Below are 72,089 nucleotides of genomic sequence, written 5' to 3'. Positions count from 1 at the left end.
GTGATATAGAATCCATTTTAAGTTAATGCTATTTGATACTGCTTCTCTAGTCTTAATGTTCACAATTTATCTAGATATATATCAAAAATCATTTTTTATTTCACTGAGACTGATGATAGGAGAGGGCAGCTACAGAATGAGGCCATGATACTATGAGAAATAGTGTAACACTGGGAAGTGTGCACACACTCTGCGAGAGGTGCAGGATTGATTGCTGGTTCTGGCACGACTTAGCTGTGAGAGTTGCTAGAGAGGTGAAATAACCCCATGTGCACAAAGGTCCATTGCTGCTGCGTGCGCTCAGTGCACGGCTGTTACTATTTTTCTCCTCCTTTGCCCACTTACTGCTTCAGTGTTGAGGCAAAGATATTTGAAATTTTATGCCTTCTTTTAAAACTTTATTTTTAGATTATTCCAGGTATCTATGCCTCTGTTTTTCTTTTGTTCATCAGTTTATTTTGTTCATTTGATTTCACATATAAGTGAGTTCATATGGTATTTATGTTTCATTGACTGGCTTATTTCACTAGCATAATAATCTCCAGGTCTACCCATGCTGTGTCAAAAGATCAGAGATCTTTCTTTTTTGTGGTTCTGTAGTATTCCACTGTATAGTAGTACCACAGCTTTTTCATCCACTCATCTAATGATGAGAACTTGGGCCATTTCTATATCTTGGCTATTGTAAATAACACTGATATGAACATAGTGGGTGCGTATATACTGTTGAATTGATGGTTTGGTACTCTAGATATATTTCCACAAGAGGGAACACTTGGTCAGAAGGCAGACTGACAGCTGTCAAAGGGGAGGGGAAAGGGAGGGACTGAATGAAAGAAGGTGAAAGTATTATCCAAACAACATACATGCACAACCCATAGACTCAAGCAGCAGTGTGGTGATGGCTTGAGGGAAATAGAGGCAAGGGCTGGGTGAAGGTGTCAAAAGGGGGAGAAATGGGGACAGATGTAATAATCTAAACAATAAAAAATAAAATTAAAAAACTAGAAAACTGGTTTTGCATTAATTTTAAACAGTGATGTTTTATTACTAAATTCTCTAAGAATCAAACATTTTCTTTTTATAACTCTAAGTGCTTTCAATATATTTTAATATTGACTTAGCTATACCCAGCCTAGATCCCAAAATAAAATTTATTTTGGCATCTAGTGAATTTAGCTGAAGTATTTAAGGTTGTAGTCTTTCACCATCTTACCCAAGTGAAATTAAGCCCACAGTAATATAGCAAATGGAATAGTGGTGAGCTGTGTGAATAGAGAAAATAATCATAATCAAAAAATGACTTGTTGAATTTCATCCTGAAAAAATAGTATTTCAGTGTGTCTCAATAATCACACAATACATTAAATGTAGACAAAAATGAACTATTTGGCTCAAGGCTCTGGTCACATAGTTCTATGTGGTTAGGTAAAGTATTAATTTTGGGACCCAGTATTTGCTAATATATTAAAAATGAACACATCTGCTATAAACATTGGGGTGCATAGGTTCTTTTAGATTGGTGTTTCAGGGTTCTTAGGGTATAATCCTAGCAGTGGAATAGCTGGGTCAAAAGGCACATCATTTTTAGTTTTCTGAGAAAATTCCATAGTTTTCCATAGTGGTTGTACCAGTCTGCAATCCCACCAACAATGGATTAGGGTCCCCTTTTCTCCACAACCTCTTCAACATTTGTTGTTTGTTGCTGTGTTTGTGATGGCCAAAGAACCTATGCACCCCAATGTTTATAGCAGCTCAATTTACAATAGCCAAGAGTTGGAAGCAACCTAGGTGCCCATCAGTAAATGAATGGATCAAAAAACTGTGGTACATTAACACAATGGAATTCTATGCAGCAGAAAGAAAGCAGGGGCTCCTACCCTTTGCAACAGCATGGATGGAACTGGAAAGCATTATGCTGAGTGAAATAAGCCAGATGGTGAAAAACAAATACCATACGATCTCACCTTTAACAGGAAGCTAAACAACAAAGCAAACAAAATATAACCAAAGACACTGAAATACAGATCAGGTGGACAGTGACCAGAAGGGAGAGGGGAGGGAATTTCAGGGGAAAAGGGGAAGGATTCACAAGAACTTGTATAAAGGACACATGGACAACAACTAAGGGGGGTGGAATTGGGAGGGAGGGAGGGAGTACTGGGGGGGGTGGGATGGGATGGGAATAAAAGACAGAAAACTGTATTTAAACAACAATTAAATTTTTAAAAAGACAAAAAAATAAATAAACAGGCACTTCCGCCAAGATGGAGGCATAGATGGAAACACTGTGCCTTCTCCCACAACCAAGTTTGAATACAACAAAGGTTTGGTAAACAAAGATGTAGCCAAAGAACAGAAAATTGAACTATACGGAAGTCCAACAACAAGGAACCATTCAACCGGGACCAGTAAGAGGGGCGGAGCCAGCAGTGGAGCAGGGTCGGGCAGGAAAGATCCCCGACCCAGGTGTGCAGGCAGCTGGAGTAGCAGCAGGTGTCATCACGGACCCAGTGAAGGTTTGGGGCAGTCTGACCTCGGTCACACATTCGCACGCAGATAAACCAGCAGAGGAGTGGGCAGTGAGGTGGACTGGGCAGTGCCCCGAGCTGGTGAACACCTAGGGCTCCGCTTCTCGTAGGTTACAAGCAAAAACAGTCCAAAATATGGCTCAAGAAGAACTCAAAGCCCCAGAGCCTATAACTCTAAGCAACTAAGAAATAACAAACCTCTCAGATGCACAGTTCAAAACACTGGGGATCAGGATGCTCACAGAACTGGTTGATTATAGTCACAAATTAGAGGAACATATGAAGGCTAAACTAATTGAAATGAAGGGAAACGCACAGGAAACCAATAGTGATGGAGAAGAAACTGGACCTCAAATCAATGGAGTGGACCAGAAGGAAGAACAAAACATCCAACCAGAAATGAAGAAACAAGAATTCAAAAAAATGAGGAGAGGCTTAAGAACCTCCAGGACATCTTTAAACGTTCCAACATTCAAATTATAGGGGTACCAGAAGGGGGAAAGGAACAGCCACAAGTGGAAAACTTATTTGAGCAAATAATAAAGGAGAACTTCCCCAGTCTGGCAAAGGAAATAGACTTCCAGGAAATCCAGGAAGCTCAGAGAGTCCCAAAGAAGTTGGACCCAAGAAGGAACACACATCATAATTACATTAGCCAAGATGAAAATGAAGGAGAGAATCCTAGAAGCAGCGAGAAATAAGGGGACAGTCACCTACAAAGGAGTTCCCATCAGACTGTCAGTGGATTTCTCAAAAGAGACCTCACAGGCAAGAAGGGGCTGGAAAGAACTATTCCAAGTCATGAAATCCAAAGATCGTACATCCAAGATTGCTTTATCCAGCAAAGCTTTCATTTAGAATGGAAGGGCAGATAAAGTGCTTCTCAGATAAGATCAAATTCAAGGAGTTCATCATCACTAAGCCCTTATTATATGAAATGTTAAAGGGACTTATCTAAGAAAAAGAAGATGAAAATATGAACAGTGAAGGACAGCAAACTCACAGTTATTAACAACCACACCTAAAACAAAAGCAAACCAAGAGGACAGCTAGATCAGGAGTGGAACCATAGAAATGAAGAACACATGGAGGGTTAGCAACAGGGGAGTGGGAGGAGGAGAAGGGGTGAGAAGGCACAGAAAATAGCATAGACAGTAGGTAGAAAATAGACAGGGGGGAGGGCAAGAATAGTAGGGGAAATATAGAATCTAAAGAGCTTGAGACACGTGGTTATAAACTACAGGGGGGATGGTGGGGGGTGTGCAGGGTGGAGGGGAATGAGGGGGGAATAGAACAACTATAATGGTATAATCAATAAAATATATTTGAAAAAAAGAAAAAAATTAAATAAAAAAGTGGTTTGCAAATAAATAAACACATCTGATGACAAAAGATCAATTATACAGTCATGTTAAATTTACAATCAAAATTACATATTTAAAAAAATAATTTCATACATTTATTGCTTTGCACATCTGATTAGTGTGCCTGGCTATATACTATTATATCTGCTTGCTCATTCAGACATATTGCTATTTGAAAGAAGAGTAAACTTTGAAGGAAAAGCTTACACTGACACATGACATTTAATTATGAACCTGGCCAATGAACACATACTTTCAGATCAAAATTTTATGTCGTATGTCTTGTAGATGTATCACTAAATTGATGTCAGGAATTGTATTGAGGCTAATTTTTTCCTGTGAACCTTGTTCATATTTTTTAAATAGGTTTTATCTTATTCATCAAAGTTTACTTTTTATTTCTTAATTTAGTTTAATTCACTCATGGGCCATCATCCTTAAAACAAACAAACAAAAAGAAACTTGACTCATTTTTTTGGATGGATCCAAGAGGATATAACACAGAAAATTTTTAGCAATTAACTCATAAAATGTTACAGTCCCAGACATATCTACTCTATAGAACCAAACTAATTCAACAATTCTCTGTTTACAGAATTGTCAAGAGTCAAGTTTATTAACACATTTTTGTCTTTTGATTTTTATTCCAATATTATAGAATAAATAAATATTAATGTTTTCACGCTGCAGAAGACTAGCTTAGAGTGTTCACTTTACACCATTATAAAAAGTCTACCATGCTGACATTCTATTCCAATGCTCTGTACACTGATATGCTACCTCATGTGTGTCACTGACAAAAGAAATTTTTTTTAAAGATTTTATGTATTTATTTATCTTTAGAGGGAAAGGAGAGAGGGAGAGAAACATGAATGTATGGTTGCCTTTTGTGTCTCCCCTGCTGGGAGTTGGCCTGCAGGGAACTGGACTACAACCCAGGCATGTGCCCTTACTGGGAATCGAACCACGATCCTCTGGTTCACAGGCCCGCGCTCAATCCACTGAGCTACACCAGCCAGGGCAGAAATTTATTTTTAAACAATCACTTTCGGTTTTAATGTGACTTAATATGACAACAGCTTAAAAAAAGCAGCTGTAAGCTAACAAGTTGACCTGATGGTTTTGGAAATGACATGATTCACATAATGAGAGGACACTCATCTTTTCCATTTTATTTTGCAGTGAGTGGCATAGATACTTGACTCACTGTCTTGTCAATGTCTTCTTATATGTAAGTAACAATTTTTACATTGCAAAAACATAAATATAAAAATGAAGCTCATGTTCCCTTGTGTCATTCAGTCAAAACTCTATTTATTTTTTGTAACAAATTAATTGTAACTGTACAAATATCTTTACATTTGTTTTGTGAGGTTTCAACATGAAGAATGTCACTGAAGTTACCACGTTTGTACTGAAGGGCTTCACAGACAACCTTGAACTGCTAATTATCTTGTTCTCCCTGTTTCTGGAGATTTACCTGTTCACTCTGGTGGGAAATTTAGGGCTGATTGTATTGGTCACTGGGGATCCCCAGCTCCACAACCCCACATACTATTTTCTGTTCGTGCAGTCATCAGTGGATGCTGGCTTTTCCTCAGTAATTACACCAAATATGTTAGTAGATTTTTTGTCAAAGAATAGTCATTTCTTTCCTTGGATGTGCAACACAGATGTTTTTCACAGTTACTTTTGGGACCACAGAATGCTTCCTCTTGGCTGCAATGGCATATGATCGCTATGTGGCAATCTACAACCCTCTGCTGTACTCAGTGAGCATGTCACCCAGAGTCTATGTGCCACTCATCATTGCTTCCTATGCTGGTGGCATTTTGCATGCTTGTGTGCACACACCAGCCACATTTAGCCTATCTTTCTGTGCCTCCAATGAAATCAGGCATGTCTTTTGTGATGTCCCTGCTCTCCTTGCTATTTCCTGTTCTGACACTCACATAAACCAGCTTCTACTCTTCTACTTTGCGGGCTCCATTGAGATCTTCACTCTCCTGATTGTCCTGATCTCCTATGGCTTCATTCTGTTGGCCGTTCTGAGGACAGGTTCTGCTGAGGGGAGGAGAAAAGTCTTCTCTACCTGTGGCTCTCACTTAACAGGTGTGTCAATTTCTCATGGAACTGTTCTCTTCATGTATGTGAGACCTAGTTCCACTTATGCCTTGGACCATGACATGATTGTGTCAACATTTTACACCATTGTGATTCCCATGCTGAATCCCATCATCTACAGTCTTGAGAAAGAAAGATATGAAAGAGGCAATGAAAAGAGTGTTTGGGAAAAATGGGTGTATCAATATAGTACATTTTCATAATAACTATTAAATTGAATCAAATTCAAAATAATGTTCATTGTCTTGATATCAAAATAAGAATTTGTTTTAGTGTACTAGTGCTTTTCTAGTCTTCTTAGACCTTTTTGTATAAAAATCATAGTCAGACCTCCACCTGTGCAGTTTCCACACAGGCTAAAAAACTGTGATTAATGTGCTTTTTAAATCATGCTCAGGCACACACACACACACACACTGATACTGATACTGATTATACTAATTTATCAGGTTGTCATAGCAAAGCACCACAGACTGGTGGCCTAAACAGAAATTTATTTTTCACTATTCTGGAATCTAGGGAACTTAGAGCAAAATAAAACTAGATCTGCTTTCACCTGAGGCCTTTTCCTTCACTAGTAGATGGCCATCTTTTCTCTCTGTCTTCACACCGTCATTTCTCTGAGTTTTTCTATGTCTTTTCTACTCTTCTTATAAGGACACAAGTCATATTGGATTAAGGACCAATCTAAAGATCTCATTTTAATTTAATTATTTCTACAAAGACCATATCACTAAATATAGTCACAGTCTAAAGTCATAATATCAACATATGAATATTGGTATATATTACCTATATTTACACACACAGTCACTCATGCACTTATTATTTACCTTAAACTATATAGGCCCTGACTGGTGTAGCTCAGTGGATTGAGCACAGACCTGTGAACCAAGAAGTCGCTGGTTGAATTCCCAGCCAGGGCACATGTCTGTCTCTCTCCTTTCCTTCTCCTGTGTCTATAAATAAATAAACAAATAAAATCTTAAAAACTGTATAATATGCACTTTATTTTATATTACTCAAATCATGTAAGTTCTAATAATTATAATTATGAGTGACTTTGCAATTCTACCTATCTTGTGGAAATATCACCCAGTCAGTAAAAAAATCACATCTCACTTACTTCTGTAGCACTCTCCATGGAATCATTGACTTGGACCACAGTTCAAAGCATTGTGCTCCATCCTTAGGTCAATATCTTGGCAACAATGCATAGTTCAGAGGACACAGGTATGTTTAAATTTGTGGTGTTATTACTATGTTGATGTGTGAGAGTGCATGCTTCTCCCTCTTAGTATTTCATCTAGAGCGTGAATACAAAACCTATTCTCTAATTTTTAACAGAATACAGTGACTATGCATTAGCTTTTATGAAGATTACACTTAAACTCAAAAGTGACAAAAGACAAACACAATTCAGAGAATCAGTACTTTGTCTGGCAGATTGGGCTGCCACACCTGAGCCCTGGGCCACCTTTATGAGAGAAGGAGAAAACACAGACTAGTACAAAGTATTTGCTAAAGAGCTATACAATAGAGAACATGTATCTAGAATACATAAAGGCATCTAAAACAAAATATAAAAAACCCATAATAAGTGGGCATACACTTGAATAAATGTACACAGATGGTTAATATGTCCATGGGAACATGCTAAATAGTATCTTGAGTTAGGAAAAGAATTTCAACCAAACATCATGATCAAATACATCTGTTACAATGAGTAAAGTTTAAAAGTGCAATAATAACGGACAATATAAAGGTGTTATTAAGGATGCCGAGCAACTGGAACTCTCATCCATTGCCGGTAGGAATACAAATGGGACAGCCACTTAAGCAAGCCATCTGACAGTTTCCTAAGAAGTGAAACATACACCTACCATATGAAATGTGAGATCTAATTCTACCATTTATCCAAAAGAAATGAAAACACAGATGAACACAATGACCCAGATTCCAATTTTTATAGTGGCTAGACTCACCATATTTCCAAAGTGAAAGCACTTCAAATGTTCATCAAACAGAGAATAAGTAACTAACCGAGGTACATCCTTAAAATGGGATACTATTCAGCAATTTAATAGCAATAACACTATTGGTATATTCAAGTACACAGATGAATCCCATATGTTTTGCGCTAAGTGGAAGAATACAAGTTCAAAAGATGACATTGTGATTACACTGTTACCACATTCTGCAAAAGGTGAAAATATAAATGTGGAGAACTCATCCACGGTTGCCAGATGACTGCATAGTGATATGATGGACTTTTTAGAAGTGTTTTATAGAACACTTGTTCTATAGAACAAGAGACAAGTGTTCTATAATTTGATATTAATTATACAATTCTATGCGTTTTACAACGTTCATATAACTTACACCTATAATTAGTGGATTTTTATTAATTGATATTAATACTTAACAACTCTAACTTTAAAAATCTAGATATTACATAAGTTCATTCTTGCATCAGAATTTTTACTTTGTAAAGGAGATGTGACACGAAAAATGTGTAAGGGAGACGTCTGAGTACTATCAATATTTTACTCCTTACTCTTTGTTTTTGTTACAGGATTATGGTCATATTGTGAAAATTCATCAAGCTGTACACCACATAAAAATACTTTTCTACATATATATTTTCTTCCCTAAAAGAAACAAACCCTCAATTTTTTCATATTTTCTAGTAAAATCAATAAACCTTTGATACATAAATGTACTTTGAATGTCTTATATTGTAACTAATTGTCCTATTATTGAGTAAGTTAACAAATTTTTGCTATATAATGCTATATTCGTGTAAATGTTTTAGACATTTTGAAAATTACAGTTTGTAATTTTTCTCAGTCTCTCTCAAACTCTTTCTTATTTCAATTGATTTTTCTCCATATCTGTCTTTTTCTTCTCTCTCTCTAACCGTGATTTCAACAGTTGCCACTCACACTCTTCTATTTTAATAAATTATTCCTGACTTATATAGTTTTTCATGTCTAGCTACTTTCTGTGGTTTCTTTTTCCCAAGATTCATTGAGAAATAATCAGCATTGATCAGCGCATCATTTTAGAGCACATAGAATAATGTGTGTTCTCTTTCCCATGTTTTCAAATCCTTCTGATGTCTAGCTTCTCATATCTACTAACACATTTTATTATTCTCATCAAACATAAGAACTCTATTAAATTGTATTTAATGTTATTATAAGATACCAAATTACCACATTAGTTTGCATGGGCATAAGTTCTCAACTCCTTTGGGAGTCCATACCAGCCAAAGTGATCTAAAGATTCAGTGGAATCCTTACCAAAACAACAATGGTATATTTACAGAAAAGAAACAACTTCCTAACATTCTTGTGATACCCAGCATATGTTAGGCAAGACCAAAACTGCAGTAATAAAACTTCCAGCGTTAAGAAAATATTACAAAACTACAGTAGTTGAAGAATATGGTATTGCTACAAAGACAGACATATAGACCTATGAAACACAATACAGAGACCAGAACTAAACCCACCTATTTATGGTCAATTGATCTTCAACAAGGGTGTCAATGTTACTCTATGGGAAAAGGATAGTCACTTTAAAATTATGTCTAAGAAAACCTGGACGTCCACATGCAATGTAATAAAAATTGACTCTCATCTTATAGTGTAAAAAAAGTCAACTTAAACACTTCAACAGAAAACCTGAAACTTTTGAACTCTCAGTAAAATCATAAGAAATAAGCTTGACATTGGACTTGGCAATGATTTCATGGACAGGACACCACGAAACCATAAGCACAGCCAACAGAGCAAAATTAGTTAAGTGAGAATAAATACACCTAAAAGGCTTCTGCAGAACAAAGAAAAAATTGAGAGAGTGAAAAGGCAAATTGCAAAATGGGAAAAAGTATTCAGACACGATTTGAATAGATATTTCTCTAAAAAAAAGACATAGTAACAGCCAACAGAGCAATATGAAAAAAATATAAAATTTTACACAATAAATTAAATAGAAGAAAACATAAGTACTAAACTTACAGACCTTGGTCTTAGAGAATATTTTATGAAGGCAAGACAAGCAAAGGCAAAAATAAATGAGTGGCAAGACAAGCAAAGGCAAAAATAAACTAAAAAGCTTCTGCACGGCAAAGAAAACTGTGCAAACAGTTTTGTTTGCAAACAAAAAAAGCAATCAACCAAATGGAAGAAGGTGTTTGCAAACTACAACTTCAACAAGGACTTCATATGCAACATATATAAATAACTAATACAACTTAGTGTCAAACAATTGTGTTACAAATTGGGCAGAGGACCTACAGACACTTCCCCCAAGAAGACATAAAAAAGGCCAACAAAAATATAAAGAGATGTCCAATTTCACCAGCTATTAGGGAAATGCATACCAAAACTACAATGAGATACCACCTCACACCTGTTAGAACGTCTATTATCATCATTAAGACAAAAACTAACAAGTGTTGGACAGGTTGTGGAGAAAAAGGAATCTGCATTCACTGTTGGTATGAAAAACTGTAAAGAGGGTCCTCCAAAAAGTAAGAATAGAGTTACCACATGACTCAGCAACCCCTCTTTTAGGTATCTATCTCCAAATTTTGAAAACATTATTGGCAAAAATATATGTACCCCTATGTTCATTGCAGCACTACTAATGGTGGCCCAGACATGGAGACATACACAGTGTCCTTCAAAAGATGAGTGGATAAAGAAGATGTGGTACATATACAATGGGATACTACTCAGCCACAGGAATAAATGAACTACTGCCATTTGTGACCATATGGATGGACCTCGAATATATCATGCTAAGCAAAACAAATTGGTCAGAAAAAGCTAAGAACCAAATGATTTTACTGAAATGTAGGATATAAAACTGAAACTCATACACACAAAAACAGTATTGCGATTACCAGTGGGATGGGATTTAGGGAAGAAATAAAGGGATAAAGGAGATCAAATCTATGGTGACAGAAGATGATTTGACATTGGAAGGTGAGCACATGATGCAATACTCAGATCTTATTTCATAAAAATGTACACTTGAAAGCAATATAGTCTTATTAACCAATGTTATCCTGATAAATTTAATAAGAAATAAAACAAAAAATACAATAAGTATAGATGCAAGAAAAAATAATTAATGTTACTGATCATCAGGAAAATGCAAATCTAAAATATGACTGTACTAAAAGGCCAGAGGACTCTGGTTATTTAATAAATATCAACATGTAGTAAATTATTCCATAACCATTTTCTTTTTAATTACTGAGTAAGTCACCCTGTTGCTATCTGGAACTGGAAGATAATTGGAGCATATTCCCCTTGGGGAAATTCTAGTGTTTTTCATCAACAGTTCTGCAAAGGAATATAAATAATGTAAATTCATTGCATTCATAATCTATCTCAACCTATCTTTGTTGGTACACAGTTAAGAAGAGAAAATGGTAGGTCATTTGAAAGGTATTTTGTGAGAAAGAGCCCAGAAATGTTAAGGACAAATGTTACAAAATCCCCATTACTAAACCCTTTACTTGTTGCCTATGGCATAGGTAAGTAAATGCAACAAAGAAGTATGAACTATTGAATTCATGTTTGTAGAGTTAAGTAATAATTTTTCAAATTGAATGTATGTTTTCATTTTTCTGATGGAAAAAGATCAGATTAAAGCAAGAACAGTAAAGAAAACACCTAACCTATTCAAATACCTGAGGGCTTTTATTTTGCTCTAATGAGGGATCAACCACCTTATATTTCACCAGCTTTGTGATGTAGAAGCCACTTCATGTTAATGCTATTTTGTAATGTTTCTCCAGTCTTAGTGTTTAAAATTTATCTAAATGTTTCTCTAGTCTTAATGTTTAAAATTTATCTAGACATATATCAAGAATCATGTTTTATTTCCCTGAGAGTGACAATAGGAGAGGGCAACACAGGATGAGGCCATGATACTGTGAGAGATAGTGTAACACTGGGAAGTGTGCACACACTCTGCAAGAGGTGCAGGATTGATTGCTGGCTCTGACATGACTTAGCTGTGAGAGTTGCTAGAGAGGTGAAATAACCCCATGTGCACAAAGGTCCATTGCTGCTGTGTGCGCTCAGTGCACGGCTGTTATTATCTTCTCCCCCTTTGCCCACTTACTGCTTCAGTGTTGAGGCAAAGATATTTGAAATTTTATGCCTTCTTTTAAAACTTTATTTTTAGACTGTTCCATGTATCTATACCTCTGTTTCTATATTGTTAGTTTATTTTGTTAATTTGATTTCACATTTAAGTGAGATCATATGGTATTTGTCTTTCACTGATTGGCTTATTTTATTTAGAATAATAATCTCCAGGTCTGTCTGTTTATTATTTAGCGAAACAGATCCCAAGACTGTCTCAAAACGATGGAATTCCTTTTCATGGCTGTGGGGTATTCCATTGTGTAAAAGCACCACAGCTTTTTTATCTGCTCATCTGCTGATGGGTACTTGGGCTGTTTCCAGACCTCGCCTATTATAAATAACACTGATATGAACATAACTAAGGTGCATATATTCGGTTGAATTGGCATTTTGGTATTCTTAGGTTATACTTCCAGAAGCGGGATCGCTGGGTGAAAAGGCAGACTGACAGTTGTCAGAGAAGATGGGTGAGGGGATGAAAGAAGGTGAAGGGATTATCCAGAGAACACATATGCACAGCCCGTAGACACAAACAGCAGTGTGGTGATGGCCTGAGGGAAAGGGGCAAGGGCTGGGTGAAGGTGTCAGAAGGAGAAAAATGGGGAAAACTGTAGTGATGTAAACAATAAAAAATAAAGTACAAAATTGTATTTTTGAAGTGGTTTTGCGTATTACTAATTCTCTATAAATCACTTATAACTCTAAGGACTTTCAATATATTTTAATATTGACTTAGCTATACTTAGTATAAATTGTATTTTCGTATCTAGTAAAATTTAGCTGAGGATTTACCATAGTAGTCTTTCACTATTGTACCTACCCAGCTGAAATTAAGTGCACAGCAGTGTAGCAAATGGAATGGTGGTGAGCTGTGTGTAAGTAGAGGGGGAAAATCACAATCAAAATACAATTGATTGGATTTGATCTGGAAAGAATAATGTTTTAGTGAGTATTATTAATCACAAAACAAATATATTACATATAGACAAAGAATGAAATATCTGGCTCAAAGCTCTGGTCACTTATTTTTAAATGATTAATTACAAAATTAGTTTTAAGATCTAACATTGGCTAATGTTTTAAAAATAAATACATCTGATGACAAAAGTTCAGTTGTTTTGGCACCTTCAATTTATAACTAAAAACTGACACATTTAAAGGAAATTGCTTTATTTATGGCTTTACAGATTTAATAGTCTGTCTGGCTATATGCCATTACATCTGCTTGGTCACTCAATCATATAACTGCTTTAAAGAGAAGTCAACTTTGAAGAGAAAGCCTAATCAGACACCTGACATTGAATCATGAACCTGGGAACACACATTTTCAGAACTAAATCCAATGTCATTTGTCTTGAACAGGTGTATCTTTGCATTGATGTCAAGACTGTCAAGATGTGTATTCAGGATGATCCTTTTCTTGTGACTCTTGATCACATCTTAAAAACTAGATTTCATTATATTCATCAAAGTGTTATTATTTCTTACTTTGGTTTAATTAAATTGTGAGCATCATCCTTAAAACTTCTTCATTCATTCTTTTGGATAGAACCAACAGGATCTAGTAGAGTTGGAAAATGTTTAAGATTAGCTCATAAAGTATTACAATCCAGGATGCAGCTACTCTGCAGAACCAAACTAGTTCAGCAATTGTCTATTTAGTATAATTGTCAAGATTCAAGTTTATTTACATATTTCTGACTTTCAATTTCTACTCCAACATTATACAATGAGTAAATATTAATGTCCTCTTTCCAAGGAGACTAGTTTATAGCACATCACTTTACACTATTACTGAAAGGTTCAGAATGCTGATGTTCTATTTCAATGCTCTGCACACTGATATGATACATCATATGCATCAATATAAAAAGAAAGTGACTTTTTAACCAATCATTTCGTGTTCAATGTGCTTTAACAAGAAAACAGCTGATAGAATACAGTTGTAAACTAATCAGTTGACCTGATGGTTTTGGAAATGACATGGGTTCACATAGTGACGGGACACCCCTCTTTTCCATTTAATTTTGCAGTGAGTGATGTGAACACTTGACCCACTGTCTTGTCTCTGTCTTATCCGCAACAAGGAAATTTTGTGTTGCCAAAAAAGAAATATGAAGACATATCTCATGTTCCCTTGCATCACAATACTGAGTCACAGTTATGTTTATTTCCTTTGTAGTAAATGAATTATAATTGTATGAACTTCTTCATGTTTGAATCATGAGGAAGATTTCATCATGAAGAATGTCACTGAAGTTACTACTTTTGTACTGAAAGGCTTCACAGACAATCTTGAACTGCAAATTATCTTATTCTTCCTGTTTCTAGTGATTTACCTGTTTACTCTGGTGGGAAATTTAGGGTTAATTGCATTGGTTATTGGGGATTCGCAGCTCCACAACCCCATGTACTATTTTCTGTCTGTGCTATCATCTGTGGATGCCTGTTATTCTTCAGTAATTACTCCAAATATGTTAGTAGATTTTCTGTCAAAGAAAAAAGCCATTTCATTCCTTGGATGTGCAACACAGATGTTTTTCGCAGTTACTTTTGGGACCACAGAATGCTTCCTCTTGGCTGCAATGGCATATGATCGCTATGTGGCAATCTACAACCCTCTCCTGTACTCAGTGAGCATGTCACCCAGAGTCTATGTGCCACTCATCATTGCTTCCTATATCGGTGGCATTTTGCATGCTTGTGTGCACACGATAGCCACTTTTAGCCTATCTTTCTGTGCCTCCAATGAAATCAGACATATCTTTTGTGATGTCCCTGCTCTCCTCGCTATTGCCTGTTCTGACACTCACATAAACCAGCTTCTACTCTTCTACTTTGTGGGCTCCATTGAGATCTTCACTCTCCTGATTGTCCTGATCTCCTATGGCTTCATTCTGTTGGCCATTCTGAGGACAGGTTCTGCTGAGGGGAGGAGAAAAGTCTTCTCTACATGTGGCTCTCACTTAACAGGAGTATCAATTTCTCATGGAACTGTTCTCTTCATGTATGTGAGACCAACCTCCAGCTACGCTTTCAACCATGACATGATAGTGTCAATATTTTACAGCATTGGAATTGCCATGCTGAATCCCATCATCTACAGTTTGAGGAACAAAGATGTACATAAGGCGATGAAAAAAGTGTTTGGGAAAAATATGGTTATCAGTAAAGTATCTTTTCATAGTTGAATACAAATTGAAAGAATTGAAAGTGGTTACCTGTGTTCAATATCAAAAAGGTATTTTGAAAATGTTTTGTTTTAGTTTATTAATGTATTTCTGTCTTCTTGCATATTTTATAATAAAGATCACAGTCAAACTTCTGCCTATTCTGTCTTTGGTTTTTTAAAAAGTTATTGTCTATTTTCTTCTTAATACGTTCTTGCTGATATATGTATTTACACACACACACACACACACATATATACATATATATATATATATGTGGATTTTGATCCTGCTTGATATAATACAAATGCAAAATAAGCATACATGTGTGTAGTCATTACTTTAGAAAGTTGTGAATTGTTTATTTCTCTCCATGTAGCATAGCGACTCTAATATTTGCAATTTAAATAGTATTATGGTTTAGCTCACTAGCTTGATCACATACCACCTAATAAGTAACAATGCCACAGCTTACATTAGCCCAGACCACCTTCCATGAAACCATTGGTATCTGACTGCAGTTCAAAGCACTAGGCTCCATTCTTATGTCCATGCATTGGTAGCCACCTAATCAACAGTCTGTGTTTGGGGGACCACAGAAAATGTGTTCAAGTTCTTAGTGTCATTGCCATACTCTTTGTGAAGGTGCAATTCTTGCCATTTTGTTCCTTTACCCAGGCCGTACATATTAAACCCATCTTTCATATCACACAGAAGACAAAGTCTAGGAATTAACATTCATCAAGATGATACTTAAACTAAAAATGACAAAAGAAAAGCACAAATCAGAGGAAGGTGCAGCTTGCTGGCAGATTGGGTCTCTTCCCAGATCTAAGCCCCAGCCCATAGTGGGATTTCCTACAGTCCTGGTTCTGACTCGACTTCCAGCGCTCTTTTTATTGACGCCTGCACCTCTGTCATGTCCTTGCACGTGCCACCATGGGTCCAGGCTCAAGAACCAGTGTACAAAGTGAACCTTCCCAATGCTCGTGTTTAGCCCAGCTTCCAACAAACCTCATTTTCATTGCATAAGTATATCTACATCAAAGAAAAAAATATTAAGTTGTAGTGTTCTCCCCTCCTTCCTGTCTTTATAGAAATTTTGTGTGTATTTTTAATTGTTATCTTATGAAAACATTCTCTTCCTAAAGGGGTGTCTTTTTTAAAAATAAGCAAAATAATCTTCTCAGAAGTAAAGCCCAACCTAAGAATATTTCCCTGATGGAATAATTATGTTTAAATAACACCTCAACAAGCATGCACAAGAGTATGTTCTCGTCCATTGTTTCCTCTTTAAAAGGCTCACCCCACCATGCAGCCCTCCTTAAAATGTTAAAACTAAACCATAGTCACTGATACTCATTATCGTCACATATCCGTATGATGCAGGGGATAATGAAGACTGACTCTGTGTGTGTGTGTGTGTGTGTGAGAGAGAGAGAGATTTAGCACTGAAGGGATCCTTAACACAGCTGAAAATCACAAATATGAATACATTTTTGCTTTGCAATTTTGAAAGACTGAATCAAAAATAATCACAAATACAGCAAAAGAATTAGCCTTAGAGAAGAGAAAATAGATACAAGTACTCTTAAATTAAAAAATAGGTTAAAATTTTATAGAACTATGGGTAAAGAATGCTCATGGACAGTTCACAAAAGAAGCAACCTGTAGGCCAATGAATATATTTAACATTACTAATTACTTGGAAAATACAAAGGTAAAAGGATGTAAAACACTCCCACACTCATAACATTGGCAAAAATTAAAACTAGAGGACTATCAACTGAAAAATAAAATATATGAACTTTATTATTGTTCATTACAGAGAAGATTTAGAAGCAACTAAAAATTCCCATCNTATAAAGGAAAGAATAAACAAATGGGATCTCATCAAAATTAAAAGCTTCTGCATGGCTAAGGAAAACAGTATCAAGATAAAAAGAGAAGCAACAGCTTGGGAAAACATATTTGCCAATGATACCTCAGATAAGGGTTTAATCTCCAAAACATACAAAGAACTCACTCGACTCCACTCAAAGAAGACAAGCAACCCAATCAAAAAATGGGCAGAGGACTTGAACAGACATTTCTCCAAGGAGGACATACAGAGGATCCAGAGACACATGAAAAGATGCTCAATATCACTAGCTATCAGAGAGATGCAAATTAAAACCACAATGAGATACCACTTAACACCAGTCAGATTGGCTATCATAAACAAAGAAACAAACAACAAGTGCTGGAGAGGTTGTGAGGAAAAGGGGACCCTAGTTCACTGTTGGTGGGATTGCAGACTGGTACAACCACTATGGAAAATAGTATGGAATTTTTCTAAGAAAACTAAAAATGAATGTGCCTTTTGACCCAGCAGTTCCACTCTTGGGAGTATATACTAAGAACCCTGAAACATCAATCCAAAAGAACCTATGCACCCCAATGTTCATAGCAGCACAATTCACGATAGCCAAGAGTTGGAACCAACCTAGATGCCCATGGGTAAATGACTGGATCAAAAAACTATGATACATTTACACAATGGAATTCTATGCTGCAGAAAGGAAGAAGGAACTCCTACCCTTTGCAACATCATGGATGGAACTGGAAAGCATTATGCTGAGCAAAATAAGCCAGGCAGTGAAAGACAAATATCATATGATCTCACCGTTAACAGGAATCGAAACAAACCAAACAAGCAAGCATAATACAACCAATGACACTCAAATATGGAACAGGCTGTCAGGGTCCAGAGGGGAGAGGGGAGAGAATCATAGGGGAAAAGGGAATGGACTCACATGAACAAGTATAAAGGACACATGGACAATAACTAAGGGGGGGGGTGGAAAGGGAAGGGAGGCGGGGAGCATGCGGTGGGGGGCGGGCAGGGTTAGGAATATAAGACAGAAACCTATACTTGAACAAGAATTAAATAAAAATTATATTTTAAAAAAATTAAAACTAGAGGACTATCAAGTGAAGAATAAAAATATATGAACTTTATTATTGTTCATTACAGAGAAGATTTAGAAGCAACTAAAAATTCCCATCGCCTTGGCTGCTGTAGCTCAGTAAATTGAACATGGGCCTGTGAAGCAAAGGCTCGCGGTTTGATTCCCAGTCAGGGCACATGCCCGGATTGCAGGCCAGTTCTCAGCAGGGGACACACGAGAGGCAACCATACATTGATATGTCTCTCCTTCCTTTCCCCTCTGAAGATAAATAAATAAAATCTTTTTAAAAAAATCCATCTACTCTAAATGCATGAACTAGATTCATAACAATCAAGATAATTAAATCTGGTAATAGGATGACTGAGAAATATATATACCAAGAACAAAATGATGTAAACATTTTAAATACACTTATATAATGTCTGAAATCCAATTAAATACATTTTAGAACCATATCACTAACAATTATATATGTGTATGCATTATATATACATATTCACACATACATATTTATTATATATATACATTATATAATGTGCATATGTGTATATAGTATATATCAATGTATCCAGGAGTAAGAGTACTTACATAATGTGAATGTATTTACATCAGAGTAAATACATTCTATTTTTTTAAATGATGCATAAAGCTTAGGACATTAGAGTAAGTGAAATAAGCTAGTCACAGAACTACAAATACTGCCTGAAACCTTTTACATAAGGCTTTTCAAACAATCAAACACATAAAAGTGGAAAGTAGGATGGCAGTTGCCAGGAAGTGGGAGGAGGGAGAATGGCTATTGCTATTCAATAGGCATAAAGTTTTAGTTTTTCTAGATTACATCCAGGAATATATATGCAACAGTGTGCCTGTAGTTCACATTTCTGTATTTGATACTTAAAACTCTGTTAAGAGGGTAGATATCATGTTATATGTTCATACCACAATAAAACTAAATTAGAATATTTAGAAACAGAAAAAGGTTGGAATTGTTAGTAACTGTTGCCTCTAGATGGATAGTGGAGAATGGGAATGAGAGAGGTTTTTTTCAATGGAAATTTAGTTTATATGTAGTTGTGTATGGCTTTAAAATAGTGAATTTTATATGATAAAACTATTGCTTAATGTGGGTGATAAAAAACATGATATTTAGAAGGTTATTTTTCTGTGTATGTGAGTGTGTATAGGCATGTGTCTGTTTTTTAAACGTATTTTGAAAGGTGAATCTTGTGATTCAATGATAGCACTATCTTAGAGTTTTGACTGCTTGCCCAAGGTAAATTTACCAAGTATCCTAATTAAGACTTAGGGAGTGGAATATAGGACTTAAATGAGAGATCAAGTTGTAACATGAAGCATCGATACCAAACAGCATAAAAGAAAGAGTTTTTCAAAAATCTTCACAATGTTATAAGAATGCTAAATAGATGGGAAGTTGGCAGAGCTGATGAGGAATGAGAGTCGTGTTAACTAAAAGAGTACAGACTGTGTCTGTGGTCACATGGAAGGCAATATCCAATGGATGTTAGAGAGGAAGCCACCCTACAACCTTCATGGGGCTATGGGATCCTGAAAAGAACCTCAGTTTAAATTTATTACGATGAGAACTTGAAGTTGGTAAAAGTCTTCATACTTTCCTCTTTATTGTTCACAGTTTGTCTATTCCTTTATTACTTCTAAAGCTTACAATGTGCCATAGCCTTCTTAAATATACCAAGGTGAAGAAAGAACAATTGTGTCCTGCCCTAAAGATCAGACTATTCTAGAGAATGATATGCATGTTGTCACTGCCTCTTTACCAAAGTTAAAATTATATTACAGGTAGATTATGGCTCTAAAGCCAAAAAAACTGTTTTATTTCACCGCTCTAAGATGGCTATTGCATTTATTCGTTCATTTACTCATCATTTCATTAGTCAGCCCTTTGAAATACCTTTTGAAAATAACATATACTTTTTTCTTTGTATTAACAGCTGCTAAATTTATTCAAAGGGAAACTACTTAGACATATCTTTCTCACTTATAAAACTTATCAACTAGAAAACTTTACACTCAAGAAAATAAAAATATTATAATATTTAATTATGATATTTATATATGCTTGAGGAATGATGTCTGGATTATATAAAAAGCATTTTCCTTTTGAGTAATTTAGTCAAAAACTAAAAGTAGGACCAGGTTTCTGATGGGGGCCTTATTGAGTTCAATAAAACATCATATTCAGTCTTCTTATAAACATTCACACTGTAAATTTATGTTTTCTACCGTGTGGTATTTATGGCAAATACACCAGGGCTTGTTTTTACCTCAAGAATAGAGGTTTTGCATTCAGTCTACACCCCCAAATTTACATTATAATTGAGTTTTGGGGTGAGAATCCTGTGTTTTCTAACTGTTGGATTTTTATTTCCATCCCAAGGGCCAGCAACACTTTCAAAAGATAGGGTTCCAATTCGAAACAGAGGGTGGAATTATTACATGTGATTATTATTCAATGTAATTATCTAAGTCCCTAGGCTATCTCCACCCTTTTTATTCTTTGGGTGAGAGTTTTGCATAGCGGCCTGGTTAATGAGCATTTTATTTGTCTTTCTTTCCAAGGGGAATAAGAACTTTATCTGGGAATTCTGGTTCTCATGTTTGGGGATTGGGGCCATATGCAAACATACTGCAGTGTGACTTATAAAACCCGATAGCATGCTTCCCGCAACAACCTCTGATGGGAGTCTCAGCACATCTCTGGAAATTGGTAGGTTAAACCAAATACTTTTCTTATTACTAACCATGGATGTGTGGAGCAAGCATCTTGGGAACTTATTCATTCAAATCAGATGCAGAGATGAAATGATACCTGCTCTGTTCTCTTGTCTCATCTCTGCCCACTGATTGCCGAGTGGAAGTGATGGTAATAGACTTGCAAAATAGTGTCCAGCAACCCTACTGATAAATTAGACTGTGTGAGCACTTGTACAGAATGATGGATAGTCATTACAGACAGTATATTTCACCTTGGTATAATAAGGGATTTTTTTTTTTTACCATAGAACTGGCAGAATTGATGGATGTGTTACAGGGCACTCTACAATAAATACAAGTGTCTGTGTAATATGTCCTCCAGGAAGACTAACCCAATTACTTAACATTCATAAAAACCAGTTTGTCTCCCTTATCTGCTTTTTGCATTGCCCAGGGCGATAAACCTTAGGATGGAAAGATTCACCTCTGTTCACAGTCTCTTTATTGCTGGTGAACATGGAGAGCTCAAATTACAGTGCACAGTTTTAAAATCATATCAGAAGGTGCTTAGAAGTTAAGTTGCACTATTATTTATTATTATAAGATAAAATGATTAAAATTCGGTATATTTTAAACATTTTATTTGCCAAGATGTATTGTCTTGGTAGACCTATAAGATGTTCACATTAAAAACAAATTAGAAAAAAAAAGCATTTGTAAAGAAGTAAAGTTTCTTTTTTCAGGAACACTGCTCTATCAAACAAGGTTCTGAAGAAATAAGAGAAAACTGAGGCTGCTCCAGAGAAACTTTCCTTCCGTGACAAATACTTACCAAACTAAGGAACAACACGGTATAGCTTTGCCTTCGGTTACATTGCAGTAGAAGAGGAAATACATAACAGGTGGGATATACACATATGTTCTCCATTTCAAAACTTAATGGCACAAATTCATAATAGATAATCAAACATTGCTACTTCGATGCTCCTTTTTGTTTTTGTTAAATTGAGGGTGAATATACTGAATATATTATCTCAGAGTAAAATATGCACTGAGTTACTTGATTTGTAGCAAATTAAGCATTGTTTTTTAAAGATTTTATTTACTTACTTTTAGAGAGAGGTGAAGGGAGGAAGAGAGAGAGGGAGAGAAACATCACTGTACAATCAGTTGGTTACCTCTCCTGCAACCCTAACTGGGGATCTGGCCTGCAACCCAGACATATGTCCTCACTGGGAATCAAACTGCTGACCTTTCAGTTCACACACCAGCATCCAGTCCACCAAGCCACACCAGCCAGGGCACAGATGAAATATTTTAATGAGGGGGTCTGGCCACCGTGTTTTCCACCAAAACTTACCTCTGCACTTCTTCTTGAATGCAGTAGTAGGAGTCGAGATACGGGAGTGCTGGTGCAACGGCATCAGCTTGACACATTAGACAGGTAGCTGATGGATGGGAGTAAGCATTTTTAAGACAAATAAACACCAGAGTTTTAAGAGAATGAGGTTGTGGGAGAGCACAGCCTGATTTGTTTGTTCAGTGCATAGCTGGATATCTTGTGTCCCAGTTTCTTCAATATGCAAAATTATAATTCACTTGCTATTTCTATGTCAATTATAAAAGCCCTCAGTAAGGTAGAATGAGTTCCCAAGGCTGAAATAAGAAAACACATTTGAAAAATCTTTCAAAACATATTGATAACATTAACCACTCAGACACTTGATATTTAATCATGAACCTTGGAACACACATTTTCAGAACTAAATTCTATGTCATTTGTCTTCAACAGATGTATCTTTGAATTGATGCCAAGATGTGTATTCAGGCTGATCCTTTTCTTGTGACTCTTGATCACATCTTAAAAACTAGATTTCATTATATTCATCAAAGTGTTATTATTTCTTACTTTGGTTTAATTAAATTGTGAGCATCATCCTTAAAACTTCTTCATTCATTCTTTTGGATAGAACCAACAGGATCTAGTAGAGTTGGAGAATGTTTAAGATTAGCTCATAAAGTATTACAATCCAGGATGCAGCTACTCTGCAGAACCAAACTAGTTCAGCAATTGTCTATTTAGTATAATTGTCAAGATTCAAGTTTATTTACATATTTTTGACTTTCAATTTCTACTCCAACATTATACAATGAGTAAATATTAATGTCCTCTTTCCAAGGAGACTAGTTTATAGCACATCACTTTACACTATTACTGAAAGGTTCAGAATGCTGATGTTCTATTTCAATGCTCTGCACACTGATATGATACATCATATGCATCAATATAAAAAGAAAGTGACTTTTTAACCAATCATTTCGTGTTCAATGTGCTTTAACAAGAAAACAGCTGATAGAATACAGTTGTAAACTAATCAGTTGACCTGATGGTTTTGGAAATGACATGGGTTCACATAGTGACGGGACACCCCTCCTTTCCATTTACTTTTGCAGTGAGTGATGTGAACACTTGACCCACTGTCTTGTCTCTGTCTTATCCGCAACAAGGAAATTTTGTGTTGCCAAAAAAGAAATATGAAGACATATCTCATGTTCCCTTGTATCACAATACTGAGTCACAGTTACGCTTATTTCCTTTGTAGCAAATGAATTATAATTGTATGAACTTCTTCATGTTTGAATCATGAGGAAGATTTCATCATGAAGAATGTCACTGAAGTTACTACTTTTGTACTGAAAGGCTTCACAGACAATCTTGAACTGCAAATTATCTTATTCTTCCTGTTTCTAGTGATTTACCTGTTTACTCTGGTGGGAAATTTAGGGTTAATTGCATTGGTTATTGGGGATTCGCAGCTCCACAACCCCATGTACTATTTTCTGTCTGTGCTATCATCTGTGGATGCCTGTTATTCTTCAGTAATTACTCCAAATATGTTAGTAGATTTTCTGTCAAAGAAAAAAGCCATTTCATTCCTTGGATGTGCAACACAGATGTTTTTCGCAGTTACTTTTGGGACCACAGAATGCTTCCTCTTGGCTGCAATGGCATATGATCGCTATGTGGCAATCTACAACCCTCTCCTGTACTCAGTGAGCATGTCACCCAGAGTCTATGTGCCACTCATCATTGCTTCCTATGCTGGTGGCATTTTGCATGCTTGTGTGCACACACCAGCCACTTTTAACCTATCTTTCTGTGCCTCCAATGAAATCAGACATATCTTTTGTGATGTCCCTGCTCTCCTTGCTATTGCCTGTTCTGACACTCACATAAACCATCTACNAACCATAAAACCCTACCATTAACCAACATCTTATACATACTCTTTGTTTAACTTCATCCTGTTAAACCTCAGTAATATTTCTATTTGACATAGAAATAATTACATCTGTCTTCTGGGACTATCCTGCAGAATAATGAGATCACTGCTTCAGAATGCCTAGCACAGCTCTGGGCACAGAGTAGGTGCACACCCAATAATGCCAGTACTCTCCCACATTCGATTCTCTATCCAACTAAAACATGCTGGTCAGGCTTTAACAAATCAAAACTGTCAGTTGTAACCAAAAAAAGCAAAACATGCTTTATACTATGTAAAGAAAAGAGGTATAAGCTGAAGAGGAAAGGAAGGGCTTCCAGAACCAAACAGTACAGATAAGTCTGAACAGCCAGAAGTCAGACTGATAGTCAGAGGGTCTGGCTTACTCAGTAAAAGAAAGGAAGTGGGATTCAGTGAAGAGCACAGTTTCTGACTGATACTGAGAAGAAGCAGTACTAAGGCTCGGCCTGTTTGTGGGCAGCTGAAGCAAGGCAGTGTGGTGGATATTGATAAGGAGAAACCCAGGATCCTAATGGGCTGTCACAGAAATATTGAAATTTCCAAGGGTGATGATGGCAAGATATGGGGTGGAGAGGAGGCCTGTGGCAGCTAAGGGAAAATAACTGGAAGTCACTCTGGCTCACCTGGTTCTTATGGGTAACTGTGTTTTATTTTTGGAAACATAAACATACACACTCTCAGAGGCATGTGTGCACAAGCAAATATACATAGGAATGTGCGTACATTCAACAAATCACAAATATTAATATAATCAAGATATGCATATCAATGTTAATACATATAATGAAGTAGTGTGCCTTCACCCACTACAAACTCTCACCAGCAGTGAATGATAAATCAGTACCTTACACAAACAGTTCTGAGATTCTGAAGTTGGTCTCTGGAGAGTTGATATTTTAGGACTTTATGAAAAGATTGAGAGAAAACAGGATCTGAAGAAAAAACTGATAAATACACAGATGGTGAATGACAGAATCATAGACTTAAAACACATACAATTTTATTAACCAATGCCACCCCAATTTAATAGAAATTTCATAAAAATACATAAAAGCCAATGACAAACAGTAAAGAAATAAACTGATTTTAAATGAACCTTTTAACAATCTGGTATCCAACAGAGAAAGCACCTTATTGTCCATTCATCTCTTTTCATTGTCCCCATTAACTGATGAAGGCAACAAAATCGATGGCACCAGAGAATATCTCACAGGTGACCGAGTTCATTCTCATGGGCATTTCAGACCGCCCGGAGCTCCAGATCCCACTCTTCTTTGTTTTCCTGGTCATCTATGGGCTGACCGTGGTAGGGAACCTGGGCATCATCACCCTCACCAGTGTCGACTCTCGACTTCAGACGCCCATGTACTTTTTCCTCCGGCACTTGGCTGTGGTCAACCTTGGCAACTCTACTGTCATTGCCCCTAAAATGCTGGTTAACTTCTTGGTTTCCAAGAAAACCATCTCCTACTATGGGTGTGCAGTGCAACTGACTGCATTCATACTTTTCATTGTAGCTGAGATTTTCACACTTGCTGCAATGGCCTATGACCGCTACGTGGCTGTGTGCAACCCCTTGCACTACATGGTGGTGGTGTCTCCACAGGTCTGCCTTCTGCTGATCTTCCTTACACACTTGTGCAGCCTGACCACAGCACTGACTTCCTCTTCCTGTGTGTTCTCTATGTCCTACTGCTCTTCCAACGTGATCAACCATTTTTACTGTGATAACGTCCCTTTATTAGCATTGTCATGTTCTGATACCTACGTTCCAGAAACTATTGTGTTTGCCTTCTCAGGAATCAACTTGTTTTTCTCTATGATTATTGTTCTGACATCCTACTTTAACATCATCCTTGCCATCTTGAGGATCCATTCCTCAGAGGGGCGACACAAAGCCTTTTCCACCTGCGCTTCTCACTTGATGGCTGTTGCTGTGTTCTATGGGACCCTTCTCTTCATGTATTTTCAGCCAAGGACCAACCTCTCTTTAGATACTGATAAAATGGCCTCAGTCTTCTATACCCTCGTGATACCAATGCTGAATCCCCTCATTTACAGCCTAAGGAACAAGGATGTGAAGGATGCATTGAAGAGGTTCCTGGATAACCCATTTCAATCACTCAAACTAACATCAATGTAAAACTGTCTTGATGAACAGCTTTCTGTGGCCTCTGATCATCTTGCTGTTCAGAGGCAACAAATAGTTTAAAATTCCATGAGTTTCAGTGAGAAAATCGTCATTCTTTTCATTCCAACCTCAAACACCCAATTTCCCCAGTGGAAAAAATGCATTAGTTGAGCCAAGAAAACACAGTTATGTAAGTAGTAAACAGTAATAATAAAGTAAGCACATTTTAAAATACAGTTAAACTTATTCAAAGGGTTTTATCATTTCTAAGCAAGGAAGAGCAAGCCTGATAGCTGGTGGCGAAGATGCACATGGGCCACTTCTTAGAAAGTGGTCGAGTGAGACCATTTTTCCTGCCACAGATATCTTTTGTTCAGCTTTTAAAAGTTTTATTATTTTTGTAGCATTTTTTCCATCAGTTTTTCAACCTTTTGCAGCTATTTCTGTCTTAACCTTAAAAGAAATTTTTATCACAGACAAAAAAATGAACTTTTAGAACAAAATAAAAACTGAACAAAAATGCTTTAGTAGACATGAAAATAAGAAACAGGACATGTGGCTAAACAAATAAAAACTATGTAAAAGGGGATTCTACCTTTTTATGCCTTTCATTTTATCCCTTTACTTGGTGCATGTACGCAATAACAAAGTGTTGTGTCATTTATCCAAGAGTGACATATACTCACTCTTTCCAAATTATACTCTTACACTAGACACTGTAGTGCTGACTTTTTTATACAATCATAACAATAAACACTCTTATAGCATTTTTATTACTGTCTTTTGGAATGAAATGTTACTAAACAAAAAGATAGTTGTCCTCAAAGTGACACCAATTCTTAAGGGCACCCATTGCCTCTGCCACTGACCCCAATGTCGGCACTCATTTCCTGCCCTGTCTCGTTACATGTTACACACCACTAACATTTAGTAAAGAGAGTGTGTGCAACATGCAAGTCAAGATTACAGAATTTGGACTCGCTCACAACCTTTTCTAATTGAAAAGTAAAACTGGGAAACTTTAAGGTTTTCCATGGAGATTTTCTGGCCCCTTAGGTTCTGGATGAATTTGGTTGGAGCACTGATGCTCTCTCACCGGAAGTTCTCAGGACTTCGTACTGGGTGTCCAGTTGTCCTGATTCACATCGATCATGGATGGCTGCTTTCCAAAGGGCGGGTTCCTCCAGCCACCTCCATGAAAATGAAATAGTCCTTTCACAGAAATCATTTGAAAATGAAGGAAACTCACTGCAGATACAGTGGGAGGAGACCAGAAAGACATTGTGGTGTAGCCTCAGGCCTCCTTCTCAGAGAAACTGAACTGCTGAATTTCCCGGTTGCCTGTCCATGTTCCCCAGCCTCACGGAGGAACCATTGTGCTGGCTCCTCTCTCTTTCTCTTCCATTTTGTCCCTCTGATTTTTTTCTCTGTATTTCAATTACGGGGTAAATTTTTTTCTATCCTTCTTATAAACAGAGCTATTACTTGATGGAGCTTGAGAGTTTTTTATTAATCATTCCCCTAGTTGTGACCTTCTATTCCAAACTCTCTACAGGATTGGTTTTGTTCTTTCATTACTTATAAAGGCATTTCTATAAACAACCACTTTTACCTATGTTGGGGCAGTTTTGTTTTTAAAGAGGGCTGTCAAAACGAGTCTTTATCTCACAAAATGTACATGAGCTGTGGTTAACAAAAATATCCAACTAAACACTAAAATATATATTTTTAATAAATATCAGAATATGTATTTCTTATGAAGTGATTCTAACCACAATAGCATTTTGAGATATAATGGTCAGAAGAGGTTACTAACAATGAGAAAAATGCACTTTAGAAAATCTATCTGTCAAACATCCAGTAGAACATATCACTGAATGATAAAGGTTATTCATGTTTCCACAATCGTAAAACATGATTATTTTAAGAAATGGACTCATGATGTTATATGACATTAATTTAAACCCCTTTATGAAATAATCTGAGCAGGACACTTCAATGTTAAGATGTGAATGCTGAAAATATTGCTTCTTAATCACTGAATAATCAAGATAGCTGCAAACACTTCTTTGGATGTGGTGGCATCCTCACTTCTGTTGAAATCATTTTTCTCGTTATTTGCTTCCTCCCACAGAATGTTCGACAGTTCACTAACACTTCATGATTCGACACTAGGAAACTGCAAGCTCTAAAACAGAAAGTCACCCTGGAAAACCACTCAGGACGAGAACACCGTGAGGCTTGTGGAGGGGAAGGTGCTGTGTCACCACCCATGACTTAGGCCACAACCCAGCCACGGCCTCATACCTGTGAAGAGGACAAGCAATAGTCTCGCCTTACGCCCAGGAGGAAACGTAGAAAGATCAGGTGGTCAGCCAGACCGCTTCTGCCACTAGATGTCAGTGCTCTGTGTCACTTCCATAACGCCTTCATCAGCATTATCCCAAATGGCCAATCTTAGCACTATTATGAACATTCAAATATCAAAACTATATTGGTTATGTTTTTATTTATCTCTGAACTTTTTCGTTAATGCATACTGTGCTTAGGGCATCTTCTCTTTCAAATCCAAAACTTTATTTGAATTACTTTTTTAAAATTACATATCACCACAAGTAGGAGAATTTTAGCCTTAAAGCCAAAATTGTTTCTATAATTATGTCTGACTTAATTATTTATTGCAAATCCTTACAAGCAGTACATATTTAGAAATGTCCACAGCATGAAATTCTAGGGTATTGATCGTGCAATGTATATTGATAAAGAATTCTTGAAATAGAACTGTCTTTATTTAAATGAGTTCAAAGTGTTTATTTTTTCCCAAATCAAGTACCCATTTCGAGAGAGATTCATTTATGGATCAGTGGGGATCACACATACAACGTTGCTCATTGTGGTGATACATGCAGAAATCAAGAGATGGTCACTTACTAAATGCCTGTTACCATTTAAACAAACAGACAGCAATGTGGTAAAGGTGGGGGGATGGGATGCTGGGTGCTGGGCAAGGAGGAGAAATGGGGGACAACTGTAATAGTGTCGACAAAAAAAATATATTAAAGAGTTCTGACCCAGACTATAGTAATTTTATGAAACAGAACTAGTCAATTATAAATATTTATGTAGTAAATTTGTTCAAAAATATATAGTTGAGTGAGAACTTTTAAATACAAAATGAAGTATATAACAAAACATATGCACATTAAATATACATTATATTGTCATTGGAAAGCTGTAATTTTTAAGGACATATTTCAGCTTCTACAGGGAAAGTTCTGTGTGAGGAAGGAAATTGAAAATAGGAAATGAAGACTATGATGATTATGGCTATGGACCTCGGGTATATTAAGTCAATGTAGTCCTTTACATTAAACAAGTAAAAGAGTTATACACATATTCTTAAATTTTATTTTTTCTGAATCTTTAAAAAACATTGTAGGACACATTTAAAGAGTTTTGTCTTCATCCTCAGACATAAAACTGGGAAGAACTCATTATGGAAAATGCTAAATGTTGAAGTCATTTATAGTATGCTTACATCCAGATATTTGAATGGATGCAGTAAAAAAGATAACAGAGGAAAGCAGGTAAATTAGGTAAAAGAACATTTCCTCATTAAAAAGGTACCCAGGATAATTAACAAAGACCATGGCATAAGGTCCTGTTCTCTGATGCTTTGGCAATAACCAAGAAATTGCAATCAAGCTCCCAGAAAGTGACTCACAGGGGAGACACTCATGAATTCTTCTGATTTCAGTTATGTTTGTAATCACATGGGGAAACAAGAATGCATCCTCCGTTTTAGGTGAGTAGATGGTACTAAATATTACCTAATTTGTAGATTAGCTCCAGTGACAATTTTAGATGCCTGGTTTTAATTTGAATTTTAGAGATGAGTGTAATCACCAATGCCAGATTAAATACACTATACCATAAGTATCAGTAACCTCTTTTTATAACTATGTTTTCTGGAGTACTTATATGTTTGTACCCCTGTATTATATTCTCTGGTGGTAGTAAGGGCCCTCACTTTTCCCTTTATCCCCGTTATCACCCTCCTCCCTGCACCCCACCATCCTCCAGCATTCCCCCCAACTTAGTTCATGTCCATGGGTTGTTTATATAAGTTCTTCGGCTTCACCATTTCCTATACTATTCTTAACCTCCCCTGATCTATTTTGTTTTTTAAATCCTCATTCAAGGATATATTTTTGTTGATTTCAATAGATTTCAGAAAGAGAGGAAGGGACAAAGAGAAAAATACTGATGTGAGAAAGAGACATAGATTGGTTGCTCCCCTACCTGCACCCCCACCCCCCATGCACTCCTGGACCCTGTACCAAACCCACACCTAGCTAGCTATGTGCACTGACTGGGAACTGATTCTGCAACATTTAGGTGTATGCGAGATGCTCCAACCAACTGAGCCACCCGGCCAGGGCAAGGCATCCTCATTTTTTGTTATGGCTTCTAGATTTATAGTGTGATTCTAAACCATGAACCATTTTCTTTCTTTTACTTTATTAAATTTATTGGGTGACATTGGCTAATAGGACCATATACGTTTTAAATATATATTTCTATGATACATGCTCTGCATATTGCGTTGTATGTTCACTACCCAAAGCTGAGTCATGTTCTGTTATATATTTGACCATATCTTTGACCCCCTTTACTTTTTACAACACCCCTCAAGTTCCTTTTCTCTGATAACCATGAGACTGTTGTCTGTGTCTATGAGTTTCAGTTTTATATCACATATAAGAGTGAATCAAATGGTTAAGGGTAGTAGCAGGGATAAGGTTAGGGTTAGGGTTACAGTTAGGAGGAGGAGGAAGAGAAATGATTAAAATGCAATACTAAGTGGAAAACACCAGACTTTCCCAAAATTATACTGGTATTGGGAAAAATATAAATGATATTGAGCTGTACCATATGAGCACTTTATGTAAGTTATACATTTTGTTTAGAATGTGTGGTATAATTTTAAAAAGTATTTCCTGTATGTAAGACTGCAAGATTGATTTTACAGTTGAAAACCAATTACATAAGTTAAATTAATAACATTATCATTACTTTAATAAAAATACAATAGGTCTGTGATAAATTGGATAAAAAATAAATTTAGAAAAATCTAATTTATTTCTACATAATTTTTTTTAATTTAAGAAGATAATGTTTATGAAGCCATTAAAAAAGAAACCTAATTTAGGAATAAGTTCATTTTTAAAAATGTAAGACCTCAGTAATCATTTGAATAAAAATTTAACACAGTATTTAAATATATATATATTTCAAAAAATTATACTTAATTTGCCCACAGAATGAAAGACATAATTTTTTAGCAAAGTCAATCTTTAGATTGATCTATAGATTCAACATAATGCCAACATAAATCCTTTCTACTTAATTTACTCCCACCTTCCTTTCTCCCCTCTGTACTTTCTCCCCTCCCTCTTTCTCTTTTTTTCCCCTGCCTTCCTCATTTCCTCCTTTCTTTTACTTCTTACTTCTTCCTTTTAGAACTTTGGAAGCTAATTGTATAATTTACTCAGACAGGCAAAACACCTAAAAATAGCAAAGATGATCTTGAAGAAAGAAAACAAGTTGCAGGAGTTACAGAACCAGATGTAGCTATTAGCTGTAGTAATATTTAAAAAGCACAACATTTCCCTGCTATTCTGATCAATGGAATAGAAGAGTGACCCCAGAAGCCAATACACACACTCGTACACAGTCACCCAACTTGTAATAGAGGCATCACTATTTTTCATAACAAAAACAATAATTTTTTCAATAAAGGATATTAGGTAGTTTGTGTATTTTGTTCAAGGGGAAAAGTGTCTGGACACTTGTTAACACCCTAGACAGCTTCAATCCTACCTGGATTAAAGGTCTAAATGTAAAATCCAAACAACAAACATTTTGGAGGTAAACAAAATGGGACATCTTTGTGATACAGAGTTGTTGTACTAGAATATGTACAAATTTTTTAACAGAACACACAGAGCAACTACATAAGATTTAAAAAGATTACTTCAACTAATTTAAGAAATCAGAGGGGAGGAGAGAGGGGTGACAGGAGAAGGAAGGGGAAGTGTCTAGTCAAGGAACATGTATAAAGGACCCATGGACAAGGACAACAGAGTGGGGATTGACTTTGGGAGCTGGGGGTGGGCTGGGCAGGGGAGAGCAATGGAAGAAAAATTGGGACAACTGACAACTGTAACAGAACAACAACAACAAAAGAAATCTGTTCATCAAAATTAATAGCATAAAAAAGGAGACTCTCATAGTGGCAGATTATAGTTCATCAGAACTACATATTTAGATACAGATATTTGACAGATGATTTATGAAAATATAAAAATAACTTACCAATCAATAAATAAACACAAAATATAATATGAAAATGATAAAAGACATGCATGAGCACTTTTGAAAGGAAAATATCAAAATCCCTTTGAACAAATGAAAATGTCCTCAATTTCATTTAACATTAGGATAATGCAAGCCCTGGCTGGTGTAGCTTGGTGGATTGAGCGTGGGCCTGTGAACCACATGATTGCGGTTCGATTCCTAGTCAGGGCACATGCCTGGATTGCAGGCCAGTTCCCAGCAGGGGACTCACAAGAGGCAACCATACATTGATATTTCTCTCCCTCTCTCCTTCCCTTCCCCTCTAACAATCAATAAATAAAAAATCTTAAAAAAACATTAGGATAATGCAAACTAAAACCACAACACCCATGCACATCATGCAGAATGGAGACAAAGAAAACAATGAAAATGTCAAATCTTAACAAGATATCAAGCAATTATAACTATTTCTATTTCCAGTAAAAGTGGGGTTCTTTCATAGGATCAAGAGAAAAACATTTCACGGACCCACACACAGGAGCTTAGGGCAAAATTTATTTGGGTGGGAATAGAAGGACATTCCTGTGTCCCATTCCTTGTCCATGCCACCATGGAAGAAGTCCAACCATGTCTTCAGCAAGGTCCAAACAAAGGCCAGTGTCCAGTTTCTGTTTCATACTAAAGCTTAGTCCTTTGGAACTCACAGTTGGCTGCTAAGCCACCTCAGTCCCCATCTGGGTAGCTAGGCACTGTCCCTGCCCACTGCTCTACCCAGACTCCCACCTAAAACCCATGTTTGGAGTCCACATCACTGCTAGTCCTGCGTGGTCACTACAGAGAGAGTGCACAAACTAACAGGGCGAATACATGTTCCCAAGCTAGAGAGAGAGAGCTTCTCTGCTGAACTGTGTTGTATTATCTTGAGCTTGGGCAGGACAAGGTGCTTTTTCAAAATAACCAATCAACTCCCCAAGGGTTCCTGGGCTCCTGATGGGTCCACCCTCTAGGCAAGTGACTACTTTCCCAGGTTAGACTGACAGGTCTCTATGGGCAAGCACCTCCCTCTGCCCCACTGTAACTTTTATTGTGCATGTGCTCACCTCCCACTGCTTCCTCCAACCACCTGGTGCTGGAGAGTGGAAGACAGGGTGCTAATCCTGGCTGCAATACTGTGATCCTGTGGTTTCTGGGAAGATGTAGCTTCCTGGTGCAGCAAGCTGATGCTTCACAGCCCATTAGGCTCAACAATATCCAATTCCTTTGCTTCCTTCCTTATTAATAACTAGCTAACTAAGTATGATAACATTTTCACTACTGGCGGGGATGCACATTTGTATAAACATTCTGAAAATCCATTTGGCAGTATTTACTAATGCTGCAACTCAGCAATTTTAGTGTATTGACTATGCCCAAATGAAAACACATTCAAGAGTAAGCCAGTATAGATCAAATATTGATGTGAACACAAGGGGTGTGAGTAGTTTTTAATTACCATCATCAGGGAACCCTCATGTATATCAGGACAATATTTTATAAGTGATTATCTTTAATAAATCCACATGTTATTACTTTATAAATGTTCAAAGATGAAAAAGTTATTTTTGAAGTATAACATTGAATAGAATGTTAATAACACCACTAATCATAAAACCTCCAAATTAGAACCAATCCCAGTAATCAAAAAGGGAATAATGGATGAATAATTTGTGGTATATTTATAGAGTAGAATTGTACACAAAAATAAGAATAAGCAATCTAGAAATACAGATGACAATATATCAAGTGAAAAAGTCCAGACACACAGAAAACACATGTACAGGATTTCTTTTATATGAAGTAGCAAATGTAGGTGAAAATAATTTATGTTGTTCAAAGTCAGAGTAGTAGTTACTTTGGTGTGTGGGGAGAGGTGTGGGGTATAGTCATAGTAGAAAAGTGAATGAAGAATGATTTCAGAGTCCTGATAATATTTTGTTTGTGTTGGTGGTTGTAATTTCTGTTTAATCTGGATTCTGGCTACACAGATGTGTTAATTTTGTAAAAATTTATTTATGATGTATGCATTTGTTAATAATACATGTATTATACTTTAGCAATAAGCAAAAGACACCACAAATAAGGGGGAAATGTCTACACATATATTTTCCCTTGCAAATTTTAAAACTGTGCAATAAATGTTCAAACATTTCTCTTTTATGTCCTCACTCCTTTTTTTTTAATGTAACCCATTTAGCATTTATTTTTTTAAATATATTTTATTGATTATACCATTACAGTTGTTCTATTCCCCCCATAATTCCCTTCCACCCTGCATACCCCTCCTCCACCTTTCCCCCCTTTAGGTTATGACCACGTGTCTCAAGTTCTTTAGATTCTATATTTCCCCTACTATTCTTACCCTCCCCCCTACCTATTTTTTACCTACTGTCTATGCTACTTATTTTCTGTATCTTCTCCCCCCTTCTCCTCCTCCCACTCCCCTGTTGCTAATCCTCCATGTGATCTCCATTTCTGTGGTTCCACTCCTGATCTAGCTGTCCTCTTAGTTTGCTTTTGTTTTAGGTGTGGTTGTTAGTAACTGTGAGTTTGCTATCCTTTCACTGTTCATATTTTTATCTTCTTTTTCTTAGATAAGTCCCTTCAACATTTATATAATAAGGGCTTGGTGATGATGGACTCCTCGAATTTGATCTTTTCTGAGAAAAGTCCTTACAGGATTCCTCACTCCTTTTTTAAAAGAGACAAAACTTGCAAGAAAAACTAAAACTCCCCTCTTACAGAAATAATGTTTTGGTTACAGATGTCTGTGTTGCATTAGAAAAGACTTAACCAAGGGAAACTGAGGAAAAGTACTTAATCTTATTTGTATGGGCATATAAAGATATTCTGGATAATCAGCAGCTATCCAATTGGCTTTGTTTGAAGCATTCAAATGCTTTCAGCATAATTAACAGATTGTGTCCTTTCTCCTCAGGGAGGATCTCAAAGGACCAAACAGTCCTATAAATTCTTCCTACTGGGTTATGCTAAGAGTACATGAGGAGCACAGAGAGATTCCTCATTAGAGGTGAGTAGACGGTACCTGTTTCTCCCACTTTCACTGTCAGTCTTTAACGCCCCACCTTGGGCATTCAGCTATAGCTTTAACAACCTGCTTCAATAACTGGAGTTGCTGGGCAAGTATGCCTTTGTAAATATCTTTATTATGATTTTTTTTACAAAAGTTAGACATTTATGTTGATGTGGTTATACTCTTTGAATAGTAAAAAAAGAAAAAAAGGCAACTTCTGAAAAGGGAGTCACATTAAAAAACTCTACCCCCCAAACCTTAAGATAGTCGTGTTTTTACCCTTGGACCCATAATCCAGATGTCAAATTTGATATTGCTATCTGGAGTTAGTTGGGTATGTTTCAGAACTTTTAACCACAAATAATAACATATCCATAATGTTCTCCAGTTACCTCTAAATGAAAATGGTTATGCCAATACCTTTAAAATTCTTGCAGTTGTCACTATCGAAAATGCCATGTGTTTTCCAGATTCACAATTATCATTAAAAGCATCAATACCACATGCAAATCACTGCTTCTCAGTGGGAGGTGAGGCCAAAGCAAAATATCAAAGTGTGGATTTCGCTGCCTAGCACCTCCATCCCACCATCATGTCTCACATGAGTGCTTACTCTCTTCCTTGGGAGAGTGTTTGAAATGTCATCAAATTGTCTTTTAAATGACATCTAACTGGATGGATACACATCTAATGGATATTGGAAGCAAGATTAAAATATGCACCCATACAGAGTGTGTAAGCAGGAATGTGTATTTTGCCAAAAATTTAGATATCTTTCCCACTCCATATTTATTTAGTGGCTCATTTTTTAACTTCCTTTATTCCAACTGAAAAATTATGGAGGTGTTTAAATATATGCATCTAAATGCAAATGTTATTGATTTCTCATTGTGGAATCCATTTATTGCCACTTATGTTAGTGTTGAAAGCTGTATTTTGTGTAGGGAGGGAGGCACAACTGGGGAATGACAACTTCTATGAGCTCTATATATTTAGGGCAGTTTTATAGCAAATGCCTGATGCTAAGTTCTGCCCATTGTATTTTTTACATGTTTGAAAAGTCTTGCACAGGTCTGCGAATCAGAGGATCGCGGTTCGATTCCCAGTCAGGGCACATGCCTGGGTTGCAGGCCAGTTCCCTGCAGGCCAACTCCCAGCAGGGGACGCACGAAAGGCAACCATACATTGATGTCTCTCTCCCTCTCTCCTTCCCCTCTAAAGATAAATAAATAAATAAAATTTAAAAAAAAGAGAAAAGTCTTGAGAAAAAAAAGAAAACAGATTTAAAAGATCAGAATCAAGTCATCTTCAAAAATCAGATAAAATAATATAAATGAAAGTATTACAATGTTAAAAGAGGTTTTGTACTTTACATACAAGTCTAAAAATGATTAGAAAAATATCTTTTCTCACATACAGGGCAACTGGTATTTACTAGTAGGGATTTAGAAAAGAATAAAAATTTTAAAACTCATTTATTCCATGAGATTTATAATGTTTTGGATATCCAGTAAAAAAAATGTACCTAAGTGTATTGTCTCTTAAGAAGTAACTCAGTGTTCCTGAACAAGCCACATATTTTCTGCCTTCTATCTCTACAAATATGCTTTTCTCTGGGTTTTTCATATGATGCAATTGCACAATAATACAATATGTGACTTTCATTTGTGTCACTTACCATTAGATGTTTTAACACCTAATCCTTGTTGTAGCATGCATCAATACTTTTTCCTTTTTATAACTTATTAATATTCTATTTTATCTACATGGTACTTGTGTTATCTATTCACCAGTTCATTGACTTTTGGGTAGTTTCTATTTTTGAGTCTCATAATTGATGCCATTCTGTGTAACTCTTCTCATGGTGGCTATTTTATTTTATCTTACTTACAAAAAATGTTCCAAGGTTCTAATCTTTCCTGACATTTGCCAGCATTTGCAGCATCTGTCATCTTTTTTCTTGTAGCCACCCTAAGAGTATCTCATTGTGGTTTTGATTTGCATTTTCTTAATGACCAGAAATGTTGAACATCTTTTCATGTGCTTTGGCTAGTTTTTATCTCCTGTAAGAAATATGTAAATCTTCTTCTAAGTCTTTTGCCTGTTTTTAAATTTGGATTGTTCATTTTTGTTGTTGAGTAGCAAAAGTCCTTTGATATTCTACCTACTAAGCCCTTACTAGATAAATAATTTGCATTTTTTACTTTGTGTGGGTCATCTTTTTATTGTTTGGTGCACAAAAGTGTGTTTCAAAAATGATGATAAAGTCCAATTTACCTATTTTTAGTTTTGTCCTTTGTGCTTTTCATGTCAGATGTAAGAAACCTGTCAAGAGCTTCACTGAGCTGAGAGAGACAGAATTGAGCTGCCAAGTGTTACAGAGTAGCCAGTTAATGCAACAAGCTATAAATGAACAATTTAAGCCTTTAATCATTTGTTACAATGGTAATCTCAGTCATAACTCATGAGGGTTAATTATTATTTTTATATTTTTTCCTATTACAGATTTCCTGGGCAGCCTGGATGGACAAACACAATCTAACAGTGTTGAATGGATTTATTCTACTGGGAGTCACGGACCTCCCAGAGCTGCAGACTCCATTATTCGGGCTTTTCTTCCCTGTATACATGGTCTCCTTGGTGGGTAACCTGGGCTTGATCATCCTTACCAAGATAGACCCCAGGCTACACACACCCATGTACTTCTTTCTCAGACACCTGGCTTTCAGTGATCTCAGTTGTTCGACTGCGGTAGGACCCAAAATGCTAGTAAATTTAGCTGTAAATCAGCATACAATCTCCTATAATTGGTGTGCTATCCAACTCACTTTCTTCAGTATGTTTATCACTAGTGAAAATCTTATTCTGTCAGCAATGGCCTATGACCGCTATGTGGCCATCTGTAACCCTCTGCTCTACAGAGTTATCATGTCACAAAGACTATGTCACTTGCTGGTGGCTATAGCCTACCTATACAGTGTCTTTTTATCTTTACTGACCACCATAAAAATTTTCATTTCATCATTTTGTGGCTATCATGTCATTAGGCATTTCTACTGTGATAGCCTGCCGTTGATATCTTTGCTCTGCTCAGACACACATGAAATTAAATTGATCATCCTGATTTTTGCAGCCTTTACTTTGACTTACTCTCTTCTGATGGTCCTTATGTCCTACATTCTGATCCTGGTTGCCATCCTCAGGATGAATTCTGCAGAGGGCAGGCACAAGGCTTTCTCTATCTGTGGATCTCACCTGACAGTCATTGTCATATTCTACGGTAGCCTACTATTTATGTATGTGAGACCCAAGTCCAGTCATTCATTTGATACTGATAAAATGGCCTCTTTATTTTACACTTTGGTCATCCCCATGCTGAATCCATTGATTTACAGTTTGCGGAACAAAGAGGTGAAAAATGCCCTAAATAGAACTTGGGGGATGTGTGCAAATATTCTATTTAAAATTCACTGTAAGATACACTAGCAACTGATGTATCAGCCAATGTGTGCAATAACTGGCATTGCTTTAAACTTACACTGTTATCTCCATGGGATGAGAAACAATAGATGTATGATAAGCCTAGAAATAAAAAATAATTGTACATAATTTTCTTTTTACGAACATTTATTGCATATTTTTCCATCATTGTTTACCTCCCTTATACTCCCCACCCTTACGATCACCACACTGTTGTCCTTTTTCCTTTTTTGCTCAATCCCTCCACCCTCTAACCTCTCTGCCCACCCAGGCTGCTATCCTGCTCTCTATCTGTGAATCTGTCTCTAGTTTGCTGGTTAGTTCAGTTTATTCATTAGAGTCCACATATAAGTGAAATCACATGGTCTTTGTCTTTCTCTGATTGTCTTATTTCCCCTAGCATAATGTTCTCCATGTCCATCCATGCTGTCACAATGAGTGAAATTTTCTTCCTTTTTAAAAAGGCTGAGTAGTATTCCATTGTATAAATTACCCAGTGTTGTTTTATCCACTTATCTGTTGATGGACACCACTTGTCCTGCTTCCATATCTTGGCCATTGTAAATAACATTGCAATGAACATAAGAGTGCTTATGTTCTTTTGACTTAGTGGTTTGGATTTCTCTGGATATATTCCCAGAAGTGGGATTGCTGGGTCAAAAGGCAGATCCATCTTCAATTTTTGAGGTATCTCCATACTGTTTTCCAGAGTGGCTGCACCAGTCTGTAGCCCCGCCAACAGTGTACAAGGGTTCCCATTTCTCCACATCCTCACCAACAATTGTTATTTGTTGATGTATTGATAATAGCCATTCTGACAGATGTGAGATGATACCTTATTGTGGTTTCTCTGCTGCTTAGTGATGCTGAGCATCTTTTCATACTCTATTTGCCATTTGTATGATAAAAAATATTTCACTAACAGATGGCTATTTCCTGCCCATACTTCAGATATTAACCTATATTTAATTCCCAATTAGATTATTGCTATTCTTCACATTTAGCCAATTGTATTTCTCCTACACTAGACATTTATTTTTAGAAAGCGAGGGACTCTGGATATCACATTCGTAGTTGTATCTGTAGTGCCTAACATGGTAAAAGGTATTAAAAAGACAGAAAGCTGTACTTGAACAAAAATTGAAATAATTTTTTAAAAAGAATGCATGATAGGTCTTATATAAATGGGTTCATTCAAGATAATAAACACATACTGTCAATTGAAAAACCAAAATCTCACTCTTTATGTGGCTTAGAGGAAAAAAAAACAGAAAAAGGCAGAATGAGAAGTAGGCAATATATTTAAAGAAAATATTCTGGAATTTTTCAAATTTAATAAAAATGTAAAATCTTCAAATTGAAGCGTATTAACAAACAGCATGTAAACAGCAGTTAAACAACTATGTATAGGCACATCCTAACCAAATTTCTCAGAGCTGTTGATAAATAAAAACCTAAGCAGTCAAGAAAACACTCTGTTACAGGGGAACGAAGAGTTTATAGATGGTGTAAGTAAACAAAAGCAGGGGTTTGGTGGCCTGTCACCACAAAAGCCAAACACGTGAGGCAGATGCTGGTGCACAAGGAAAGATTTTGTTCCGGTGCTGCATGACCTGGGAGCATGGTGAACTCCTGTCTTAAAGCCCACCTCTTCGGCAAGACCAAGACAAAACCCAGTGTCCAGAGTTTCCGCTCCAATTCTAAGTGCAGTCCTTTGGAGACCACGGGCGGCTCCTAAACAGTCAGAGGCCCCACCCAGGTAGCTTAGTTTGCTCCTGGGTGGTGTTCAATTTAAGCTCCCGCCCTGAGCCTGGGTGTGGAGACCGCAGAGCCGTGAGTCACACAGCTGCTAGGACTGCAGAGTCACACACTGTCAGGAGAGTGCACAGACATACCAACAGGTACATCACCAGATGGCCAAGAGAGAGTGAGACCTGCTAAGGCCACATGGCCCATGGGGAGAACAGGTGAGGGTCCTGTGCAACTGCAGGTCAGCAGCAAAAGAGCCACAAGCCCAAGCCTCTTTGTTTCCCTGGGATTATATCAACTTGGGTGCAAAACAGGCCAGGCCGGTTTGCCTTCTCAAAATGACCAATCATTTTCCCACTTTTGCGCACTTTGCTTGGGTCCACCTCCAAACCAATCCCTTCTTTTCCCAGGCTAGAATGACAGGCCTCTTTGGTCAGCACCTCCCTTTGCGTCATTTTGACTTTTATGGCACATGTGCCGGCCTCCCCCTGGCCCCACCCACAATTTGATAGAGGGGGAAGGGCTTTTTCTCTATCCAATTATCCTGCTGGCTCTTCACGTTCAGGTTCTATCCATTGATGTTTCTAGCTTTCCATACATTCAGTGTAAGAATCTCAACCTGCTGCCATCTCGGCCAACGGGGAAGACTCCCTGGCACTTCAGACAGACTGTTTACCGAAAACAACATGCCGCCAAAAGCATAACCTATTAAACAACAGCTTGATATTTGGACTTTGTAAAAAATAAAACAACTTACCAATCACACTCTTGGGAGCTCAGTCCAAGAGAATGAAATTTATATTATACAGTTATCTCTAAGTGAATGTCGCGGGGTGTTTTATGCATCATAGTCAAAAACTGGGAAGAACCCACGTGCCTGTCTATGAGTGGATGACTAAGGAAACCGAATCATCCATACCATGGAATACTACTCAGCAACAATAAAGGAACAAGTGATTTATACACACAAAAAGACAAATGAATCACAAGAGGATTACGTCGAGTGGAAAAAGCCAGTCCCCAAATATTGCAAGTGGTGTGACAGTCTTCATAAACATTCTTCAAATCACAAGAAAAGAGTGATAGGATCAGATTAGTGACTGCCAAGGGTTAGACACAAGGGCAGAAGAGGAGGAAGTGGGTATAGTGAACATAGCATTTTTTTTTTGTAATACACGTGACAGATTAAAGCTTTGATTGCCCCAGGCCCCTATTCTCCTCACCTTCCTCCTCTCCGCCCCCCCCTCCCCAAGCTTTCCTTCCCTGCTTCCCCACCACACAGACCTCACTGTGTGGCCCAGGTATGCTGTGTCATTCCCAGGTCTTGTAAATAATAAAACTGTACCTTTTCAAAGTTCCCTGGAGGTTATTGCCGAAGGCATCTTTCAATCAATCATAAAAACCACAAGGGCTGGTCCAGCACAATATTGACTATTAATAGGCTGAGACCAGTACAAAGCATGTGGCTACAAAGTAGTCACCAGAGGGAACTTTGTTTTAATGGAACATGTCTATATCGGAGTGGGTCTGCACAGCAAAGAGTATTTGAAGTTGTTCAATAAACTGTAAAGAAAAAGACAAATTGTGAAAAGACAGATGATGAAAACTCACAATGAAATGAGAAGTAACAGTAACTAATTTCTGTTCCTTAGGGCAAAAAAAAAATTTAAATTGCAACAGAGTGAAATGCTCAGTTTCTCTGACTTAATATTATTCAAGCCTGCATTGTTCTCATGGCCTCCAGGCTAATAGTGCCTTCTTTGTCTTTCGAATAGATAACCTAATCATTAGCAGAATCCTGCTTGAGGCTTGATTTTCCAAAACACTGCTCCCATTTTCCCTTCCCTTGACAAAAAAGAAGCCTGAACTCTGTACTTTCTTAAGATGGAGTTGAAGGTTAAAGCTTTCATCTTCTCAGCTGGCAACTTCTCAATCAATAAAACTTTCCTCACTCCAAACTCTGATGATTTGAGTTTTGGCCTCTTAAAAGTGTTGGGATAGCGACTTTGGACCAGTAACAACATGAGAAGCCAATTAAAGAAGCAATAAATTATTTTAATTCCCTAAAAGGTTTCAAATAGTCAGATAGTAGTCACACATTTCTACAATGTCACTCACTTGAGGAGACATTGTATAATGAAGACTGTTGACAGGCCTGCCTACAGATACAATATTGCAGTCAGGAGTCCTGTTTAGTACAAAAGTAAAGAGTAGAACATGGAAGGAAGCGAGGGAGGGAGGGAGGAAGGGACGAAGAAGGAGAGGAAGGAAAACAAGGTGAATACCAATGGTCCATTACAATTAAAAGACAACTTTCAGGCATGTAATTGTGCTATTCAATACTGTAGGGATGATCAACAAATTGCTAGGCATCTCCTCAGAGACAGTCTCAAAAGGTGAAAAACATCCATAAATGGTCTTCACTGAGCCATGTAAGAAACACATGAGGGAGTCAAGAGAGAGATTTCACCACAGGTAAAAAGATAGGACATTTCATGTAGTGTCTTATGTTACCAATATTGACAGTGTTTCAGTAATATATGCAAGGTTGGTTTCACTTTATTTCAATGACAAAGTTCTAGCAAAATGTTTCCATTTCTGATGTAGTTATTTTTGCTGTCTACTACTCCCTAACGACTGAGCAGGAATAGAACCCCTTTCCTCATCTGAACATATTAATGTTTTTAAGTATTTTCACCTGGGTTGGTGGACTAAATGTTCAGAAGGATCTTTGAAATATCACAATGAGATTGCTTATAATATATTTATTTTATATGAATAATTATATTTGTAATGCAGGCCAAAACTGAGTGCAAATGAAGCATAACTAAATGTGAACTTTAAAAAACTGGCAAAAAATTACAAAGCTTCAGGTGTTCGATCTATCATTTTGATGTTTTTCAAACTTTTAGTTATTTAGTGTTTCTAGGCTTTTATGTGACACTTGATATAAAATAATAGTAATTGATTACTCAAATAAACATATAAATAGGATTCTTTACACATCATATTGAGATGTGAAAGACAGTATGTGAATATTAGAACACTTTTAACTATCCAGTATTATGATAATTCAGCATGTTTTTACATTTCATGTGGAATCTGACAAAAAGCAGATATAATTATCTGAAAGAGTACAGCCTTTAAAAAATGCTAAGTCTTTATTCAACAAAGATGCTAAACTATGAAAAGGCAATTCGATGTGAGAAAAAAAAGATACATACACTCTAATCTTTCCTTACCACATAGAAAAACTGAAACTTAACAAGTAGGATTTTTCTCAGCCTTTGGCATTTACAAAATGAAACAAAACACACGAAACAAGATTTATACTGCTCCTTATTAAATTTACTGAAGATACTTTTCTAAAATTGCTACCTATTGCTGCACACTCCCACCTTCTGGAGGTGAGGAAAGTGAAGCAGAGCAGACTCCCAGGTCACACGATTCTGAGCAATTCTTCAAGAGGTTCAAGTGCAAGTTCATGTAATAACTTTTAGACTTAATGTTATAAAATGATTTATTTTCTTTTTTAGACTACTGGAGGACTGCTGTCACTGCAGTTTTTATGTAACCAGTATTATTTTTATTTTTTTAAAGGAAGCTTTCATTCTCACAATATTTTAAATCTAATAATTACTTTAATCTGCCATTCACCACTTACTCTGGTTTATATTGTTTTATTGTTGTTGGTTACAGTTGTCCCTGTCTTTCCCACATCAGTCTCCCCTGCCCTGCCCACCCCCTCCTCCAAACTTCAATCCTCCCCTCCCAGTTGCCCTTGTCTATGGGTCCTTTATACATTCTTAATCTGTCTATTATTAAGGATATTCAGATACATTTTTATTTGATTTTACAAAATGTTTATCTGTGTTCTGTATCATGTAATAGTTTAAAGGCATACTTGTGGCCTTAAGGTGTAGAAGAATTTAAAGTAATATTCAAGAATCCATGGATCTTTCATCTTTAGTGTATTTTATTTCTCCTCTGCAGTATTATATAACATAGTGACTTTAAACTATTGTGTATGACACACACACCTTTAAACTTACATTAAAGAGTATGGTAACTCTTTATCTAAAGGGAGTTTTTATAAATTTTCATTATAAACAATGCCAATACTTACCTGCAATTTTGTTTGGAGAAATAAATGAAGATTAAATATCCAAAGTATTGATTTTGCATGTGAGAGTATTGAAAGGTGTAAATTTTGCCCAAATTTTTGTGTTTACCAGAAATGGAGATATAACTGGCATTATATATATATGTGTGTATATGTATGACATTTCAGTTGTCATACACACTATATACATATATATACATATATGTATATACACACACATAATATTTCTCCATATAAAGGCAAATAATTTTCACTGCAATCTGTTATAGTTTTCTTATTGATACACTGGTGTAATTTCTGTCAATTGCATTAGGGTTTCAACCTGTATCACCTGTAGGCATAAGGAATTTTGCAGGACTATGTGTTCAAGTAGTGGGTTATATATATTTTTGGAATTTGTGATTTAAAATTGTTATTATAATTATTATTGAATTATATAATATAATTTATTATAGACTTAGCATATATATTAAGTCATTATTACATGTAATTTACAAGTGCCACTATATGATTGTAATTATATAAATGACTAAAGAAAACTCTAAAGAATAGCACAATAATAATTTACACAACCCCCAAACTTTTAATGTAGTTTTAACTTCTTTTATATTTTCTTTATGTATCTATGTATATGTCTGAATCTATATGTATATGTGTTTTGATCTATACTGTATACCCATATCTATCTATGTATCTATTTGTGTTTCTCTGTATCTGTTTATCCATCTACCTGTTAATCATCTATTTCTATCTATCTATCTATCATCTATCTATCCTTATCATGTATTTAGCTCTGCCATTCTGATTTCTCAGACTTGGCACTGTTGATATTTTGGGTTAAATACTGGATATTACAGAATGTTTAAAAGCATAACCGACTTCTAACATTACATGCCAGTTTCACCCTACCTCCAAGTTGTGACAACTGAAATGTCTTCTAGATATTGATCAATTGATCAATTGATCAATTAGTAAAATCACCTCCTGTTGAGAACCCCTGACTATCTGTTTCTAGCTCTATTTATGAATATTATTTCTGTGGGACATAGGCTTATTTTCACACATTCTAAATTAGAAAATTTGGATGTATTTTACTTATACTAGCTTTGCACACTAAATATTTGCCAGGTATAAAACATGAAATCTATTAATTATGCCAATGTCTTTTTCCAGAATAACTTTCCTGAAAAACCTGCATGGAAACACAAAATTTAACAGCATTAACTGAATTCATTCTCACGGGGATCACAGACCGCCCTGAGCTGCAGGCTCCGTTATTCGGGCTCTTCTTCCTCATCTACACAGTCTCATTGGTGGGCAACTTGGGCATGATCATCCTCACCAAGGTGGACTCAGGCCTCCAGACACCCATGTACTTCTTTCTCAGACACCTGGCTTTCACTGATCTTGGTTATTCAACAACTGTAGGACCTAAAATGTTAGTAAATTTTGTCGTGGATCAAAATACAATCTCCTATTGTTTCTGTGCTATCCAACTGGCTTTCTTTCTCGTGTTCATTGTTAGTGAAATTTTTATTCTATCTGCAATGTCCTACGACCGCTACGTGGCCATCTGTAACCCTCTGCTCTACCCAATCATCATGTCACAAAGGATGTGTCAGCTGCTGGTGGCTATTCCCTATCTCTACAGCACATTTGTTGCCCTTCTAGTCACCATAAAGATTTTTAATTTATCTTTCTGTGGCTACAATGTTGTTCATCATTTCTACTGTGACAGTATCCCCTTGTTATCTTTGCTCTGCTCAAATACGCATGAAATTGAAATGATTATTCTGATTTTAGCAGGTTTTGATTTGATTTCATCCCTTCTAATAGTTCTTGTGTCTTACTTCCTCATTCTTCTATCCATTCTCAGGATGAACTCTGCTGAGGGTCGGCACAAGGCTTTTTCTACCTGCGGATCCCACCTGACTGTGGTCATTGTATTTTATGGGACTTTGATATTTATGTATGTTAAACCTGAGTCCAGTCATTCCTTTGACCATGATAAAGTGGCTTCCATATTTTACACCCTCGTGATCCCCATGTTGAATCCCTTGATCTATAGCTTAAGGAACAAAGATGTCAAATGTGCACTACATAGGGTGTGGAAAAAGCTATGTAACATTTTCTCTTAAGGTTTACATACAGTATGATTCCTATAAACTAGGACCTAGATTACGGACTTTAAATTTTGCTGTATGTACCTCCTGAAGAGGGAGCAAGCACCAATGAGTTTGACATGCATGTACTGATTTTCTTACAGATGCTGGGAATGTCTAATTCCTGTGAATAGATTAATGAATAAAATAGTAAAAAATCTTTCTTTATTGAGTATAAATTTTATACTTAAATTACATAAGTGTCATTGTACAGCAAGCAGAATGTGTTAGGTGGATATAGTAAAAAACTGTCAAGGATTCTGATGTTTTGTTATCTATTAGAATAAAATTCACAGCATGAATATGTGAGTGTGTGTGCCCTTTTCTTTCCTTTGGTTTTTGGCTGTCATACCCTTCTTCAGTATGTTTCAGAATTGTACTTACTAATGGTTGTGTCTGTGATACATTTGAAGTTCTCAGTGACAAACACCCTGAGGGGTATTTGTCTCTTGATCTCTCACTGACAAAATACCCAAGGGTACTTTGCTCAAATACCCTTTTCAAACATCGGGATCCCACTTTTTCCATATTTGAGTCTATTAACTGAATATACTTTTAATTCAGCAGTCCATAGGTTCTGATTGGCACCTAATTTTATCTTAATTGGTCTATTTTGTTGATATCAGAGAATTTAAATTGAGAGAAATTTCTGAGGCCACATAGAAGCTCCTAGGTTTGTAGTGTTTCCCCCTCAACTAGTTCTTGCTTAATAACTGGCTGTCTGGCTTTTGAGATGGTAGTATTTCTTTATCTCTTTAAAAAAGGTAATATTATCCATGTTTAAAAGTAATTTCATAGGGTAAGAGAACTATCCTATGAAAATTAATTGTGTTGTTCCCCTTTTCTCAAGTTGATATTTCTCAATTTTTAATTATATTTAATGATTACACTATTACAGTTCTCCTAATTTTCCCCTTTGTCCCCTCTATCCAGCACCCTCCACTTCCTCAGGCAATGCCCCCACCATTGTTCATGTCCATGGGCCACATTTATAAGTTCTTTGGCTACTCCATTTCCTATGCTGTACTTTATATCCCCATGGCTCTTCTGTAACTACCTATTTGTACTTCTTAATCCCCTCACCTCTTCACTCCCTTTTTTCCCTTCCCTTTCCCATCAGACAACTTTCTGGTAACTAACTTCCTCTTTCTTTCTTTCTTTCTTTCTTTCTTTCTTTCTTTCTTTCTTTCTTTCATCTTTATCTTTCTTTATCTTTCTTTAGCTGTAAGCTTTGGCCTTTGAATAATGACATGTCTTGGAGTGGGCCTCTTTGCATCCATCATAATGGGGACTCTCTGTGATTTATGGACTTGAATGTCTATTTCCTTCACTAAATTAGGGAAGTTTTCTCTTTTTCCTACTTTTTTAAATGTTTTCTTGATTATGCCATTACAGTTGTTCTAATTCCCCCCTTCATTCCCCTCCACCCTGCACACCCCCTTCCTCCACTCTCCAACTTTAGTTCATGTCCATGTATCACAAGTACTTTAGATTCTGTATTTCCCATACTATTCTTACCTTCCCCATGTCTATTTTCTACCTACTGTCTATGCTACTTATTCTCTGTACCTTCTCCCCACTTTTCCTCCGCCCACTCCCCTTTTGCTAACCCTTTATGTGATCTCCATTTCTATGGTTCCACTCCTGATCTAGCTGTCTGCTTAGTTTGCTTTTGTTTAGGTATGGTTGTTAATGACTGTGAGTTTGATGTCCTTTCACTGTTCATATTTTTTATCTTCTTTTCCTTAGATAAGTCCCTTTAACATTTCATATAATAAGGGCTTGGTGATGATGAACTCCTTGAATTTGATGTTATCTGAGAAGCACTTTATTTGCCCTTCCATTCTAAATGAAAGCTTTGCTGGATAGAGCAATCGTGGATGTAGGTCTTTGGATTTCATGAGTTGGAATACTCCTTTCCAGCCCCTTCTTGCCTGTAAGGTCTCTTTCGAGAAATCAGCTGACAATCTGATGGGAACGCCTTTGTAGGTGACTGTCCCCTTATCTCTTGCTGCTTCTAGGATTCTCTCCTTCATTTTCATCTTGGCTAATGTAATTATGATGTGCCTTGGTGTGTTCCTTCTTGGGTCCAACTTCTTTGGGACTCTCTGAGCTTCCTGGATTTCCTGGAAGTCTATTTCCTTTGCCAGACTGGGGAAGTTCTCCTTTATTATTTGTTCAAATACGTTTTCCACTCGTGGCTGTTTCTTTCCCCCTTCTGGTACCCCTATAATCCGGATGTTGGAACGTTTAAAGATGTCCTGGAGGTTCCTAAGCCTCTCCTCATTTTTTTGAATTCTCATTTCTTCATTCCTTTCTGGTGGGATGTTTTGTTCTTCCTTCTGGTCCATTCCATTGATTTGAGTCCCAGTTTCCTTTCCATCACTATTGGTTTCCTGTGCATTTCCCTCCATTTCAATTAGTTTAGCCTTCATTTGTTCCTCTAACTTGTGACTAAAATCGACCAGTTCTGTGAACATTCTTATCACCAGTATTTTGAACTGTGCATCAGATAGGTTGGCTATCTCTTGGTCACTTAGAAGTATTGGCTCTGGGCTTTGAGCTGTTCTGCTTAAGCCACAACATTTTAGTCCATTTGCGCCTGTTACGTATGAAGTGTGGAGCCTTAGGTGTTCACCAGGGTGAGGCGAAACAGTCGCTGGGTTGTGACGCTATATGTGGTGGTGGGGTCAGAGAGGGGCAGTGGCGTTTGTTCTCCTCTCTCCAGATTTCAGTTTTCTCTGCCGCTTCCTGCAAGCAAATTGGGCCCTTCTAATGCTAATTCCTGGGTATGTGGGCTTGTGTACCCTCCAGGACCCTGTGGGTTTTTCCAACGAACTCTCTGTGAGCCTGGAAGCCTCTCCCGGCACCTCAACCACTGAAAGTGTTTCCAATTGGTGCTTTTAGGCTTTATTTCTCAGGGCTGGGGCCCTGGTTTGCGAAGTTTGTCTCACTGCTCACTCCTTTGTCTGGTTTATCTGCACGTGAATGTGTGTCCACAGCCAGCCAGCCGCCTTGTGCCCTCACTGGGTCTCCCCATTGCCACCCCACACCTAGAATCAGCCAAAAGCCGCCTGAGCACCTGGGTCGGTCCAGCAGCCACTGCTTTTTGCTGCTGTGACCCCTCTCCGCCAGCTGCTGACTCTGCCCCTCTTACTGGTCTGGATGAATGGTTCATTGTTGTTGGACTTCGGTACAGTTCAATTTTCTCTCTGTTATGGTTGCATTCTAGTTCCTAAATCTTTGTTGTGTTTAAACTTGGTTGTGGGAGGGAGGTACAGTATTTCCACCTGTACCTCCATCTTGGCCGGAAGTGGGAAGTTTTCTTTCACTGTTTTTATTTTTCAGATAGGTTTCCAGTTTCTTGCTCTTCATCTTCTCCTTCTGGCTCCCCTATAAAGCAAATGTTGGACCTCTTAAAGTTGTCCCAAAGGCTAATTACACTATCCTCATTTTTTGGATTATTTTTTTCTTGTTGTTCTGATTGGTTGTCTTTTGTTTCTTTATGTCCCAAATCGTTTATTTGATACTTGGCTTCATCCATTCTGCTGTTGTTTCCCTGTAAATTCTTCTTTTTTTCAATGAGTATATTCTTCATTTCTGACTAGCTCTTTTTTATGCTGCTGAGCTCCTCACTAAGTTCTCTGAGCATTGTTATAAACAGTGTTTTGAACTCTGCATCTGATAGGCGTATTTCCATTTTATTTAGCTCAAAACCTCTTTTTCTGGGGTTTTGATCTGTCCTTTCATTTGGGCCGTGTTTCTTTGTCTCCTCATTTTGGCAGGCTCCCTATTTTTGTTTCTATCAGGTAGAGGTGCTTTGACTCCCTGTCTTGGAAGTGTGGACTAACGTAGTAGGTGTCCTGTAGGGTCCAGTGGCACAGCCTTTGCTATCACTCAAGCTGGGTACTCAAGATGCACCCACTTTGTGGGCTGCTTACACCCTCCTCTTCTTTAGCCTTGGTTCTGTATTTCCCAATTTTAATCAGTATTGATTATGCACTGTGTCTTAACTACCTTCTATTGTTTGACTTGTTTGACTGCATTGATTGATAATTGTGGGAAGCAAAGAAAAATAGTCCTGCTGTTATCATAATACCATATTTCTAATGTAAGTGAAGCCTAATACATAACAAGAGCATAGTCATTTTGCCTTTTGTGCATACAGGCTCCATGTCATGCTCCAAATTTTTCCATATGCTTATTTTTATTTCTTAATATTTCTTAGATTTTATTAAAGCTATTTATTTACAATATTTGCTTTGCTAACTATCCTACAATAACATTAAATGTTTAGCCAAAGAACCCTTAAATACTTCACTTGAATAAAAATTTGAAAGTACATCATACAAATCAACCAAAATGTACTTCAATAAGTGGAGAAGCAAATAAACTATAGTACACCCAGACAACAATATTTTATTGGGCATTAAAAAGAAATGAGCTATCAAGCCATGAAAAATGTGGTAGAATCTGAAATGTATATTACTAAGTGAAAAAACTAACCACAAAGGGCTATATATTGCATAATTCCAACAATGTGACATTCTGGAAAAGGCAAAACTATGGAGACAGTAAAAAGATTTCTGGTTGCCAGGGGTTAGGGCACAAGTAAGGATGCATAGAGGAAGCTGGGGAAATTTTTAGGGTAGTAAAATACTTTGTATGAAGTTATAATTGTGGATATGAGTCATTATATATTTATTCAAAACTGTAGAATGTACAACACCAAGAGTGAATCCAATGTAAAACTGTGGGGATTAGGTGAGAATGATGTGCCAGTGTAGGTTCCTGGATTGTAACAAATATACCACTTTGTTAAGAGCTGTTGACAATGGGATGGGGCAGCTATGTGTGTGTGGGTCAGGTAATACATGGGAATCTCTGTACCCTCTCACTTTTGTAATGAACACAAAATTTCTCTAAGAATAAAAAAGTCTCACAAAATAAAAAAGTACAGGATACAGTTTCATGTAAGGATAATATCAAAGTGTAAATGCAGTTAGAAAGAATCTTTAAGGTAGTCTATTACTCCCAAGTAATACTTCATACTTCTGAGTATTCTTCATGCCTTGGTGAATCTGATTATCACAACTCTGTGAGATAGGTCCTATTATAATTTCTATTTTTCAGATTATGAAAGGGTGATTCAAATAGGCTAAGTACACTATCAAAGCCCACTAAGGTATTGAGGGTTAGAAGCAGATTTCAGACCAAGTAGTCAAGTTCATGCTCAAGACTTTTTGCTCTTAACAGAGTCCCTAAATTGTCTCTTAGTATCATCTTTATTTTTCACTGATGTCACCCCAGAAATGATGGGGAATAAAACTTCACCTTGGAAGATGTAGGATTAGAAGAGGAGAAATAGCAGAAAGATTCAAAACAATGAAAACTGTATCTGGCACAGAAAAACAAATTCAAGAGAAAGATAACTACTCAGTTATAAATGAATATTAGCTCACATAAATGTAAATTAATCAGTCCTGCTTTTAATGAGTGATTTTGCTCTCATAAAAAAAAACTAAAATAAAATTAAGGCAGGGCATAGTCTTAAAAAGGGAGATTAAGGAGAAGCAAAATTCAAAAAAAGGCAAATGTCTGCTGCTAATGATTTATAGAAGGAATTCTTCCAGGGACAATATAAGAGAGAAATGTTCTTTCCAAAAAAGAGTGGTCTGTGAGAGGGATATTAATTCTCTATTACCTTCTGCTTCTCAGACTTTGAAGAACCTTTCTATGTGCACATCATCCATTTTGCAAACTAATTTAAGGGCAACAGAATATATTGACTCTGATATTGTTGAGCTACTGAACCAATAACTGCCATGAGGCCCAACATGTGATCATTTTTTATTTCAAAATAAGCCCTCTTCCTGAGCCAATGTTTGTTAGTGACCTATTCGTGCATGGGAAAGACATCCCTGGTGATACCATGAAAAACCATAGAGCACCCCATGCATCTGTGAAGGCTGAGCACCATGTTATTTTAGGGTGTGCCATTCCTATGGTGGAGATGTAAAAGCCCCGCCCAAAAGATATTCAATTAATAGAATATTGTCCTAATTCATGGAAACAGGCAGTGGCTGCCTATTATAGTGACTGGACTGATAAAGGGAATTACATATCTCTCAGAAATATTTATCAACTGTATGAGGAGAAACATCGCTCATCAAGACACACGGTTTGTCACTGAAAGAGCTCCTGAAATATGAGAGGGAATACTAATTAAGAAGCATGAATATAAAAGTTAAATGTTAGTGTCTATAGAATGGAAAATAATCTCTGATTCATTAAATTTTAATAATTTACAATAATAATATTTCCAAGTTTCTAATTGTATCTACATGTAGTTTCTTATTGGAGAAAGGAACTAATAGTGCATTCTCTGGAGAATATACCTATGTAATCTTTATCTATCTATCTATCCACCTACCTACCTACCTAATTTGTGTGGATTCCCTGGAGAAATTGTAAGCACTAGAGAGCTGAAAAGGGATGCTATTAGGTAGGGAGGTTCCAGAAGTCATATAACAGGAGGGTCTACATTCTAATGTCTAGTATGCAAATGGCACACCCTGGAACAATGAGGGCCACACCCTTCACAAAACCATCTGGTGTTTCTCCGTTCCCCTATATGTCATATTTGATCAGAAGTTTACATTTATTTACTGTGTATCTTACCTTTATCAACTCCTGGATGATGAGGATTAAAATATTTGAATGACCATATTTAAAGCCCAACAAACTTGCCTAACATAAAACATGAAATAATAGCAAAATATATAACACAATGTGTCTGTTTATTTATATAATTCATAGCTCAATATATTAATTTGTAACTCAGAATACTATAACTCAATGAATCACAGAATAAACAAAGTAAAAATCAGTTTTTATTCTGGCATAAAAGATGTTGGCATTTTTCAAATTTGCTTATGGAATTATGGACTTACTTTTTAAAAAATCGATTTAGAAGTAGAACAGTACAGAGATTTCTTCCAGGGCTTTATTTTTTTACAGTCCTTACATTTTTCCATTTTTTTTTGTAGTCATGAAGAATTTCATACCTATTGAGTAAATGTGATCTCTATTTCTTGCAGAAATGATTATACCAAATTCGCTTCTTAATTTCAGATCTAGTAATAATCAAATAGATTAATGTTTATTTTTTGATAAGGTTAATATATATTTTATAGCAATTTATAGAGATATAATTCACAGACTATATATGAGGTTTGTTTTAAGGATGCAAGCCCAGTTCAACATTCAAATATCATGCATGTAATTTATCATATCAACAGAATTAAGAAGAAAATATGAATTTCCCTATTGATACAGAAAAAGCACTTAATGAAATTTAGTATCTATTTATAGAAGAAAATTAAATTCTCAGCAATTTAAAATGCAAAGAAACTTTATGGTAAAATACATCTAAAATAAAACTTACAGTGAACAACCTATTTAATCATGAAAGAATATATGTCTTCTCACTAAGACAGGAAAAAGAAAAGGCTTTTCTTGTTGCTACAACTATCACATATCATAATTAAAATCCCAGCTCGTGCTATAAGATGAAAGTAATAAATAAAAAGACATAACAATTTGAAAAAATAAATAAAATGTTCTGCATTTGAAGGTGACATGATTGTTTATGTAGAAGATGACTCTTCAAAAGTTAGTATAACTAATAATTGAATATAACAAAGTCACAGTAAGCAAGGCCAACACACACAATTCCAATGCATTTCAGTATATAAGCAATACATAGTTGGAAGTTTAAGTAAATATATATAAATCTAAAAGTTCACTCCCTAGATTTCCAGTTTATTACAAAAGATATCAAAGAATATGAATCAACAGCCAGATGGAGAGATACAGAAAGATAAGTTCCAAGAGCAAGACCTTCTGTCCTTGAGTTTGGGGTCCAGCAGGGTGACACATAGAAGCATTCTGGTTCAACAACTGGAAAGTTCTTCACAACCCCTCTTTGGGGCTTTTATAGGGACTTCACTCCACAGGCAAGGGGAGTTAAATCATTGGTCATTGGTGATGGATTCAACCTCCAGCCCTCTTCCCTCCTTGGAAATGGCGGTTGGTTCCCCTGGTAACCAGCCCCCAAACAGATGCACTTTCTAAAATCACCTCAGTAACATAACAAAAGATAGCTTCGAGGTTCTCGACACTTAGGAAATTCTACCCAAGTTTATTGTATATATTAATGAGCTAATCATTCCACATATCCATGACCCAATGACCAGCCCTACATGTTTCCTCTTCAACATGGCCACACTGTAAAGCAAAGGATTTGCAATCACCATGTAACAATCATATGCCATTACTGACAGCAAGAAATCTGTGGTAACAAACACCCCAAAACACAAATGCTGTACCATGCAAGCAAAAAAAAAAAAAAATAGTTCCCTTCAAACCAGGAGCTTTATCAGCATTTTGGGTGATAAAAGGTTTTTAAGAGCTATGCTGGAATCCAGGACTAAAACCAAATACATTTTTCTTATTATAAATTGCAATATCATAACCACTTTTTAAATGAGTTAAAATATAAGTCAATAAAGGAAAATTTTAGCTATAGCATATCTGTATTATTGGAAATCTGAGAACCAATATCCTTTTTTTCTTGTAAGTACTGTGTTTTTATGTCCTTAAATGACAGTATTATTATATAATTGTTTTCTCCAAATAACAGAAAAATATAAATGTAGTACTGGATTTTGTGTTGATTTATAGATTGATATAAATCAATATCAATCTTGACTATCAGAAGACCAATGCCATAGGCTATTGTTTTTGTGATACAGCTATATGAATTAAACAAGTTTTCTTTATTGGCTGCCTCCTCATACGACCCTGCAGGCGGGTGCTTCGAGCAGTGCGGGTACTACTCTGCAGAGTGCATGGGTTTCCAACTGCTTTGCTGTACATCTACAACTGGTGTAGAATAGTATTGCATGTAAACTATAGTTGAAATTTTTTTAGGAATTTAAAAAAAGAAAAACTTTGTATATCCTTAAAGACGTTACACTCATGGAATTATAGAAAGTGAGAAGCAACTGGTAGAATGGGGTAGCATTTACTATGACTTAAACTCAACAGGGGAAACGTTTCATCTTTAAAGGCCCTTTTCACAGCCTCCTTTACCTCTTTGTTTCTCAGACTATAAATCAGTGGGTTTAACGTGGGAATAACTAGTGTATAGAACACAGAAACTACCTTCTGTTATTCTACAGAATACTGGAAGCTTGGCTGAGCATAACTAAAGCTTATGGTACCATAGAATATGGTCACAGCAGTCAAGTGAGAGGCACAGGTGGAGAAGGCTTTCTGTCTGCCTGCTGCTGAGTGGATTCTCAGGAGAGCAAGAACAATGGACATGTAGGGAATCATCACAACCAAGAAGGTGGCTATGGCAATAACTCCAGAGAAAGGTAAGAGCAACAACTCACTCACGGCGCTGTCAGAACATGGCAGCTTTAGGAGTGAGGGAATATCGCAGAAGTGGCTGACAGCATCCAGCCTACAGAAGGACAGTCTGCCCAGACTTACTGTGTGTACTAAAGAGTTCATTGTTCCACATATCCATGACCCAATGACCAGCCCTGCACACTTCCCTTTAAACATGGCCACACTGTAAAGCAAAGGATTTGCAATCACCACATAATGATCATATGCCATTACTGACAGCAAAAAACTTCTGTGGTAATAAACACCCGAAAACACAAATGCTGTACCATGCAAGCAGGAAAAGAGATGGTTCCCTTCCCAACTAGGAGGTTTATCAGCATTTTGGGTGCAATGGCAGATGCATAGCAGGCATCTACAAAAGAAATAAAGCTGAAGAAAAAGTACATGGGTGTGTGGAGCTTGGGAGTTATTCAGATTAAGATGATCACGCTCAGATTTCCCACCAAGGTAACGGTGTAAATCACCAAGAACAACACAAAAAGCACAACTTTCAGTTCCACGTGGTCGGTCAATCCCAAAAGAATAAACTCAGTCACCAACGTATCATTCTTTTCAGTCATTTGCTTGTTTCTTTTCACAAGATCTTTTGTGAAACAACAGAGATTACAATATATTAGGGAATATATATATCATATATTATATAGTAGGGAATGCAGATACAGACAATTACTGATGTTTGGCTTTGGATAAAAAATATCCTTTCTTTTGAAACTGAGATTTTTCATCAATAAAACTAATAAGTGGATAAATGGTCTCTAATTTCATTCCAGTGATGTTGCTTTATGTGATTATATTCCGTAGAAACCAGCAGGTGAAAAAACTTTCTCATGGCCTCAGTCTTCCTCTAACGTGCCCACTTTAAGACTAAAGTTATACCAAGTACTAAGACACTAATGATGATTGAAAGTGATACCATGCATATATGCCATTAGAAAAGTAAATAGCTATTCTATGCATTTCTCCTTTGATTTTGTTTGAAGTAGGAAATTATTTAACGAGAAGAGTCTGAAAATTACATTTATTTTGAACTTAGATATGGCAGTGGTCTGTGGTGACATTATTATAGACAGCAAAATGACCACCTCATGGGTTAAGAAGGTGCAGGTACCTAGAGTAATGACATTACTCTAAAATATATGAAACAATAGCCTGTCTCTGGCATGATAACTATTAAAATTAGCCAGGATTCCTGCTTCAGGACAATCTTCCCCATGTTCATGGTAGAAGAACAGCCTTGGAAGGTTGTTCACTCTGAAACCTATGACACAGAATCCTGTATCTTGCCTGTTTGGACCATATAGAGGCTTCAGCTGTCCCTGAGATCTCAAATAATTTTAGGAAATTTTAAAAACACGAGAATTAGACATGTGAAAACCTACACTCACCAAACACTCTGTGATACTTCTTTATATTTTGCATTTTATAATAGATAGTTTAAACAACTTAAGTCTTTCTAAAAATGCAATTTTCATTGGATTATTGGGTGCCTATACTTGTTACTCAGAGCTGTTCATATTTGTTTCAGAATTAACTGTCTCTTGCTTTTTCTCTATTAAGTTGGAGTTTCATTTTAGAAAATATAATAAAGAAAATATGATTATGTTGGTTTATCTGTAATTTATACCATCTGTCTATTTTAGTTAATACATTTAATTGCCACAATGATGAGAAAGTTGGAATCCATTAACCCTGGGTCAGATCCTATTGTTGACAACAATTGGTTTTATTTCATTGAACAAAGTTTTTTAACTTCCCAGATTCACGATGTGATTATATTTAGTTCTCCAAGATTGCTGAGAGGATCGAAAAAGACAACTCCAGTAAAGTATTTACTGTTCTTTGAGTACACTAAACACTTAAGTTAAATAGATAGTTATCTATTTAACTAGTTGAAATAGAGCTACATAAAAAAGTGATATACATTTAGTGTACTATATATTTTGGAACATGGTGATCAGTATTAAACTTCAAAACCACTGTAGTTGAAGAATTTCTTTTTTTATCATTTCTGCAATTCTTAAGAACTATTTTTATTTGTTTGTTTATTTTAGTAATCAAATGGATATCTCAGGTTATCATTTGCAAACTAACCTTGTTAGATATGTGATGAATAAAATAAATACCTATATTTTTCATATCTAACACGCTCCTTAAAGATTACGAGCAGATTTGACAATATGGAAGAGTACTTTCAACAACTATTCAGAACTGCATTTTCTATCATAGGGCTGTCTATCATACGCTCTTTCTTCTGCTAATCTTAGAGACATAATGGAAATTGTTAATAAAATATCACTTGTGGAATTTTATTGGGAACTATTATTTAGGAAACAGCATGTTTAATAGGTGTTAGACATTAACTACCCAAGTGTAAAACTAATAACTTTAGTGGCAAATTTGATGGCAACATTGTAAACTAAATTACATAATAAAATATGGATTTAAATTACATAAACTTCAAGAATCAAAACATTGATAAGACTATCACATTTGAAATTTTCAATCATTTGTCAAATGAGTTCTAAATAAAAAAAAATAAAAGAAATAGAAAGACATTTAAAATGAATTTAACTTACTGATGATATTTAAAAGTTTAGGATACTAGTTCATTTAGAAAGCTCACATCTATGTCCAAGGTTTCTTACTCTCCTCTTAGAAATGAAATCATTTAATATATTTTTTGAGATTCAGAAAAATCAATATTTTAATGGCAGATAACTGAATAACTCTAGGTTTTAGATAGAACAATATATATCAAGTAAAAAACAAAAAATATTTTTAAAAATGTAATCATGGTGTTCCATCTTTAATTCTTTCCTCACTTAGGACAAACTTGAAAGAAGAGACAAGTATGTGTGTGTGTACATGTGTATGTACATATACACACACATGCACATACATACTTCTAATGAGATCAGAATCCCTGGGGTTCAGACACCAATTATACTGAATAACCTACAACAAAAATTATACCCTGGATTGCACTGTGGTTTCTCAAGAGACTTTCTCAAGGTATCTCAATGGAACTGGTTTCCCTAAATTGTGTGATATAAAAAATCTTACTAAGAATAGGAGGCAACATAGCACCAAGGGTGAAAACAAAGTAGAAATGGTTATTGTAAATAATGCACATAGTATTTTATTAAGATGTAATATGGACTGGGCTTTCCTTTGTAAGGCTAGAATGTGTTAGGTGGAATCCAGCTTGATAACAGCTACTCTTTCCAGAGAGTTGGGAGCAATACCTGGAAACATTATGAATAAAATTGCCCGTGGTGATCAGGCATTTCCTCACACAGGTTGAAATTTGGATTTTTGCCATCTGCACAAGGGAGGAAGCTTCAGGCTGAAAAATGAATGTAAAGTGGTCTGAGTAGTAGCACCATAGACATCAGAAGTGATTTTATAGGATTGTCACAGAGAAGATCCCATAAAAGACATAATTTCTCAGTATATTTTNTTATGAATAAAATTGCCCGTGGTGATCAGGCATCTTCTCAGGAGAAAAAAAAAAAAGAGCCTCATCTGCAAATCAGTAACCACAACATTTCCTCACACAGGTTGAAATTTGGATTTTTGCCATCTGCACAAGGGAGGAAGCTTCAGGCTGAAAAATGAATGTAAAGTGGTCTGAGTAGTAGCACCATAGCCATCAGAAGTGATTTTATAGGATTGTCACAGAGAAGATCCCATAAAAGACATAATTTCTCAGTATATTTTGCCAGTTGCAAAACACAATGAGAAAGAACATCTCCATATCAAAACTCTAGAAGGCAATAAATATATTTAAAATGTTTTTAAGTCAAATAGATAAAAGGAGGAAAGGCAAAATAAATAGGCCTTTAGCAAAAAGACCAGGGTAATAAGTTAATGTACTTATAATGTACATTATGGTCTAATAAAGGATCAGGAGGAATGAATGAACAATACCTATGAAAAATATTTAGCTGGTCAAAGGAAGTTCTGTCTTGGTGTGGGAAACAAATGTAGCCCACTGTTGCAGGAGGATTAGATCATGAAGTAACTATTGTGAGGAAGAGATGTTGAAGCGAGCCACTAATAATTTTGTAAAGTATCCTTCAGAAAACAACAGGAAGCATTTCTCCATCCCTCTGCAAGTGCTCACAGAAACCAGTTAACACCTATTGAACCTGAGTCTGTGCAGTTAACAGTCAAAGGAACCTAATCTGACCTCCAGAGCACACGACAACCATGGAATTCAAGCAACAGACATGCTACTGTTTGCCCTCCAGAGCCCATTAAATGGTGTGTGGTCCCCCAATAAGGAAGATCTGGTGCCCAAACCAATACTTACACAGGAGGAAGGCATGAGTAGATGAATTATACGATCTTATCTCAGATTTTGCTCTCGATAAGGTTATATTGAACATTATCCAAGAGTGGTGAGATCTCACCTCAGGAAACACTACTATCAAGGCAATCATCAAGCACATTGCATTACAATAACTGTTACAGAGGTTTGTCATATGAAAGAACAAATATATATATACTATTCACTTAAGGGTGAGGCATTAATTTCCTATCTCTTAGTTACCAATTACGTGACTTTGGGCAAACTACATGGGTTGTGTGAGCTTGGGGTCCTCTGAAAATGGGAATAGTGTATTTATGTCACACAGGTCTGTAATATAATTTTAACCCAGTGTTTACTACATATTTTTATTTCAATAATAAGTTCAAGCCCTGGCTGGCGTAGCTCAGTGGATTGAGCGCGGGCCTGCGAACCAGACGATCGCGGTTCGATTCCCAGTCAGGGCACATGCCTGGGTTGCATGCCGGTTCCTTGCAGGCTAACTACCAGCAGGGGACTCACAACAGGCAACCATACATTGATGTTTCTCTCCCTCTCTCCTTCCCCTCTAAAGATAAATAAATAAATAAAATCTTTTTAATAAATAAATAAATAAATAAATAAAAGTAAATAAAATCTTATTTAAAAAAATAATAATAAGTTCAAAGAAAAAATCCTATATGATGTCATTTATAAGTTTACCACAACTTTTGGAATGATGCCAATTTTATTGGGATTTAAAAGCTGATGTCCAAGTATTTTCTGTAGTTACTTTAATCATTAATGACTCTGTGAGTGAGTGAGTACCTTTACGTCATTTAGGTCGTAAATGACTGTGGACTGTTCAGATCATTTCTGTTGTTTAGTTGCTTTCCTTGAATTGTCCCTCACATGCTCTCACCAGGGAATGTGTAGGGTGTCCTGGGTAATGCGTACCATGAGGCAATATTCTAAAAATCTCTCAGGTGACCTGAGCTTGAATTATATGCCACTTCTTTAGGGAGTATCTCAAAGAAGGACAAGAAGCATAAATTCTCCCTACTTAAAGTAGAAGTAATTTAGGAGAAGAAAAGCCAATTCTTCATTACAAGTCAGTGTATAGGATTCGTGTTTCGAGGTTCCTGAAAAATGGCCGTGGAGTAGGACGGAGCGACTGCAGTTCTCCTACACCTGGGGGAAAATCCTGGCAGATTTACAGAAGAACAGCGCAATCAATTCCCCAACCAACAATTCCCCAGCATTTATGAAAATAAGAGACCAGAGATAGTGACAAACCAGACAGCTAGAGGTCCTTGGGGTTTCAGGGATGCGAGTAAGGACGGAGGTGGCCAGACCGGCGGCAGCCATTAGCCGGTTCGTAAAGACTTCGGAGCCGCAGCTGCCGCAGCGGTTGGAGCCCAGAGGCTTCCTTCTGTCTGTGCCCAGCGACAGGGGCGTCTGCCACGGAGAACTCATCAGGAGCCCAGCAACCCTGAGAAAAGTCAAGGGCAGCAGCAGCAGTGGCGGCGGCAGTGGGACGGCAGCCATTGGCCGGCGCATAAAGACCTTGGAGCCTTGGCTGCCTCAGCGGTCGGGGCCCAGAGGCTTCCGCCTGCACCCAGCGACAGGGGTGTCTGACACAGAGGAGTCATTGGGACCCTGGCACCTGTGAGTAAAGACAAAAGCAGCAGCGGCAGGGCCGGCTGCCCTCAGGAGCCAGGCACCCCAGAGTAGAGCCAAAAGCAGCAGCAGCGGGACCAGCAGCCATTGGCCGGCGGGTAAAGACCTCGGAGCTGTTGCTGCCACAGCTTCCAGGGCCCAGAGGCTTCTGTCTACGGCCAGCGTCCGGGCGTCTGCCACAGAGGACTCAGCGGGAGCCCGGCAACTGTGAGTAAAGACAAAAGCGGCAGTGGCAGGACCGGCTGCCCTGGGCCAGCCCAAAACGCCTCAGAGCCGCCACTGCTGCTGTGTTAGCAGTGTAGAGGCTTCCGTCTGTGGCCAGTGCCACGGAGGACTCGTAGGGAGCCCAGTACCCAGTGGAGCATTGGTCCGGCTGCGGGGTCCCTGGAAGAGCTGGCTCCCTCCCTCACCATCTAGGTGGGGCTGGGTGGCAGAGACCTGTCTGCCTAGGTGTGCAGGGAAGGTGGCAAGGACAGGGGGCCGTGTTCAGTTGCAATCTCTGTGGTCGCCAGCCCACCAGCCTGCCAGCCCAGGAAATTTGAGAGGAGCATTGTCCTAACCAGTCAGGTTGGGGATTGGGCTGGGCTGAGAGGCACGCTTTCTGGAGAAGTTTTTACCGGAAAGTGGACTGAGGTGTTCTCCCATGAAGGCAGCTTGACTTGCTTCTCACCCAGCCACAGGACAGTACCAGATCCCGTGGGACCAAGGCAGCCTGTCAGGTGGGCGGGCGCCCGCACCCCAGTCTGGTAGCCTGGCTGGTGGGCGGGTGTGCCCCTGGGCCTACAACCCAGCCCACAGAGGGGTCCCACTGAAACCAGAAAAACCGGATTGGACAGTTTGACACCAACAAGGAAGGAGGTTTTTTTTGTTGTTTTTTGGGGTTTTTTTGTTTGTTTGTTGTTTTACTTTTATTTTTAAACTTTTTTCAGTAATCGTATATATTTTTTAATTTTATTGTTGCTGTATCTTTCAGTACTCTGTTCCTCTCCTTTCTTTTTTCCTGTTTTAGTCCCTCTTCATTTCACCCCATACTTATTGCTTTTTCCTCACTTCTCTTGCCCTTTTTTTGTGTGTTTGTTTGTTTGTTTGTTGCTTTCTATACCACTGTAAATACTTCACAACACATCTCTCGGGTCTTAGCCCACTTTACAGGTTCCTGAATTCTATTACTGTAGTGATTAACTCTACTTGCTCACACGCTACGTCTATTTACTATTCTTTACTCTCACCTTACCTCAAAATCTGACCACCCGCAACCTCACTGCTTTCTAGATACAACTCACAAGCCTTCCCTCCCCAACAAGAGACTTATCTTTGGTCTATCCTTTCCTAGAGGTGGCAAATTGGGTTGAAGATTACAGTTAACACTATATAGAGCCTAAAGATCTTCTATCTCTTCTCTGCCAGCTGTGACTGTAAATATCATAAAGTACTCTCCTGCTGTCATAAACCATTTTGCCTCCCCCTCCAGCTGATCACACACACACAAAGAAAGGAGTAGGTGGAAGCAGAGAACATCAAGATACCTGCAGGAGACTGTACCACTGAATTTCACAGGAATTCTACCACAGAAGTTCACACCATAAACCTAGGGAGTCAGAACAGATCAATTTAAGAAGCTGAAGCTAACAAGAAGAGTCTCATAAGCAATGGGAAGACAAAGAAACAATGCCCAAATGAAAGAAAAGGTGGAAGTCTCAGAAATAATGTTAGATGAAAGAGAGGCAAGTCAGCTATCAGATATTGAATTCAAAGCACTAGTTATCAGGAAATTCAAAGAGCTCACAATGAGCTACCAGAAACTAGAGGGGAGCTACCAGAAACTAGAGGGGAGCTACCATGAGCTCTCCGCAAACTATATCAACATGAAAAAGGAAATAGAAACTATCACCAAAGGACAAGAGGAAATGAAGAATACAATTTCGGAACTGAAGAACACAGTAGAAGGAATGAAAAGCAGGATCGATGAGGCAGAAGATCGGATCAGTGAGTTGGAGGACACAGTAGAAAGAATCTCCCAGAAAGAGCAAGAAAGGGAAAAGAGGCTCAAAAAGAATGAAGATGGACTAAGAGAAATGCAAGATAATATGAAACGTAATAATATCCGAATAATAGGAATACCAGAAGGAGAAGAAGAAGAACAAGGGATAGAAAACCTATTTGAAAGAGTAATGATGGAAAATTTTCCTAATTTGATGAGAGAAAAAGTTACACGAATCCAGGAATCACAGAGAGTCCCATTCAAGAGGAACCCAAAGAGGCCCACTTCAAGACACATCATCATTAAAATGGCAAAATTTCAAGACAAAGAGAGAATCCTAAAGGCAGCAAGGGAGAAAAAGGAAGTAACATACAAGGGAGCCCCAATAAGGTTAGCTACTGACTTCTCAATGGAAACACTCCAAGCAAGAAGAGAATGGCAAGAAATATTTCAAGTAATGAGAACCAGAGGCCTACAACCAAGGCTACTTTACCCAGCAAGGCTCTCAATCAAGATAGAAGGCCAAATAAAGAGCTTCCAAGACAAAAGAAGTCTAAAAGAATATGCCTCCACCAAACCAGCTCTACAAGAAATACTAAAAGGGCTGCTTTAAGGAAAGGAAGGAAAAGAGAGAGACAGAGAGGAACTGTGGTACAAAAATGGCAATGAATAAGTCCCTATCAATAATAACCTTAAATGTAAATGGATTAAATGCTCCAATCAAAAGACATAGAATAGCTGAATGGATAAGAAAGCATGACCCACACATATGCTGCCTACAGGAGACCCACCTCAGGACAAAAGACCATCACAGACTAAAAGTGAAAGGCTGGAAACAAATTTTCCAAGCAAATGGACAAGAAAAAAAAGCCGGGGTAGCAATTCTAATATCAGACAAAATAGACTTCAAAAAAAGGGCCATAAAGAGAGACCCAGAAGGTCACTTCATATTGCTCAAGGGAAGAATCCAGCACGAAGACATTAACATCATAAATATATATGCACCCAACATAGGAGCACCCAAATATATAAGAAAAATCCTAGAAGACTTCAAGAAAGATATTGACAGCAACACAATTATAGTAGGGGATTTTAACACCCCACTGTCAAAAATGGACAGATCTTCCAAACAAAATATCAACAAAGATATAGCAGCATTAAACGACACTCTAGAAGAAATGGACTTGACTGATATATATAGAGCGCTTCATCCCAAAGAAGCTAAATACACATTCTTTTCAAATGCACATGGAACATTTTCAAAGATAGACCACATGGTAGGACACAAAATGAACCTCAACAAATTCAAGAAAATTGAAATCATACCAAGCATTTTCTCTGACCACAAGGGACTGAAATTAGAAACCAACCCCACAGGAAAAAACCCCAAACATCCAAAATCATGGAGACTGAATGGTATGCTATTAAACAACGAATGGGTCAAGATTGAAATTAGGGAAGAAATCAAAAAGTTTCTGGAAACAAATGAAAATGAACTCACAACAACCCAAAACTTATGGGACACGGCCAAGGCAGTCCTGAGAGGGAAGTTCATAGCAATACAGGCTTACCTAAAGAAAATAGAAACATTTCAAACAAACAACCTAACCCGACGCCTGCAAGAACTCGAAGAACAACAACAAAGACAGCCCAGAGCAAGTACAAGGAAGGAAATAACCAAGATCAGAGCAGAATTAAATGACATAGAGACCAAAAGCACAATTATAAGGATCAATGAATCCAAGAGTTGGTTTTTTGAAAAGATAAACAAAATAGACAAGCCTTTAAGTAGGCTCATTAAGAAAAGAAGAGAGAGGACACAAATAAACACAATCAGAAATGAAAGAGGAGAGATTACAACTGATACCACAGAAATAGAAGGGATTGTAAGGAATTACTATGAAGAACTGTATGCCAAGAAATTTGAAAACCTAGGTGAAATGGACAAATTTCTAGAAAAATATAATCTTCCAAAACTCAATGAAGAAGAAGTAGAAAGCCTGAACAGACCAATAACAGCAAATGAAATTGAAGCAGTAATCAAAAAACTCCCATCACACAAAAGCCCCGGACCAGATGGTTTCACAGGAGAATTCTACAAAGCGTTTAAGGAAGAGCTAACCCCTATTCTTCACAGACTATTCCAAAAAATCCAAAATGATGGGAAACTCCCAAACTCTTTTTATGAAGCGAGCATTATCCTAATTCCAAAACCAGATAGAGACACAACAAAGAAAGAAAACTTTAGGCCAATATCACTGATGAACATAGATGCTAAAATCCTCAACAAAATATTGGCAAATCGCATCCAACAATACATCAAAAAGATCATACACCATGACCAAGTGGGATTCATCCCAGGGATGCAAGGATGGTTCAATATCCGCAAATCAGTAAATGTAATACACCACATAAACAAAAGCAAGGACAAAAACCACATGGTCATATCAATAGACGCGGAAAAAGCTTTTGATAAGGTACAACACCCATTTATGATAAAGGTACTCAGCAAAGTGGGAATAGAGGGAGCATTCCTCAATATAATAAAGGCCATATATGAAAGACCTACAGCCAACATCATACTGAATGGGCAAAAACTGAAAGCTTTTCCACTAAGATCAGGAACAAGACAAGGTTGTCCACTTTCACCACTTCTATTTAATATAGTATTGGAAGTTCTAGCCACAGCAATCAGACAAGAAAAGGAAATAAAAGGCATCCAAATCGGAAAGGAGGAAACAAAACTGTCACTGTTTGCAGATGACATGATAGTGTACATGGAAAATCCTATAGACTCTACCAAAAAACTGCTGGAACTAATAAATGAATTTGGCAAAACAGCGGGATACAAAGTCAATATCCAGAAATCAAAGGCATTTCTGTATACTAACAATGAATCAGCAGAAGCAGAAATCAAGAAAAAAATCCCATTTGATATAGCAAAAAGAAAAATAAAATATCTGGGAATAAATCTAACCAAGGAGGTTAAAGACCTGTATGCAGAAAATTACACAACACTGAAGACAGAAATCAAGGAAGACACAAACAAATGGAGACGTATACCGTGTTCATGGATTGGAAGAATTAACATCATCAAAATGTCCATACTACCCAAAGCAATTTACAGATTCAATGCAATACCTATTAAAGTACCAATGGCATATTTCACAGACATAGAACAAACACTTCAAAAATTTATCTGGAACCATAAAAGACCCCGAATAGCAGCTGCAATGTTAAGAAAGAAGAACAAAGTAGGAGGGATCACAATACCTGATATCAAACTGTATTACAAGGCCACTGTAATCAAAACAGCCTGGTACTGGCATAAAAACAGGCACATAGACCAATGGAACAGAATAGAGAGCCCAGAAATAAACCCAAATCTCTACAGTCAATTAATATTCGACAAAGGGGGCAGTATCATAAAATGGGGTAAAGATAGCCTCTTCAACAAATGGTGTTGGGAGAACTGGACAGCTACATGCAAAAAAATGAAACTCGAGCACCAACTTACATCATACACCAAAATAAATTCAAGGTGGATAAAAGACTTAAATATAAGCCATGACACCATTAAAGTCCTAGAGGAGAACATTGGCAGGAAAATCTCAGATATTTCACGCAGCAACATTTTTACTGATATGTCCCCTAGAGCAAGGACTATAAAGGAAAGAATAAACAAATGGGATCTCATCAAAATAAAAAGCTTCTGCGCAGCTAAAGAAAACAGCATTAAAATAAAAAGACAACCAACTGTATGGGAAAACATATTTGCCAATGATACCTCAGACAAAGGTTTAATCTCCAAAATATACAAAGAACTCACACGACTTCACTCTAAGAAGACAACTAACCCAATTAAAAAATGGGGAAAGGACTTGAACAGACACTTCTGCAAGGAGGACATACAGAGGATCCAGAGACACATGAAAAGATGCTCAATATCACTAGCTATCAGAGAGATGCAAATTAAAACTACAATGAGATACCACTTTACACCGGTGAGAATGGCTATCATAAACAAAGCAATAAACAACAAATGTTGGAGAGGGTGTGGAGGAAAGGGGACTCTGGTCCACTGTTGGTGGGATTGTAGACTGGTACAACCATTATGGAAAACAGTATGGAATTTTCTCAGAAAACTAAAATTGGACTTGCCTTTTGACCCAGCAATTCCACTTCTAGGATTGTATCCTAAGAACCCTAAAACACCAATCCCAAAGAACCTATGCACCCCAATGTTCATAGCAGCACAATTTACAATAGCCAAGAGTTGGAAGCAACCTAGGTGCCCGTCAGTAAATGAATGGATAAAAAAACTATGGTACATATACACAATGGAATTTTATGCTGCAGAAAGAAAGAAGGAGCTCCTACCTTTTGCAACAACATGGATCGAACTGGAAAGCATTATGCTGAGTGAAATAAGCCAGGTGTTGAAGGACAAATACCATATGATCTCACCTCTAACAGGAAGCTAAACAACAAAACAAACAAGCAAGCAAAATATAACCAAAGGCACTGAAATAGAGAACAAGCTGACAGTGACCAGAGGGGAGAGGGGAGGGAATTTCAGGGGAAATAAGGGAGGGATTTAGAGGAACCTATATAAAGGATACATGGACAACAACTGAGAAGGGTGGAAATGGGAGGGAGGGGGGAGGATGGGGGGTAGGATGGGATGGGAGTAATAGACAGAAAACTGTACTTGAAAAATAATTAAATTAAAAAATTTGGAAAAAAAAAAGGATTCGTGTTTCGATTATCACCTGGATGTTGGTGATTTTCCATTATTCCTGGCTTCTGATTATGGACATTCTTATAGCTACTGATGGCTGACTCTAAACTACCACAACAATTTATTTTCTTCTTTATTAGCTGGAATTCCCTGGCATAGAATGGCATTTTTAGGAGACTAGGTTTTATTAATTGGCTAGACTTGTAGATATATTTTATTTATGAAAATGCTAGTGGCATTTGGATATTACAAGTGAATAGAGAGTTATTAATATCATAAAAAATTGTCACTAATCTCATCTATTAGAACTTATTAAAGTTAGGATTCCAAATAAAAACAGGATTCCCAAATACATTTGCATTTCAGGTAAATAACAAATCATTTTAATATATGTTATATAATATTTGGTAAATATTATATTATATATAATAAATATATTCAATGCGATTTTTACCAAAAGCATTTTATTACATGTATTACCCATGTCATATTTTATAAACTGCAAATACTATTAATATAAGGATATACTCATATACAAGGATAAGCTCCCAATATTTTTCAGTTATTGGCTTTTTTCCTCAAGGCTGCTTACTACTTGGTTCATTTTTTCAGATAGGCTTTACAAACCAGTGTATTACACATTATTAAAAATCTTTAACATAGTATATTTCATATTAAGTATTCTTACCACAATAAAATGAAAATGTGAATTTTAACAAACAAAGAATGAGCAAAGTAAAAGAAAATTTGATGTTTTCTGAGAGAGGTAATAACTGACACTAAAAAATGTAGATAACTGAAACAAACACTAGAATAATTATGTCAATGTAAGATACTTTCATATGTGTAAGAATTTTTATGAGTTTATTTGAGCAAACTGATGACAATTGCCAAGAAGCAAAACCTCAAAGGATTGAGAAAATGCTCTGGAATATGGCAGCTTTAAACTTTATTTCATACATTGCATTTAAAAGAGGAGGCATACAGGAGTTGCATGAAATCCATTGGCGATAGATTAGTGAGGCAGAAGAAAGCAAAGTGGGGAAACCTCTGGGGTTGGACAAAAAATTAAGTGATAGACACATCTTTTATGCAAGTGAGTACAGAATAGTTAACACTCAACTATTAACATAATAGCAACAACAATGATGGGATTTGTGATCACCCGCTGGTGCAGTGCCTATGCTTTGAGGAATCTGGAAAAAGAAAATTTGGCATTGCAAAGGTATGTTATTTCAGATGCAAAAAAACAACAGACAGGCTCAGTTAAGGAAAAGATTGACTTTCGTCAGGGAAGGTTCCAGCCTAGGACATGACTGCTTGCCATGACCTGCTTTCAGTTAGAAGTTTTTAACTGCAGACTATCCTATGAGGTTACTTTAGGTCTGGAAGGGTTTTTTTGTTGTTGTTTAAAAGAATTTTTCTACAGCTATCATATGACTTTTTCAATGAAAACTTTTTTATTGTTGTTCAATTACAGTTGTCCCCATTTTTTTCCCATTACTCTCTCCCGCCCTACCTACTCCCACTTCCCACATTCGGTCCTCTCCTCCTTGTGTTTGTTTATGGGTCCTTCATACACATTCCTGGATGACTCTTCCCCTTCTTTGCCCTGTTTCCCCCTCGAAGTTTGCAATGCTAGCACACAGGCCTCCCTGAGGTCGTCAGGCTTAGCAGGTGGCCTCTTTTCTTCCACAACACTTAGCAAAGCATTGAAGACTTCAACATGGTACCGGAATTCTGACTTTCTTTGCTTAACCCAGTGCGTCTGCAGAAAAACCAGGAGAGCAGGCCCTGCAGCACTTGTTCTCACCATGAAAGAGGAAAGAACTTGAAAGCAGAGTGGGCCCAATGGAGAAGCAGCAGACAACTTCATCTAGGAAAGAGGGATAGATGTGACTGAGGAATCTTCTCAGTTGCCTCCCCCATTCTTCCCATTCATTATGCCTTGAATCAAGTTGGCTAAATGGACACCCCAAAATTACAGATTCCTAGAATTCTGCCAATAGCCATAGGGGGTTCCTGACTCAGCTGCTGTAAACTATAGGTTTGGACCTTCTGCGGGGCTCCCAGGAGTTCTTACCTGATAGTTGTTCAGTCTAAAGCTGAGCATTTCATCACACAATTCTGTTTTGTCTTTTAACTGGCTGAATATTTTAAACTCCAATTACTCCTCCATTGAGAATCACACTTAGAGTTCCAGATTTTCACTGAAGGGAAACTCAGTGTGAGGGGCAGGAAACACGAGGGGATCGAGCTAAAGCAGCTTCTCTGTCTTCAGTCGGAGCAGTTCTGCTTTGTGTTACTGGCTTCCCATGTAAATGTTACAAAATGAAGAGGTCAGTACTTATCATTGGAATATTTGAAAATCACAGTGTCATATTCTATATATACTCCATTGTACAACCCAAGAACTAAATTGACAGTAATATGAGATATAATAAATGCTCAAATAAATATTTTAAATGCTTTATATACTTATCATAT

At 37.0% G+C, this 72,089-nt stretch overlaps 6 protein-coding genes and 1 pseudogene across 6 annotated transcripts; 6 read left to right on the top strand and 1 right to left on the bottom strand.

Annotated features, from left to right (window-relative positions):
- Nucleotides 1-5,261: 5,261 nt before the first annotated feature.
- LOC118999694 (olfactory receptor 5T2-like) lies at nucleotides 5,262-6,232 on the top strand (annotated as a pseudogene).
- Nucleotides 6,233-14,429: 8,197 nt separating this feature from the next.
- Nucleotides 14,430-15,383, top strand: LOC118999693 (olfactory receptor 5T2-like). The gene has a single exon (XM_037064392.1). The coding sequence runs from the start codon at nucleotides 14,433-14,435 to the stop codon at nucleotides 15,381-15,383; it is 951 nt and encodes a 316-aa protein (XP_036920287.1). The 5' UTR covers nucleotides 14,430-14,432.
- An 8,324-nt stretch (nucleotides 15,384-23,707) lies between these two features.
- LOC118999668 (olfactory receptor 1086-like) lies at nucleotides 23,708-24,319 on the top strand. The gene has a single exon (XM_037064372.1). It carries the CDS (start codon nucleotides 23,711-23,713, stop codon nucleotides 24,317-24,319), a length of 609 nt encoding a protein of 202 aa, XP_036920267.1. The 5' UTR covers nucleotides 23,708-23,710.
- A 1,224-nt stretch (nucleotides 24,320-25,543) lies between these two features.
- LOC118999692 (olfactory receptor 8J2-like) lies at nucleotides 25,544-29,781 on the top strand. The gene is made up of 2 exons (XM_037064391.1): nucleotides 25,544-26,452; nucleotides 29,749-29,781. Exons 1-2 carry the CDS (start codon nucleotides 25,544-25,546, stop codon nucleotides 29,779-29,781), a joined length of 942 nt encoding a protein of 313 aa, XP_036920286.1.
- An 8,657-nt stretch (nucleotides 29,782-38,438) lies between these two features.
- On the top strand, nucleotides 38,439-39,346 carry LOC118999667 (olfactory receptor 8K3-like). The gene is given in 2 exon segments (XM_037064371.1): nucleotides 38,439-39,306; nucleotides 39,309-39,346. Coding segments are annotated over 2 exon segments (906 nt in total).
- Nucleotides 39,347-46,463: 7,117 nt separating this feature from the next.
- Nucleotides 46,464-47,405, top strand: LOC118999691 (olfactory receptor 8K3-like). Its single transcript, XM_037064390.1, has one exon. It carries the CDS (start codon nucleotides 46,464-46,466, stop codon nucleotides 47,403-47,405), a length of 942 nt encoding a protein of 313 aa, XP_036920285.1.
- Nucleotides 47,406-56,477: 9,072 nt separating this feature from the next.
- On the bottom strand, nucleotides 56,478-57,469 carry LOC118999665 (olfactory receptor 5J2-like). The gene is given in 2 exon segments (XM_037064370.1): nucleotides 56,478-57,136; nucleotides 57,139-57,469. Coding segments are annotated over 2 exon segments (990 nt in total).
- Nucleotides 57,470-72,089: the final 14,620 nt, after the last annotated feature.

Source organism: Sturnira hondurensis, unplaced genomic scaffold (assembly GCF_014824575.4).
Source record: "Sturnira hondurensis isolate 20B ecotype Veracruz unplaced genomic scaffold, ASM1482457v3 Scaffold0015056, whole genome shotgun sequence".
Classification (NCBI taxonomy): domain Eukaryota; kingdom Metazoa; phylum Chordata; class Mammalia; order Chiroptera; family Phyllostomidae; genus Sturnira; species Sturnira hondurensis.
Note: the sequence above shows the minus strand (reverse complement) of the source record. Positions and strands in the feature narration are given on the sequence as shown.

Excerpts from the sequence above, each read along its gene's own strand:
- LOC118999693 (XM_037064392.1), top strand. The coding sequence starts at position 14,433 with ATGAAGAATGTCACTGAAGTTACTACTTTTGTACTGAAAGGCTTCACA.
- LOC118999692 (XM_037064391.1), top strand. The coding sequence starts at position 25,544 with ATGGCACCAGAGAATATCTCACAGGTGACCGAGTTCATTCTCATGGGC. Across the intron at positions 26,453-29,748 it reads TGAAGGATGCATTGAAGAGG|ACAGGGAAAGTTCTGTGTGA; the intron begins TTCCTGGATAAC and ends ATTTCAGCTTCT.
- LOC118999691 (XM_037064390.1), top strand. The coding sequence starts at position 46,464 with ATGGAAACACAAAATTTAACAGCATTAACTGAATTCATTCTCACGGGG.